Genomic DNA, 72,089 nt, shown 5'->3' with positions numbered 1-72,089 from the left:
TAGGCTTGGACAGGGTGATAATACAGAGCAGCATTATATAATGGCCCTGTACGGCTCTGCAGTTGGTTGTGATAGGCTACTGGTTACTGCAGGAATAGCGAATGTGGTGCCCTCCAGATGTTGCTAAACTACATCTCCCATCATTCCTAGCCCTTGCCATGCTGGGTGGGGCTGATGGGAGATCAGCGACATCTAGAGAGCACCATGGTTTTTTTTAATGATTTTTTTATCTGTAAGTTGCCTTGAGTCCTGCTAGGGGGGAAAGTGGTGTATAAATAAAAACATTAAGAAAGTTAAGAAAGAACAAAAGAAGGACAGAATTGTAAATTTATGTACAGGGTGGAGAAAATGGATAGATAGAAGTGTTACTCCTTTCCTGTAGCACTAAAATTAGAGCTCACCCCCCCCATTTTTATTTTTATTTTTGCAGTAGATTTAGGGCAGACATTGCCCCCTGACCTGCAGATGGATCCCATACAGGACATTATTATCTTATGGAATTCACTGCTTTAAGATGTGATGATAGCCAGTAGATGTGGATCAGGCAAATTCATGGGATGCAGGTGGCGCTGTGGTCTAAACCACTGAGCCTAGGGCTTGCCGATCAGAAGGTCAGTGGTTCGAATCCCCGGGATGGGGTGAGCTCCCATTGTTCGGTCCCTGCTCCTGCCCACCTAGCAGTTCGAAGGCACATCAAAGTGCAAGTAGATAAATAGGTACCGCTCTGGCAGGAAGGTAAACGGCGTTTCTGTGCGCTGCTCTGCTTCACCAGAAGCGGCTTAGTCATGCTGTACGCCGGCTCCCTCGGCCAGTAAAGCAAGATGAGCACACAACACCAGAGTCATTCATGACTGGACCTAACGGTCAGGGGTACCTTTACCTTTACTCTCTAGCTTAGGAAAATCTCCATGTTCAGGATGATGATGACGATGATGTTCAAAGTGGTGTTCAAGGACTATAGCCTTCATGACCTACTTGTCTTCATGACCTACTTGTGGGCTTTTCAGAATAATTCGGCTGGTCGCTGTAGCAAACAGGATTTTGCACCAGTTGGCTTGATCTAGTGGAGCTCTTCCTCTGCTCTTGCATAATGCTTTACGAAAGAATGGTTTTGAGCGATGTAATATCCAGCTGTTTGGCATGTCATTTGGACACGCACATTAACAAAAATAACAATTCACAAGTGCAATGGAACTATTGCACACTAAAAACAAACAAACCTCAATGCATGCTTTGAAATTATTATTTTTTCTTAAAGAAATATGCTCCGCCGATTTTGAGCAGATGTCTGCGCTCTGCCTACAGTTCTTTTCCTCAAGGCATGCGATCCATGGCTTTGGTTTTCTGTGAGCAAACCAATTTGTCTGGGGAGGCATGAGAGAGAAATGTTGGGATTTGTTCTCTTTCCAGCTTCTAGATCCAATTGTTTCAGGCTCAAATTTCATGCCTGGTTTAATCGGCTTTGATCCTTTGCCCAGGATCTCTCAGCAAAGATTATACTTGCATATGCAACACATCAATAAAAATAAGGAAAATCTCTGAATGATAGAATTGAGCTATGTGCTTAGTGATAAATCGGGGGGGGGACACCAGGTTTCCTTAAAAGCAGTTGAGGGGGTTGCTGGGAGGTGTTGCTTAATGGGAGAAAACTCTTTTGTGCAAAGGACAGGGCCCTTGGATCATAGCCATGGTCTTGGGTGCAACTTTTGCCTGGATTTTTACAAAGTAGGATCTCCTTGCTTGTTTATTGAGCATTCATCCTTATTTGCTCATGTGATGGCTATACATACTCTCATTCTTCTTTCATCCCATACTTTGCAGTGCAATTCCGCCCTCACTTTCCTTATCACAAGAAGTCTGTTTTCTTTTAAAACCATGGATTTGTTGCACCAGGGCCACAGAGCATTTAATCCACTTTAATTATATCTCGGGCAGGAGATAATAGAAGCATGAGAAGCCATACCAACAGGTTAAAGAACAGTTTCTACCCGTGGGCCGTGAAGCTGCTGAATGGAAGACAGCAAAATTGCAGCTGACATTCAGGGTTGGAGGTTGTACGACAGCACACAGAGTGTAACAAGGACTGAGAGATTGTGGGGGAGAGGGAGGCTCATTTAATCTCACTGTAAACATGTGGTACGCTGACAATAAAGTATTTCTATTCTATTTCTATTCTAATTGCACTTTAATCCAATTTAATTGCGGAGCTAGGGTTGACTGGCCAGGGCCAGCAGAAGGTAAAAGCTCTCATTTGAAGTGGAGAAGCTATTTGAACATAAGTAGATCCCAGTAGTAATGTATGGAAGTGAGAGCTGGACCATAAAGAAGATTGATCGCCGAAGTGTCGGAATACGTTTCACGGATCCGCCATGGATTCATATTTATTTAGTTATTTATTAGGTCTTTCGAGATCTACTTTTGGTATAACTACGCACAAAAGTGAAAGTGAAAGCATGAATGAATAGTGTGGTCTACTTATGAGATTAATCCGCCTTTATTTTGTAGTTCCGGTCATGTTCAAAGTTGTTAATGAGCGTTAAACTTGCTTCCCGCCTTTTTGGAGGGCAGCAACAGTGATTTTATTGGTTGAGGCATTGATGATGATGTCACGTTTGTTCCCTAATAAAAGGCAGAGGCACCCCGCTTAGGTACGTTCGTTCGTTCGTACGTTCGTTCGTTCGTTCGTTCGTGCATTCTTTCATTTTGTTTTAGTTGGGTTTTAGTTGAAGTCAAGTTTAGTTTAAGGGATTAGGAGCGGGCTGGATGGGTTGGATGGGTTTTTCTTTAGTTAGAGTTAGATCGCGGAAGATCATTCGGTTTAGCCTTAGTTAGGTTTTCCTTTAGATTTAGCCTAGGGCTAGAATTGCGGAAGATACTTCGGTTTTAGTTTTATTTAGCTAGCCTCGCGGAAGATTGGGCGCGCAGGGACTTTAAGCTTAGGAGAACTTAGCTTAGGGGACGAGCCTATGCGGGTTCTGCCGAAGCCACTAAAGATACAACCGGTGTCTGTCTTCCTTTGGGGTTAAAAGGGGGGAGTAAAAGGTTTGAAGTAAAAATTTTATTTCCTTAAGTTGGTCCGTCTATTCAGAGTCAGGGTATATATTTTATTTCACGAGGCAACTTTTCATTAAGAAGGCAACTAGGAACTCACACACCTTCGGAGTCATCAATTGGCTTACTCAACTTCCTTCAGATTGTGAGACTTGGCCGGCGACCGTGCTCAAAAGCACGCGGAACGCTGGCCGCTTTCCCCGCAACTGGTACCTCGTGCATAACCAGTCCAAGGCCGTGCACGAGGAGCTCCAGCACCCAAACCCCGACAAGTGGTGCCCTCTCTGAGGCAAAGCGTAGTCGAAAATCGCTTCCACGAAGACTCCGGTTAAAGGCAACATATCGGAAGTGGCTCGGAAACAGACGTTGAGAGGTGAGGTATAACGGCCCGGTTTATCCAGGATTTCGCTGCAGTAGCGCGAATCCACCGCTTGCCCAAAATAGAGTAAAATTTGCCCCAAGGGGTCCCCGGGTAGAGCGGCAAGGAGTTTAGTGTAAGCCTACGGGCAGGGTAAGGTCTTCCCTAAAGCCTACGGGTGGGAAGGGTTTCTGGCAAAAGCCTACGGGTGCCAGGGTTTTCGGTCAAAGCCTACGGGTAGGGCCGGTGTCTCCCGAAAAAGCCTACGGGTGGGAGGGAAAGGTTTTCTGGCAAAAGCCTACGGGTGCCAGGTTTTTCGGTCAAAGCCTACGGGTAGGGCCGGTAGCCCCTAGTAGAAGCCCACGGGTGGGGGTGGAGGTTTTCTGGCTAAAGCCTACGGGTGCCAGGTTTTTCGGTTAAAGCCTACGGGTAGGACCAGTGTCCCCTAGTAGAAGCCTACGGGTGGGGGAGGAAAAGTTTTGGAAAAGTGTTAAAAATGGGCTCCTCACTCTCAACTGCTCAAGTTAAATTTTGTGAAGATTTATTGTACCTCTTGAAAAGAAATGGTCACCCTGTCTCTGAATCAGAAGTAGAGCTTTTAGTTAAAACTATTGGGGAAGTTTGCCCTTGGGTCCCTAAGGAAGGAACGAAAGATCTAGCTTCATGGGAAAGGATCGGGTTAGAATTTATGGCCAACCCGAAAATCGGAATTCCTGTACAATTGGTATGGAGCAAAGTAAGAAACTGCTTTCAACAAATCGCTCCGAGAAATGTTTTGCTTAATGGAACAGTGAATTTAGGAAATACTACTCTTAATAGTGCCCCTGTGCTGCCGCTTGCGGTTGTGCCATTTTCGGCCCCCTCGCAGCAGCCAGTTCAGGCCCCATTGTCGTACACGCACTCGCCCTTGTCCAATTTGTCATTGCCAGATTCATTGCCGCCTGTGCCTTTCAAGCCCCGCCGCGGACTGCCCCACCGCCAGTCGCTCAGCAGTCATCGCAGGCCTTTTACCAGCCAGCGATCTCAAGTCAGCAGCAGCCGCGGACCTCGCTCCAAGCGACGGTCCCGCTTCCTTCATCGCAAGCCGCGCTTTTGCCAGCGATCCAGCAGCAGCAGCAGCAAGCAGCTTTTTTGCCAGCAAACCCTGCTGCCCTGCAGGCCGCGCTCAAGCCAGCAGCTCCAGTTTTGCAGCAAGCTGATTTCCAATCAACAGCAATCCAAGCTTCAATGCAAGCAGCACAACAGCAATTTACCAACCCTTCAGCACCTCCAATGCCAATGCAGATTCCAAGACAAGAGCAAAGCCAAACGATGATGATCCAGATGCCAGGACTTGCAGTACAGAGCCAACAACCTTATGCTCCAACTTCAAGTCAGCCATCTTGTCTTCATCCAACTTCAAGTCAGCCATCTTGTCTTCATCCAACTTCAAGTCAGCCATCTTGTCTTCATAGTCAGTCATCTTCAAGGCATCCAGATGTCAAAGACTCTTTAGCACCATCTAGTGGCTCACCATTTGGAAAGCATCAAGAAGATTTAAACTCACTGATGCCACCTACAGATCCAACAGCAATGCAACCCATCTGCAGAACTCAAGCTTTGGAAGCAGCTTTGGGACAAATAGACTTTAGTGCTGATCCAATGCACATCTTTCCAGTGATTCGTGCCAATGGAGGACAACTTGCAAGATATCAAGCCATCCCTTTTGAAACACTACGTGAACTGCGAAAAGCCATACGCGAAAATGGACTTCAAGCTCCTTATACTAGAAGTTTACTTGAAGGACTGTCCACTAGTAGACTTCTGCCATCTGATTGGAAGTTGATACTTCGCACCTGTGCTGGCCCCAAGGGTTTGTCCATGAAGCGAGGTCCAAATCCAGTCCTGGGTCTAGGGGTCCAAAGGAGGTCAATCCGGCAGGGAGCGAGGCAGGGAGCAGATCAAGGTCCAAGGCAGGTTCAGGCACAAGGTTGCAGGTTGAGCACACGCTTGCAACTAAGTTGCTCACGCAACTTGGGCTGGGTCTGGCTGGCTTTTATCTGGCCCTATGCTTAGGGCGGTCCCGATCCTCCGGAGACTCGCCTCTCCTCCGGGCCTGGAGGCGAGCACTCCTCCTGCAGACACTTAACTCCCTTCGCCTCTCTGCCCTGAGCCTCTGTAGCTCAGGAGAGGATGGTGGGTTACTGGACCCAGGGGATGCCTCAGCTTCCTCTGAAGAGGCTGGGAGTGGAGCACCTGCAGGCAATGGGTCCTCCCTCCCATCAGGAGCCAGAGCAGACTCTGCTGATGCCTGCACCTGGGGATCCAGCACAGGTGGGGATCCTTCAGGCTCAAGCCCTGGCCCCGGCTCAGCTGGTTCTGGAGGCGGGGAATCCCGTGCAGGCTGGGATCCCTCAGGTTCAGCATCAGAGTCTGACTCCCAGGCCATCACAGCACCTTCCTGTCGCCTACAGATGCTCTTCTGTGCCTGCAAGAGTGGAAAGAAGTAGCAGCCAGACGTGCAACGCCACTCGCCACAGAAGATATGCTCACAGGATCAGGACATTACTCCAATCTCAATCAACAGCTAGCCATACCTGATGCTGCACTCGTCACCATAGCAGACATCGTAGTCAAAGCTTGGCGTAGGTTACCCAATCGCACAGATGCCAGCTCAGTATCAGGATTCGCTGCAGTTAGGCAAGGTCCAAAAGAGCCTTATGGGGACTTCGTGGATCGCCTGATTGTTGCAGTGGAACGCCAGATAGAAGATCGTCATGCCAGAAACATGCTGACAAAACAACTTGCCTTTGAAAATGCCAACGATGACTGCAAGAATGCCCTAACAGCAGTTGCAGCTCGTCCAGATGCCACATTGACTGAGATGCTACGCGTCTGCCAGAATGTTGGTACCCACTCCTACAAAGCACAACTCTTGGCAGCTGCGGTACAGATGCCACGTCAAGACAGCTCTACGCCAGTCAAGAAGTGCTACGGGTGTGGAGGCGATGAGCATTTCAGGTCGCAGTGCACGGCAACACCAAGGCCTTCTGCCAAGCCGCCAGAGAGATGTCCCATCTGTCAAAAAGGATTTCATTGGGCGAATGACTGTCGTTTGAATCCACAAAATACATCACCTACCTCATCTCCAGTTCAGGGAAACGGTTCTGCGGGCCGCGCCCCGGCCCCGGTAAAACAATAGGGTGCAAGCTCAAGAACATCATGAAGGTCAACCATCCCAGGAAGATGAACAACGCTACTCCTTATCCAGGTCATCAGGAAAAAAGAGTGATCCAGAGAGATGTCTACTCTTCAGATGTCCAGAGAAAAGATGTGACCTCATCAGACATTCAGGTTCCAGAGGTTTCATCGTCTGCCTTACCTATCCAAAGGGTTCCAGCAGGTAGCACAGTATTCAGCTCGCCTCCTGCTAACCGCCTTTCAGTTCCTACTGATGTTACCCCTGCTTCACAACAAGCAATCACAGTCAAGTCTCTGATCGCAGAATTGCCTTCAACGTTGAGAAGACATCCTACTGAGGTCAACCTCGCAGCTCCTGAGCTTTACTCATCTTCGAGTCAAGGTCAATCTGTCATTGAAGGACATTTGCCCTTGATGAAACAGCAATATCCAGGTAGCAACCCAGCTGATGATCACTTTCCATGTGGCCAAAGAATACAAGTGAGTGAGCCAGCTCCCTCTTGTGGAAGCTTAAACATCACTCCAGTTAACAATGTCCACACCCTTGTGTCACCTCCAGCTTTTAAGCTCAGCCCGCCACAACCAAGCAATTATCAGGAACAACAACTTCGACTGCCTTGTGTCAAAGAAGAAGTTCCATCCTGCCAGTTTGATACACAACTGACTGAATGCCAGCAGGTTCAACAGCATCAGCAACTCTTACTAACGGAAGAACCTCAAGTTTGCCAACTTAACGCAAAGCAGCTTCAAAGTTGCCAACTTCAGCAGTGCAAAAAACCCGAAGCCAAAAAGATGTCTTCAGACACTGCCAATGAGGAACAGGAAGCTTCTTCTGTCCCAGGTATACCACTCTTCTTAACAGAGGACTGTTACTTTTCAAACCCATGGTTTGCTCAGCAATTGCCAACATCTATTCGTGGTCCATTCCCAGACACTTCAATTTGCCTTATTCTGCCTAGGATGGATCGCCTCCCTGCCACAGTCACACTGACTGCAGGCCTAGTTCGAATCACAGATTCATCGCAGTTGCTGATTCCAGGATTTTCAACTGTTCCTTGTGTCCTAACCAAAGGTTTGGAAATTGCCAGGCTCTATTTGCTTACTTCTACGCCTACAGCTCCTGTAGACTCTTTGCCTCCTCAGGCAGCAATGGCGCTAATCAAGATTACAGAAGAACGCCCTCATCTCGTCTTAGAAATGGGTGGACGAAAGATCAAGGGTCTTCTTGATACGGGCGCAGATGTCACAGTTATCGCCAGAAAGGATTGGCCTGACCAGTGGGCAACGACTGTCACCCAGGAAGTCTTCGGAGTCGGAGGTTTCGAACCCGCCCACCAGAGCGTGCATCCGATTACCTTCCAGTCAGACTCAGGCTCCATGGTGCAGCTCCGTCCACTCGTTATGGATGTGCCTATCACCCTTTGGGGTAGAGACTTATTGTCTAAAGCAAGAACTGTTGTCCATACACATTTTTGATGTGGGCCTTTGCATCAGCGCCAGTACATGCTCTTCCACTCACATGGAAGGAAGGACCCCCTGTATGGGTCGACCAATGGGCGCTGACGTCAGAAAAGCTCGCTGCAGCAGAGGCCCTAATCAAAGAGCTACTACACCAGGATCGTGTGCAACCCTCTACTCTCCATCAGTACCTCATGAATAAAGCTCCACGGTCATTGACCTTAGAACTTTCCCTTGATAGTCTTAAAACTGTCCTTTGCAGAAAACCTATCGCAAGGTTCTCCTGGAGAGTTTCACTGCTTGGTAAAGTGAATTCTCCTGTCTACAAGTTCTGTTCAGCAGCGTCTTCAAGCACTCTCACATCGTTAAAGCTTTCTTTTGCTTCAGTGATCCAATCGCCAACCATGGGACGTTCCTTGCTGTGTTCCGTGCTGTCTTTCGCATGGGCATTCTGTTGGCTGGTTTTGAATGATACTCACCGTGTCTACAGATTGCTGCCATCACTTCCTGCAGCATACCTGTTTCCAACCAAAACCGCAAACCCTTTTCACCTGCTTTCTGTTGCTCTCTACCTGATTGCAAATATGCTCCGCATTTCCCCAGGTATTCTTTTGGAGTATCTTTTCCTGCATCAGCCAAGAACTCTACTACAGGCTCTTCAGGCGGTTCCTCCTAGTGCTCAGGAGCACTGTCTTCCGCAAGGAACTCTTCATCTGAAGGTCAAGTCAAGTTGAGAGACCCCTGCGTGGTACTTGCCAACCTGTGTCTTCAACGGTGGCCCCTTGTTGCTTAATCCTTCTCAGCGGAGGACTGTCCTTACTTCTGCGGACAGAACCCCTATTTCCCACACCTGTTTGTGTGTTCAACTCCCATTCTTCACTCGAAAAACACGCTGGACTAACCTTGCGTGAAATTCGTTACTCCCTGTTCATCGCAAGCCGTGATGTCTAACTCTGGTTGTTAGCTACTCGCTAACTTCTCAACTTCATGTCAAGTGCAGCAACTCTTCAAAAGTGCTCAACAAACAGCACCAGTTGAGTTCTGGGCAGTTTGCCTTACTGCCTAGGCCTTTTGTTTGCTTCTGGGCGGCCTCTGGTTCCTGGCTGCCTGGATTTGTTCCAGTTTCACTCTTTCTCACACTCACTAGCAGATCACTATGATTTGCTTGCTTAACCTTCTTTCCTCTACAGGTGTTCCTGTATCCCTCGTATGCAGAACTTTGTTCAGGAACTTTTCCTATGTTCCATGAACTTTTCCTGACTTCCAGGATCGTATATACCTGAGTAGAAGACGACCGGCAACTCATTCATCGTCTTCATCTTCCTCTCCAGTGTATTTTGCAGTTCTAAAACTGTCCTGTACTTTTACTGTATTTACAAAACTTGCATTCTCAATTTTGTATGCTTCTTGAAATATCCGCCTCGCATGTTACATGTGTTTTCAATATAGCTTGGTAATTAATGATATGGATGTTTATGTATACAAAGCTTTTCTGAAATGGTTTCCATTTAGAGCGTCACAATTTTGATGATATGGAAATGTTTACGTAAGGTCAAAGCATCGTCTTTGTGCAGTTCTAGTCATAGACATATTCATATATATATGTTTCATTCCAAGAATCTTAAATCTCCACGTTGTGCTTACAAAAGTTGTAATCTAAAATGTGTGTTTTGATACTTGTATACCTTATTTGAAATGCTTTCCTTTGGTCAAAGAATTGGTCATTCTTGGATTTGTTCAAGATATATATGTCAAGTCTGGTGGCATCCTACCCTTTTGGTACCCCTTTTTTTTCTTTTAAAGAATCCCCCTTTATATGCTACCTTTGGCAGTAAACCAGGTTCCCAGCTTTTCCTTTCACTCTATTTCCTGCTGTTGATGGGAGACCCTTATGTAGGTGGTTTAAATCCCATCTCGTTTTTGCTGGAAACCCTTGCGTAGATGGCTTAAATCTCAACTCATGGCTGGGAGACCTTTACTTAGGTGGCTTAAATCCCCTCTCTGGAATCGGACCCTAGTTCCCCGTTACCTGTGGTCGCTGTGGTAAGTCCAGAATCTACCTTCCTGAAAGTTCCCTCGATTCTGTAGCCTCAGAGCCACAACCCTTTTCTTTTACCTTATCCATTTTTCTCAGTTTTCCAAATAAAAAATTAAAAAAAATGGGGGAGGGGTCTGGGTAGGCAATGAAGCCCCAGCTCTAGTTATATTTTATTTTGGGTCCCGGATCGGGACCTCTCTTATGTTTGGGCAGTCGTTATCCGTTATTTTTAATTTTGGACCTGTATCAGGTCCTCTCTTGTGTTTGGGGAGTAATTTGTTGTTTTATGCTACACGCGAAAGTATACATGTTTATGAGGTGATTTGTTGTTTTATGCTGTATGATATATATGCCTAAAAGGTTTATAGTGTATCGGATCGATCACTTTTTATGTTTGCCTAGTGGTTTGTTATTTTCATGACTTTATTGCTACATTATTGTACAAGTATTTCCTCCTATGAAAAGGTGAATATGGATAATGTTGGTAGTGCTTATATTAAGGTCTATATCAAAACAAATGGTAATGTTTATGTCAGGACAAATGCTTATGATGTCTTTAACTTTTTCTTTCTTTATATAACTAAAACAAAAATAATTTAATTTAAAACAAAAAAAGAAAGATGATATGTCGGAATACGTTTCACGGATCCGCCATGGATTCATATTTATTTAGTTATTTATTAGGTCTTTCGAGATCTACTTTTGGTATAACTACGCACAAAAGTGAAAGTGAAAGCATGAATGAATAGTGTGGTCTACTTATGAGATTAATCCGCCTTTATTTTGTAGTTCCGGTCATGTTCAAAGTTGTTAATGAGCGTTAAACTTGCTTCCCGCCTTTTTGGAGGGCAGCAACAGTGATTTTATTGGTTGAGGCATTGATGATGATGTCACGTTTGTTCCCTAATAAAAGGCAGAGGCACCCCGCTTAGGTACGTTCGTTCGTTCGTACGTTCGTTCGTTCGTTCGTTCGTGCATTCTTTCATTTTGTTTTAGTTGGGTTTTAGTTGAAGTCAAGTTTAGTTTAAGGGATTAGGAGCGGGCTGGATGGGTTGGATGGGTTTTTCTTTAGTTAGAGTTAGATCGCGGAAGATCATTCGGTTTAGCCTTAGTTAGGTTTTCCTTTAGATTTAGCCTAGGGCTAGAATTGCGGAAGATACTTCGGTTTTAGTTTTATTTAGCTAGCCTCGCGGAAGATTGGGCACGCAGGGACTTTAAGCTTAGGAGAACTTAGCTTAGGGGACGAGCCTATGCGGGTTCTGCCGAAGCCACTAAAGATACAACCGGTGTCTGTCTTCCTTTGGGGTTAAAAGGGGGGAGTAAAAGGTTTGAAGTAAAAATTTTATTTCCTTAAGTTGGTCCGTCTATTCAGAGTCAGGGTATATATTTTATTTCACGAGGCAACTTTTCATTAAGAAGGCAACTAGGAACTCACACACCTTCGGAGTCATCAATTGGCTTACTCAACTTCCTTCAGATTGTGAGACTTGGCCGGCGACCGTGCTCAAAAGCACGCGGAACGCTGGCCGCTTTCCCCGCAACTGGTACCTCGTGCATAACCAGTCCAAGGCCGTGCACGAGGAGCTCCAGCACCCAAACCCCGACACCGAAGATTTGATGTTTTTGAATTATGGCGCTGGAGGAGACTCTTGAGAGTCCCATGGACTGCAAAAAGATCAAACTTATCCATCCTTAAAGAAATCAGCCCTGAGTGCTCACTGGAGGGGCAGATCCTGAAGTTGAGGCTCCAGTACTTTGGCCACCTCATGAGAAGAGAAGACTCCCTAGAAAAGACCCTGATGTTGGGAAAGATGGAGGGCACAAGGAGAAGGGGATGACAGAGGATGAGATGGTTGGACAGTGTTCTCGAAGCGACTAGCATGAGTTTGGCCAAACTGTGGGAGGCAGTGAAAGATAGGCATGCCTGGCGTGCTCTGGTCCATGGGATCACGAAGAGTCGGACATGACTGAATGACTGACTGAACAACAACAACAGATCCTGCTGGATCAGGCCAATGGTCCATCTAGCCCAGCATCCTGTTCTCACTGTGTCCACCCAGATGCCTGGGGGAATACCTCAAGCACGACCTGAGCACAGGACCATTCTCACCTCCTGCAAGTTCCCAGCAACTGGTAGAACACTGGTCTTCAACTGATGGGCTGGGACCCACAGCTGGGTTGCGGTGTGAGCTAAGGTGGGTTGCAGCAGCAGCGACACTCCCACTGTACAAACATATGGCGTGACTTGCAAACAAACATATGTGAAACTGACGTGAAACATAAATAGACGGTTCCATACATTCTAAGGTGTCTTGCACTCTTAGCAGCCAGGATGGATGCCAGTCTTATTTAGTCAAAACCAACTGAAGTACTATCAGACTCTTTTTATTGTAGAAAAGCCCTCGTGGAAGGTCCCATCTGGTCGAAACACACTGGGCATTAATAAAAAGTGCAACACTCTTCAGCAGAAGGAAAGATTCCAGAAGCTGGCTGCTAGGACTGCAAGACACCTAAGAATGGGTGGACCAGTCTACGTAAGATTCATGTCAGTTTCAGATATGTTCATTCGTAAGTCCATTTCCTCGCATTTCCACATCACCCTGTGGAATGTTGTGCCCCCTCCATCACCTGCTGCCAGTCAGTGGAGACAATACTGGTCTAGATGGGCTAATGGTCTGATTTAGTATAAGGCAGTTTCCTCCGTTCCTCCTATGCTCCTATGTTTATATGCATTTTAAACGAAATTTTCAAGCCGAAAACAATATCACAAAATGTAAAAGTGTAAAAAGTAAAGGATAGCTGCATTCTGAATTAGTTTGGGAAGTCTCAACCAGGCAAGTTCATTTAAAACTGCAGAGCATCCTTAGGGACTAGTCACTTGCAGGAGTTCCTTTTGCCTCTTTCCCAGGCCCAGTTGTATCACCAGTGATCCGAAGTATATACCAACACTTTATCTTCTTTTCGTTCTTCCGTTCAGCTAGAGTTTCCTCAATGTGCAGCTCCCTCATGGTGACCCTTGAGTCATTTTGTATGACAATTCAAAGTACCTTCGTCCCTTTTCTGGGAAAGGAAATTGTTGCTCAGATCATCATCATCCCAGCATACTTTTAAAAATGGATCCTGGGGCAATCCAAAGTTTATTTTTCCTTGATTATTTTACAGCAAGTAAGCATAAATGCCAAGTTACATCCGAATAGCAATCTTAGAAAAATTACAAGCAAGTGGAAACATTTGTAACTGGCAACTAAATATTAACACCCAACGAAATTTCCTGCTATGTTTCAGTAATTGTTAAAGAAAAGAAAAAACATTGCTCTTGGTGTAAGAATTTCCTGGTAGTGAAATATTTGGAACTGTTAACTTCCTCCAGGAAGCAGCAGATACTCATTGAGAAGTCTAGTTTTTCTACACAATTCTGTTGGGAGGCATGAAGAACTGTAATCCATTATTCAAATGATATATTTGGTCTTTCAGAAGGACACAATGGATTTTAGGCAAATATATTTGTATTTTATACATGAAATGCTTCTTCAGAACATGAGAAGAGTCTTCTGAATCAGGCCAATGGCCCATCTAGTCCAGCAATGGTTCATAGAATCATAGAATTGTAGAATTGGAAGGGACTGCAAGTGTCATCTAGTCCAACCCCCTGCAATGCAGGAATCTTTTTGCCCAATGTTTAGGGAAGTTTTTAATGATGGGTGTTTTAATGTATTTTTAATGTTGGAAGTCGCCCAGAGTGGCTGAGTACAAATTATTATTGTTGTTGTTGTTGTTGTTGTTATCTCGAACCCACGACCCTGAGAGTAAGAGTCTCATGCTCTACTGACTGAGCTGGCCAACCAGATTTCTATGAGACATCTGTAAGAAAGGTCCGAGTGCAACAGCGCTCTCTTCTTACTTGTGATTCCCATTGACTGCTAATGCAAGGGAGGGAGATTATAATCATCCTGGCCAGCAACCATTTTTGGCAAACATGTTTGCATCTTGCATTTGAAAGAAAATGAACTTCTTGTTTCTGAGACAAAGAAGGAAGGACACCTGCAATGCCACGTAAGAGGTAAATATATTTATACAGTAAAAGTAAAGGGACCCCTGACCATTAGGTCCAGTTGTGTCCGACTCTGGGGTTGCGGCACTCATCTCACGTTACTGGCAGAGGGAGCTGGCGTATAGCTTCCGGGTCATGTGGCCAGCATGACTAAGATGCTTCTGGCGAAACCAGAGCAGTGCACGGAAATGCCGTTTACCTTCCCGCCGGAGCGGTACCTGTTTATCTACTTGCACTTCGTGCTTTCAAACTGCTAGGTGGGCAGGAGCTGGGACCAAGCAACAGGAGCTCACCCTGTGGCAGGGATTCAAACCGCCGACCTATTGATTGGCAAGCTCTAGGCTCTGTGGTTTAACCCACAGTGCCACCTGTGTCCCATATTTATACAGTATGTGGATCTAATTAATGGATGGTTTACCTTGGCAATCTGAAAACCAATTTTATCAACACTGAAGCACAAAACTTACCGTTTCATTTTGCCTCTGAAATATAGTGTGGTAATTATGATAATAATATTTAAAGCAGATGGAAGGGCTTGGAGAGAAGGGTTTGTCAAGTTGAAGGCTTAAGAGAGAACTTGATTTATGCTGGGTTGAAGTGCCCGTTGGATTTCATTAGTTCCTTGGTTGAAATCCAGAAAAAGGGTGCCTTGGGCACCAAAAGTTATGCCAAGCAAGTCATCACTGCTTGCACATCCATCCACAGATGCGCATTTGCGGAATGTTCAAGGCTGCAGCTGTTTCCACACTCCACACTCTCGATATAATCAGAAGAACCAGTGAATGGCGTAGCTGGAGGCATCAATGCCTGGACGGGCAGCCACCAGAGCCCCGTGTAAATCACTTGCTTTTCAACAGAGGAGGGAGGTACAATCGCTCAAGAACAGCAGAAGAGCTCTGCTGGATCAGATGCACGTTGGCAAAGAATGAGCCCTGTGGCACGGCTGAGGAACCTGTAGCCATCCAAATGTTGCCGAACTACAACTCCCATCATCCCTGAGCATATTGGAGTGGAGGTTGAGATGCCTTGGGGGAGGACTGTGAAATAATCAACATTATGAAACACCAATATTATGGAAATCCACACTGCAGCATTTTTTTGTTGCAGGACCTCCCTGTGTACCAATTAACTAGTACCCGGCATTCTGTGTGTTTTGGCATGCTCAGAATGTGTGGATGAAACAGAAAACAGGCAATTGGTTTGAAGGAACGAGGACGTATCGTCTCCCTCCCGTCCACATTTGGACCTAGATTTGACAACACAAGGCAAGGATGATATGTTTCCAGGGTTTTACTCCTGAGTTCAGGAGTTCACCTGACGGGGGGTAGAGAGAAAGGGAGAGGTGAGTAAACATGTCAATTTTAGTTGATCCCCACACACCCCACCACAAATCTTAAACTTAGTTCTCCACATTGCCACATCAGTTTGCAAATTATTCATTTTCAAAGTCTTCATGAAATTCAGCAGCATTCTCCCAATACACACATTTTGGCAAAGCACCCCGCCCCCAATGTTATGCATTTTGTGCATTATTTTCACTTGTATGTGCATTGATAGGCTAATACATGCACTTTTGTATATATTACTTCACACTGCAGAATTTAGAGAAGTACAAAATGGCTGGTACGTGAATTAATCTTGAAGGTTCAACAAGATTCTTTGTTGCTTCTGTAGTTACTGTGTTACAGTTCTATTTTTAACTATTCATTGTGCTTTCTTATCGTAGATGTTAGCGTGGCCAACATCCCAGCTGGAAAAGAGAACTTCCTACCTTTTTTAAAAAAAGCCTTTTAGAGACAATGAGTAGACAGTTTGCTTTTAAATATTAAAAGTCCTTTCACAGGTCAATAATGATGCCATTTATTTTAACATAAAGCTTTCCACTTGAAGACCAAAATGCCATTTCCTTACATCTTGCTTTTGGAAGAGAAAAATATAAGATTCACATAACAATTTGTTTTGTATTATTTATCCAATGTCAAGTCTAATTTGCCCATAAAGAATAAACAGAATAAGGTGGCAGTTTCTTATAGCCCGTTTCTGCCAAGTAGGACCTCTTCATATCATGAAATCCTAGGCACATTGACTTGGAAGTAATTCCCTTTGTTTCCTTTGGCGCTTACTTCCAGGAGTGTGTACATAGCATTGCATCCAGGCAAAGCAACCCTATATATATGAATCTTCCCCGACCTGGTGCCCTCCAGATATTTTAAACTACCACTCCCATCAACCATGGTGGGGGTTGCCACCCTTAGATGGTAGCCTAGCAACAGCAGCCGTGAAGGATGCCATGCAGGCCCATACTTCTCAACTGTCTTGATTAAACCGGGACATCCCATTTTTGAGGGCCATGTTCTCAGGCATGTGTTTTGGGGCTCTGTGCTCTAATGCAGGTCACCTGACACGGGAGCTTGCCCAGAAGATAGGCGTCTCGGTTTTTGACAAGTTGGACTGTATTCAGGCCATGGAGCCATAACCTGCGTGCTGGTTCCAGGCCTCATTGCGCTAGCATGTTTGGTCTACTAGACACGCGTTTATATGCAAGTCAACTGGATTAAAGATACATCAAGCGAGGAATTCCAGAGAGCCAGGAAAGTGGGCTACAAGCCGAAGAACTCTGCTGAACACAACAGCAAAGTTGGAACTTGGCTCAAAATAGGACTTTTAAAAAGGTGATGTGGAGAATCCATTAGTGAAAGCGTCCCTTCCAAACCCTGCAGTCACGTTCCTCCACAGTGTTTATGATTGAAGTGCCAAATTGGAAAGGGTTTCAGAACTGAGAAACAAACATGAAGAATTTGGAAGGCGAAGCATATAAGGAACATTGGCTACGATTCATTTCTTAAGTGCTGCAAAATGAGTGGAGGGTAAGGTGATTTATTGATGATCCCAGGTAGTGAAGCCAAAAGGACCGCCTCAAACTAACTGATGAAGGATTGGTGAAATAAATACCTTTATTTTCTAAGCCATGGAAGGGGCCGTAGCTCAGTGCTGTAGCAATGCAAAAGGTCCCCTCACAGAGTTACCGTTCCCAGAGTTCCCTGGGAAGAGGGGTTGATTGTTATATCATGGTTGATTGTAGCTCTGCAAACTGCAGCTCCCATGATACTTTGGGGGAAGCCATGATTGTTTAAAGTGATATAATACTTTTTAAAGTGGTATAATACATGGCCTTAGTTAGGCCCAATATCCGCCTGGCTTCTTGTCTCAGTTTACATGCCTTTAAGATGTATCAGCTTTGTGACCACCAAGCTCTGAAATTCCGAGTTTACCTCCTTTTCTTGGAAACACTGACACCCCCTTTGCAGCAACAGCAGTAACTTAGCAGAGATTCACTTTCTTAAAGGACAAAGAAGAAGAAAAAATACTAAGGTGCGAAATGTTCATCTTGATGTGATGCTCCTGTGCTGGCAACAAATGCTCAGCATTTTAAAAAGCTTTCGACCCTGGCTTCTTTCTGGAACCGTGCATTGGTACACTCCTCATTTGTCTCTCTCCATCCCCAGGGAGTGCTGTGGTTTGGCTGGTGTTTTCCAGCACAGAGTGTTGAAGAACCACAGTAAATAATTTTCAGGAAAATGGGGCACCTGTGGGCATGTTTAGTGGGGCCTCTGCCTTCCTGCAAGTGTCTCTGATGTCTGGATTGTTGAGATCACCAGTAGTGAATATGGAAAGCCGCCTTATGCAAGGTTAGACTATAAGGATGTAAGAAGGTCCCTGCTGGTTCAGGGCAAAGGCCCATCTAGTCTAGCATCCTGTTCTCACTGTGGACAATCAGATACCCAGGGGAAGTTCACAAACAGAACCTGAGTGCAACAACACCCTCCTCACCTGCAGTTCCCAGCAACTGTTCTTCAGGGGCGTGCTAGTTGCCCATCTTGCCCCGTACTGTTGAACTAGCAGCAGCTCTCCAGAACATGAAGCAAGGGGTCTTCCTCACCAGCCCCTACCTATTTAAATCATAGAATCATAAAACTGTAGAGTTGGAAGGGACCCTGAGGCTCATCTCGTCCAACCCCCTGCAATGCAGGCATCTCAACTAAACCATCCATGGTGGATGGCCATTCAACCTCTGCTTCAAAACCTCCAAGGAAGGAGAGTCCACAGCCACCCAAGGGAGACCATTCCATTTTTTTTTCATTTTAGCTTGGGATGTCAGGGATTGAATCTAGGACCTTAGCTATGTGCCTAACTTCTCAAATATGGCACCAGATGTAGGTGGGGCTCAGGGGCATCCTTGGTGTGGGCCCCTCTGGAATCCCATAGTCCAGTAAAAGACAGAGCTTGGGCAGATCCACACCATACATTTAAAGTTCTTTCAACTCACATTCAACTCACAGTCCAAGTGTCCAAATAGGTGCCTAAATAAAACTGTATGCATTGGTAACCTCATGGCTGGACTACTGCAATGCATTCTACATGGGGCTGCCCATGAGGTCAGTCCAGTCCAGTCCAGTTCTGCTGCTGGAGCAGAACACAGCAGCTAGGTAGCATGTGGGGACAAACTACCACTGTCAACATTACACCTTGCTTGTGGGATATTCACTTACTGCCACTCTGCTACTGGGCTGAGTTCAAGGTGTTGGTGCTAACATATAAGACCCTACACAGCTCAGGAGCAGGTTATGTGAGAGATTGCCTTGTCGCTTATATACCCAGTAGTTCCCAGCAGGTCAGCAGGAAAGCTTCTTCTGCAAGTCCCAAAGATCTCAGAAGCTCGCTCTGCAGTAACTTGGAACTGGGACTTTAGTATGGCTTCCCCTATAAAAGAGCATTCCTGCACCAAGTGCCCACTATCTGCACTTTCCTGAAACAACTGCAGACATTTTTGTCTTGCTGAATAAATGAGTCTTTGCAATGAGTCTCTGTTTTGTATTCTTTTAGTTTTGTTTTAAATGCATCTGCTGCTTCTTGTGGTTTTAACTGTTTGTTTGCTGTTTTTATTGTACATCACCTTAACACGCTTGCGTAGGAGACAGGGGAAGAAGAAGAAGAAGAAGAAGAAGCCATATGTTCGAACATAGAAAGGACAGTGAGATCTTCAGATCACTAGGTGAGAGATGGTGGGTGTTTCAGCATTCCAGAATAAATCTCTTAGGCATCATAAGAGCAAAGCTAAGGGTTAATTATTAGGGTTTTTAATTCAGTTCGTGGGTGTAATATCGGGGGTCACTCAAGGTGCAAGGATAATTAACAGTTCTGCTTTCAACCAGAGAACCCTGACTGCAAAGGGCAGACGTTGCTTAGCAACTGGGCAGAACCAGTGCGGCCTTCAGGTTTCTTGTATATAAATAGGATGTCCAGTATGTGTACTAATTCCAGTTGTGCTCTTTGTTTCTGGAACAGTCAACAAATGAGTTCCAACTTTATTAAGTTGCCTTTCCCTCCCTTATCAGAGTCAAATTGAATGCACGAGTTTTAACAATATGGATTGTACTACCCAAATCTTACTCACCGATTTTTTCTCTCAGTGGCCTGAGAAAAGCTGCTACTATTCTAGCTGTAATAAACAAGTTGGTCGCCAATTCTTGCTTTCTTTTACATACTAGCAGCACAATTCTGTGCGCTCTTACATACCCTCCAGCATTTCTCTGATGAAAATATGGGCATCCTATTTCATCATCATCATCATCATCATCATCATATATCCTCACCCATCTGACTGCGTTGCCCCAACCACACTGGGCAGCTTCCAACATATATAAAAACATAATAAAACATTAAATATTCCAAAACTCCCTCTATATATCTCCTTGGCTCAGGGGTCGCATAACTCCATACACCCCAATATTACTCCAATGAAAATAGGGACATCATAAGGAAAAGCGGGACACTCCGGGATCAAATCAGAAACTGGGATGGCTTCTGTAAATCTGGGACTGTCCCTGGAAAATAGGGACACTTGGAGGGTCTGCACTTACAGGGAAGTAAGTCTGTTGTCATGGATTGGCTAGATACAGAGGAGTGGTGGGAGGCACCGGTTGGGGAGACCCCAGGGGAACCCTCAGGGGATGAAGGCTCAGAGCCAGGGGATTGGTGGTGAGACATCAATGAGTGGTCAGAAGTAGAAGAGGGAGCAGACTGGGAGGAGGAGGTGTCGGAAGCTGATATTCACCTAATACTATACCTCCCATTCAACTCCCACACGTCATACACTTCCTTTCTCCCATCCAGGCTCTAACTAGAGCCAGCTTCAAGCCGGATTGCTGGATGATATGTGATGTGCGGCTTGTCCGGAGCTGAATTTAATGCGTATTTGAAAATGCTTGCAATCCCATTTTAGTAGGATCATCCACATGACATTCCCCTCAAACAATTCCTGTTGTGCTGCTCTCTCTCTCTCTCCCCCCCCCCCATTCAGATTTCCCTGATCCAGTGAAAATCCTGATAACTTTTGGAAAATGTGACTCCAAATTGTCAGGGACTGGGCAGAGGAGGAGGATGCTGGAGAGAGGGGTGATGTCAGGGGTTGGGGTGAGGAGAAGGAGTGGTGGAGATCGGCTCCCCAGCCTGACCCAGGGAGGAGGAAGAGGAAGACAGTATAGATTTACAACAGGGGTTTGTGGAAGGTCACAGCTCAGAGGCAGATAAAAATAATAATATGAGTTTCCCCAGCCAGGAGGAGGAAGGAGGAGAAAAGTTGGGAAATAATGGGAGAGGAGGAGCAGTCAGAGCTGGAGCAGCAGCTGGCTGACACATTGTCACTAGAAAGCATTCTAGACCCGCTATCTCCCAGAACCCAGCAAGCCTTAAAAGTAGTAGAGCAAAGAGCTCAAAGGCAGAGGATAGTTAGTGGCACTCGTAGAGGTGGTGATGATGATGACAAATGAGGAAGTGGGGGTGGAGATTCACTCGGGACAATGCCATTATCTAAGAGGTTGGGCTCTATAGTTTCTCTGTGTAAAGTTTGAAATAAAAAAGGACTGTAAGAAAGTTTTCCTTGTCTTTATACTTTCCTGGGCAACCAGCCAGGAGCCGCTGACAGTACCCTGACACAAACCAAACCTCTCTACAGCAGATACATTGCCTTGATTTTTCCTGGGGATGGATCAGGCATCAATTTTTGCTTTTCCTCTTACAGAACCCTAAGGGTAGAAGTGTTCCCACATCAGTATATTTCCATGGAGCCTGGTTGCTTCCCCCCCCCAAAAAAAACAGATTTGTGCAATACAGGAAAACTAGAAAACAAAAACAAAAAACTAATGCTTTCTCCAGATCTCCCTGCTTCATGTTTTTCTTTTGATTTCATTGTATTGTTATGCATTTGCTGCTTCTTAAAAACAAAAACAAAAAAACCAGCCAGAGAGGTGGGGCAGCTAGATGCGCTGTACTCCGAGGGGCTGAGGCTCCAGGCAGACACCCCATCTTCATTTCCCAAGGGAAAGGAAAGTTCTTCTCTGCCAGTTCTTCTCTGCACAGTCTGCCCAGCCACCTGATCCTTTGAACTGTTATAAAATTTAAAGGGATCCCTTCCCAGCTCCCACTGCTGTCTAGTAAACTGGACACAGTGGTTGCACTGGATGGGGATAGAAACCAATGGAGCAGGAAAGCAGCGCTAGCAACAAGACAGAGCATGGGTGGAGTGGCCAGCATGGCATAGGGGTCCCTGGAGGGCACCATGTCCAGCCTCTTCCCCCCCCCAAAAAAACTAGCAGTACTCTACTCCTACAAGAGTCCGCCTGTGGCAACCTGCTCCCCACCTCCCAGTCTCTCAGCACCCAAAGAAGTATGAAGAGAGCAGAGCAAAGGCAGACAAGGTGAAGGGAGTCTCAGATTGCTTGGAAATGGACCAGGGGAGGGGGAGATTTAGGGAGCTTTGACAAGGCAGGGACCTTCAGTCCTCATAACTGCCTCATAGGTGCTAGATCTACCAGGAAGAGTTGCTGTGCTCACTAGGCCTGGGCTCCCTAGCTTTGAATACTCCTGCTGTTGGGTTTGCACCAATAGCATTTTTATCTCACCGACTCTGTGTGAGTTGTTGCTGACTTGCTCCTGGCTCCTGCCCTGACAGGCAGATTGCAAGTCTACTTTTTAAAATTATTATAATATATATATACAACTTGTTATTCCTAGCTGGTGAACAGAAAGTTTCCTGAATAAATATATTGTCTGCCAAGTAAACACACATATGGAGTTTTGAGCCAACCAGTGGGTGGATTTCATAATACAGTACTAAATATTTGGAAATCACTTGCTTCCAGTTTTCCTTCTCCGTCAGCATTAGTCATTGGTTTAGGTCTGTGATGCAGCCACTTAGACAACAGAGAGAGAGAGAGAGACGGAATTTCCAATTTGTAGAAATGTTCCATTTTAGCCAAACATAGAGAAAGGAATAAAAAAAAGACAAGCGATATCTGGAGTACAAACTGCAGGTTGAAATTCAAGAATGTGTTTAGAGGAGGTCCTAGCTACACTCATGGATCTGCTGCAGAGTAATTTACTTTATTGCTGCTGCTGCTGCTGCTGCTGTTTTACTAAGAGAGTGGCTTTTTCATAAAGTAAGATTTATTTATTTATTTATATAGAACATTTAGAACCTGCCCTTTGCCCAAAGGTCCCAGGAAGAGAAAAACATACATATTAAAACAGCGTCAATATAGTTAACCATAGAACCAAAACAGAAGCAAATCAATTGCAGAACGAGATTTTCTCAGTACAGTGGTGCCCCGCTAGACGAATGCCTCGCTAGACGAAAAACTCGCTAGACGAACGGCATTCGTCTAGCGGAAGCTGCCCCGCAAAACGAAAAAGTCTATGGGGCTGCTTCGCAAGACGAAAAAATTTCGTCTGTTTTTTTTGTTTTTTTTGTTTAGCGGAGTGCAGCTGTCATTGCCGCTTCGCTAGACGAAAAAACCGCTAGACGAAAAAATTCGTAGAACGAATTATTTTCGTCTAGCGGGGCACCACTGTACTTAACATTTCATGCAAGATGGAGAAGAATTAAACAACAATATTTTTTATGCCAATACGAGGAAGGGTTGCAGCACTCAGTGCTTTTTAGTTTAGAGAAAAGGCAAGTAAGAGATACCATGATAGAAGTTTATAAAATTGCACAAGGCATAGAGAAAGTGGATTAGAGAAAGGTTTTGCTCCCTCATAACCAAAGAAGGTGAAGGCTGGAAGATTCAGAACAGTACATAAAATATGCAACTCCCTCCCACAGGAAGCAGTGAGGGCCACCAACTTTGGGTAACTTTTAAAGAGGATTTGACACATTCATGAAGGAGAAGACCATCAATGGCTACTAGCCATGATGGCTATGCTCTGCTTCCATGGTTGGAGGCAGCAATGCTTCTGAATACCAGTTGCTGGAAACCACAGGAAGGGAGAGTGCTCTTGTGCTCAGATCCTGCTGGCTGGTTTCCCACTGAGGCATCTGCTTGGCCACTGTGAGAACAGGATGCTGGACTAAATGGACCATTGGCCTGATTCAACAGGCTCTTATGATATGAGTTTGGGCCAATTAACAGTTCCATCATCTGTGTGGAAAGGTTCACATTCAAAACATTCTCTGATTGCACGCTCAACTCTTCTCCTCCTCCTTCTTTTTCTCCTCCTTCTCCTCCTTCCCTCACCTTTCACCCAAATCTCATTTGCCCTGGGGCAGCAGTCAGAATTGGTTTGCCCGGTGGGTTCCTGATGTTTTCCAGATGGGAGAGGGGCAAGGGGAAGTTGGCACGGTGCAAATGTATCAGTGGAGTCCGCCCAGTCCTCCTGCTATTGGGTTCGCACCAAGCCAATTTCCCCACTGCACCACCCTTCTAACTCCTGATAAGCAACAGTGACCCACCAACCGGGAAACAGGCAACCGGGAAACTCTGCCCCACCCTCAAGCCACTTCTTGGCTGCAGAGCACACTGTGGTCTCTGTAGTCAGGAGATCATGGACCACTGGGAGTTTACACCTCCTGCCCCACAGCAACAAGAAGACAGAACCTGGGCCCACACATCAACCGAAGGTGCTTGTTTCCCCACTTCATGATGGAGAGAATAGAATGCTCTGCTTCAACTGAACTTCCTGTTGTCCTGCGACTGAAGAAGTATGGAGAAGCCCATCGCAGCTTCCAGCCAGAGGAACAAGGGTCTGTTGGTTCAGCTGCAGCAGCTCTGTTCAAGCCAGACCACCATCAAGGGAAGATAAGTCTGGCCCTAAATGGACATACACAAAGGCCTGCTGACAACTCACTACATTGTTCTGGTGCTCTCAAACTGGTCTCCCTCCTCTAACTTTTCCCACCCACTGCCCTTCTCTTCTTTTTATTGTGTGAGCCTGGGGGCAGGGCTTCTCTCTCCTGCCCTCAGAACTGATGTGAGCCACTTTGGGAGAAGACAGCGTTCAGCTGAAAAATGAGATGAAAATGTAACTACATGAATGTGACAAATACTGCACCCCATCCAGGTGTTACATGAGGAGTCAGACACATGGATTTCGTAAGTGGAATTCGCTCAGGGCCAGACTACACATTAGGCAGAAGATCTGTGGCTTGACTGCCTTACTTAAAAAAAACACACAAAAAAACTGAAATGCAGCCAACGGAGGGATGCCGGGTGGTGGTTGCTGTTGTTAATCTTGGAGGAAGGAGACATTTTATCCATTTCCCTTACACCATTTCCCTGTTAAAAATCCCTCCATCTCCAGCTGGTGGGGAAATACAGACCCTCCAAGTGTCCCTATTTTCCAGGGACGTGCCTGATTTAGAGAAGGTGCCCTGGTTTCTGATTTGATCCTGGAATGTCCCACTTTTCCTTAGGATGTCCCTATTTTCATTGGAGAAATGTTGAAGGGTATGGAGTTATCTGACCCCCGAGCTGCCTGAAGGCAATCCTGTATAGTAGGGTTGCCATGCGTCCTTTTTACCCAGGGAACGTCCTCTTTTTCATGGGTAGAGTCATCATAGCGATCCATAGTTAAAAGTAGAAGTCGGCAAATGTGTCCTATTTTTTGCTCTTCAAAATATGGCAACCCTCTAGGGAAGTTTTTTTTAAAATGTTTAATGTTTTGTTATGTTTTTATATATGTTGGAAGCTGCCCAGAGCGGCTGGGCAACCCAGTAAGATGTGTGGCGTATAAATAGTAAAAATATCATTATGGAATGGGACATCCCTATTTTCAATGGAGAAATGTTGGGTGGTATGGAAATACATGGAAGCAATTTAATCGGTGGGGGGGGGGATGCCACAGTGTTATGGCGAAATATTAGATATTAAAACTAATATTAGATATTGTTGATTGTGGAAAATTAACTGACATGATGAACAGGATGATGTGAAGGGAAGGCCACCTCGAGGCATTCTCGGGGGCTCCTTTTATTGAAAACTCACAGCTAGGTTAAACATTAACATACAGAGAGAACTCCAAAGACCAAATAAGGAATGGTGTGCCTTCTAATACCAAATATGGAAGTTACTCCTTTGGCTACACCCACATGACGTCGTCATTGTGTACGTGCTCTCCTCTCACTTACTCACCCCTCCCGCTGAACACCTCATGATCGCCCAGTACTTTTCCAGCTATTCCTTTGTTCACCTGCTCTGCCTAAACATGTGTTTACCAACTTGGTGCCCACAGAGCCAAATGGCGTGCCAATTGAGGGCTCTGTAGCTTGGTTAATTAAGTGTGGTATCTTGGTTAATTAGTGTGGCATGCCAACACTGTATATTAATTATTCTATCTTGATATAAAGGCGTGGCATGCCAGCACCTGGCTAAACTATAATTCCCACACCACAGAAGACACCTCTCTCTCTCTCTCTCTCTCTCTCTCTCACACACACACACACACACACACACACACACACACAGAGAGAGAGAGAGAGAGAGAGAGAGAGAGAGAGAGAGAGAATTTTGATCCATTTCCTTAACGCAGATTATGTACAGCCTTGTATCCACTTATTGATTCATGAACTTTGCTGTTGACTAATCCAACATGGAGCTTTGGGATCAATTCTGGTTGGGCCTTGACTCATCAGCCTTCCCCTCAGTGTGTCTGGCACACACACACCCCTTCCATATAGGTTCATTCAAACCACTCTTATGCCTCTGGCTCATTGGCCTTCCTGGTTCCTGCATCCATACAACAACAGGGTCATAACTGATTATAGCTTCAGTATTGTTATATTATACAATTCTATCTGGGCAGTATAATAGATCACTAAAGGCTGCATGAGTATACCTTGCCCTTATTTTTAGTTTTTAGATTATGTTCGGGTTAATCAGGAGGAAGTAGAGACAGGAAGCATCATAAAAAGAATTGAATGAAAGTGGTTGGTGATTCTGTGCATAGTCATAAGGCCCATTATTTTGTGCTGTAATAACCATTAATATTGTATTCATGAAGCTGTGACAGCATGTTTACATGTCTCTTCTGGGCAGCTTAAGTTGTGACTGGCTTTTTGACCTTCATTCACTTTCCATCTATTAGTAATTTATGACTGATTCTGTTACCGTTTTCTATTAGTTATCAGATGATTACTAAGGTCGGGGGGGGGGTTTCCTCCAACTCCTAACGCAATTGGTTCCCCCCCCTCCAAACATCACAGCAGCCAGAGAACTAGGATTGACCCTAGGATTTCCAAATAGGAGGGGGGAAACCTGCCCCCCCTTTTTAGCTTCTGCACTTGTTGCAGAATGTAGGGTTCTCTGCAAAAGACAACCCTTTGCCAGAATTTTCAAAGAAAGCAGGAGTATGTTTATTTATTGTATCTTTTGTCTATATAAGAGATCCATGCATGCAGTTCTAAGGTTGGCTGCCACAACCTTCTGAGCTGTTGCTCATCAGGGTGCAAGATTCTGGCCTTTATCTCTAGTTATTACCAAAATGTTGCCGTGTGGAAGGCTCTTCTTCAGAGTACTCCATCTTAATCCCTACCTTTTCTTTTTTTTTTCATGCCTCCCCAACAGTCAGTCAGCATCCTGAGGATTCTCAGTTCCCATTGGACAGTTTGTGGATTCCCCCTCTTAGCATTTCCCCCGCTAAAGAATGTTTGCACTTTTGCAAAAATGTAGATTTTCTCCAGTCCTGTTGACACTTCTCTTTTGTATGTGAGTAGTGCCTCTTAGCTGCATAAATGTGCAACACCTGGAGAACTGAGTTCACTGTTAGATTATATAGTAGCCTTCATGTTATGTACTGAGCTGAATCCTAGAACAATAGGATCTAGAATGCAGCAGTCTGATTGGTCCTAGAACAATAGATCCAGAATGCAGCAGTCTGATTGGCCTGCAAGAGCAGCCAGTCAGGCTCCTGGAGGAAGTGAATCCGCAACCTGATTGGCCTACAGGGGTAGCCCGGAATTAGCCAATCATGTGGGGCCCATTGTGTAAATAATGTATATATAGCAGACGTTTTGGGGAAAGATCCATTCATTGCTACTATGAGCTGAATAAAGAGCATGAAATTCACACTCGACTCTGTGTATATTTCACTTTGCCAACCTGGTGCCCACCAAAGGTCTTGAACTACAACTCCCATCAGCCCCAGACAGCATCATGTAGGCTGCTATATATGATGGCAGAAAGCGTGGAAATTCCATTTCTAGTTCTGCTTCCTCTCTAAGTGGCGCTGTGCATTATGGACTCACCTCAGCAGTGGCCTTTCCAGCACTTGCCTCCGGAGAGAGCTGTCTGTTCGCATTCCTTCAAGAACTTCTACCCCCCACTACAAAATAATACATGTGAGGACCAGCTTGTTCTTCATCCAGAGAGGTATGTATCTTGGGAACCAATGAGTAAGAAGCAAAAAAAGTCCACTTCCCTGGAGTAAAAATTGGTGACGTGCCATCTTTAAAAGGTCAGGCCTTTTTTTTTTTTTTTTTGTTCAACCATAACATATTGTGTGCAAGAAGTGCTTCAGATTGGTGGATTCTTCTTTGCCTGCAGTTTGGAAGTGCTGTAGATTCCTACCTTGACAAGATGACTTATGAAGCCTGGCTGACCTTGGGGTGCTGAGTTCCACATTCAGACCCACATTCAGCAGCACAAAATGATGTCAGCAAGGGGCTTGAGGGCAGTAGGTATTGAGATTATTAATATTGCACTTGTGGAAGCTACTGGGTGAATAAATACTGGTGCTGAAATAAAAATTATCCAGTCCCAAAATATGGTTCAAAAGCTTTACTCACAAAACTTAATTTCAAAACAACTTAAAACAATGAAAACTGCAGCCAGTTAGTTTCCTATTTCTTATACTGATCCCAGCATAAGGCATACTGCATTAAATATGTACAGTAGTACCACTGGATACGCACACCTCTGGTTGTGTATCCTTCAGGATGCGAACGTGGCAAACCTGGAAGTATTTTTCAAGGTTTCGCCCCACGCACATATGCAGAAGCGCTCTACCATACTGCACGCATGTGCAGAAGCGGCACCTCCAGTTGCGAATTCCTCAGGATCCGACCGGAGCTTCGGAACGGATCCCATGCACAACCAGAGGTACCATTGTATTGCATTCTGTGCTAAAAATCAAAGCTCTCCCTCTCTTCTCCATTGCAGCCTCGATTAGCCTCAGGCTGTTTGCTAGAGACAGGGAGTCACACATCCATTCTCTTTGGTAGCTTAGAACAAAAGGAGCACCACACCCAACATGGATGCCTACCAGATTAGCATATGCATAGACCTGAAATACAATTTTTTCATGTGACTGTGAGCTGATGACCTTGTGGCAGAGCCACAAAGATACAGTTCCGTTACACAGCTCCATTAATGATCAAGCTGGTAGGCTCTTCTTCAACTTCATGGGAACTTCCAGCCATGCTTCCCAGTATGTAATGCAAGCATATTATGTAATTCCCATTTCAATGTACATTAAACAATTATATTGGTTAGGGGCAAACCTATGGCCATTCTTATGTTGTCTGAGTCCATCTCCCATCAGCTCCCAGCCAGCATGATCAATAACCAGGGATTATAGTTGTTGGAGTCCCACAACATATGGACAGCCACAAATTCCTGACCACTGTTCCAGGGGCTTGAATCAGGATCCTTGTGGCGTGAAGCAGGGATCTAAACTTCTGTATACTGTTTATGCTTGGTTCTGAAACCCCTTGCCAAGCACAGAAGGAAACCGATGTTTCCGTTTCTCTCCGTTGCTCATTTTTCTCAAGGAGTCTGAGTAGGAGAACACCAGTTCCACTTACCTGAACTTGTATCAAGTTGCTGGTGATTGAAAGAGAATGAAGTGAAGCGTTTTCTCAACATTTTGAATGCATTTAAGATTCAAGTGCACTTGAAACTCCTGTGCTCCTGTGGTGAGTTTTATCCCTCTGGTTTCAGGTCCTGCCAGTAGACATTGGAGAGAAAAGTTGCATAAGGATGTTGCTTTGAAGGCAGTGACCTTTACGGCCTGCAGACCGACTCTGTAAACAGCTTGTGATCTCCCTGAATATGCTCTCAGGCACAATAATTTCTGCTGTAAGGTAAAAAAGGTAAAGGACCCCTGGACAGTTAAGTCCACTCAAAGGCGTCTATGGGGTTGCAGTGCTCATCTCGCTTTCAGGCCGAAGGCAGCCTGAAATTTCTGCCGTACCTTTTGCACAAGCCTAAGACATTTTGCAAAACACAGGGTGCCGTTCACACACACCTTATAAACGCCATCTCCAACTCCTCGAAAGATTCCATCAACAGTGTCTCCGACAAATTTTACACATCACTTGGGAAGACAGTGTACTAGAAGAAGCAAAGATCACCAGTGTTGAAGCAATGATTCTTCATCGTCAACTTTGTTGGACTGGTCATGTTGTGTGGATGCCTGATTATTGTCTTCCAAAGCAACTACTCTATTCTACTTAAAAATGGAAAGCGTAATGCTAGCGGTCAACAAAAGAGGTTCAAAGATTCTCAAGGCAAATCTTTAAAAATGTAGTATAAACACCAACAATTGGGAAACACTTGCCTGCTCCAGTTGGAGAATGGCCTTTACCAAAGGTGTCATGGGCTTTGAAGACACCTGAATTCAGGACGCAAGGGAGAAACATGCTAAGAGGAAGGCACGCTTGGAAAATCCACACCATGATCAACTCCCACCTGGAAACCAATGTCCCCACTGTGGAAGGACGTGTGGATCCAGAACTGGCCTCCACAGTCACTTTCAGACTCATTGTTAAAACTGTGTCTATGGAAGACAATCTTACTCGGTCACAAGTAATCGCCAAAGAAGAAGAAGAAGGCACACATACCCATTCCTTGTACAGGATGTACCCAGCCTGGCAGAATCCAACCTTACCTCAACAGTGGCAATGAGATAACATTGCTCAAGGTAACCGAGGGCAGCAGGCTAACTGATGGGATCCAAGGGAACGGTGGGGGCTGTTTGGTAGGGCCGGCCGGCTCTGCTTTTGCAAACCACAAGCTGTTGTTCATCTAAGGGATCATCCACACTTACCTTTCTGCGGGAATTCTTTGGCTGGAGCCTCCCGCGCACAGGACAAGGTCAACTGCACGCGGGATACCAGTTGCTGGGGGATCTGTGGCCAGCGCCTCACGTGCGCCCTTGCACGGAGCACCGGCCAAGCCTGTGGACGGGACGGACGGTAATTCCGGAGCCCAGCTCACACCGTGCCGTGAAGAAGGTTGTCCGCCAGGCTGAATCTGAAGGATGAGTGAGTTGATCGGATGAATGAATGCCTCATAGATGGATCTGCAGGTGCTTGCGACCTCTTAAGTTGTTCCAGAAAGTAAAGCACCAAAATAAAGGTGGCCAAAACGGCGGCCAAATAAAACACTGGTAAATGGTAAAATTTAAACTAAAATGAAATAAAGACTCTGACCATGGTCTCTTTGAAAACGGCTTTGGCTGACCCTGCATGGGTTGTTTCGATCTCTCTGTACCTTGCCACGCAACCTTCTCTCTGGGCTTGTCCGTTCCACCGCCTTCCACGCTAGCTTCTACACCAAATTCTACACACTTATCTGCCCAGCACGGGGAGCCGCAGCCTTTTATTGACAAGAACACACAACATCATGATCAATACTTTTACCAATCAGAACACTGTTGCTGCCCTTGAAAAGGGCGGGAAACAGATTAACTGACCACCAAACAATTTAAACTTGGAGCCAAAAAGTCCCGGCGGAGGGATCTCAGCGGCAAGCCACCTGCTGGATCCTCCTTTCACTTTCACTTTCTCGCGGAGGAATACATTAAATAACACATAATTAATAACAAATGAACATAAACGACCGTAGGTGCAAATGCACCCACGAAGTGTATTCCCACACCTTTCCTCTGCATTTCTCAGCGCAGGGTTGGGCTTTCCAGGTTCATGAAAACCTGCTCATTATAGTTGAACCAGAGCAAACAGCAATCTGCTGAACACCTGAATTGCTGTTTGCTCCAATTCAATGGTAAAGATTAGGTTTTCCTAGGGAAAGTGGCAGGGCAAAAAATAGAAAACTCAGACACAGACCAGAAAAACCCAGACCTGTGCCTAGAAAGTGTGGGGCAAAATGTAAGTGTGGATGAGCCCTAACACTCAGGAAACTTTACCTACTCAGCCCAGTACTCTGCAGGTCACCACCATGACAACAACAACAGCATCAATCAAAATGATATCCCACTCTTCTACTAAGTGTACCCAGAGTGGCATATAACAACATGCTAAAACCATATAATGCAATAGATAAAAATGGCAGTACAAGAAGCAAATTCTAAGCAATAACAAAACTCAACTAACACTTAAACCAAAAACATGAGATCAGTCAACCATTTGACTTCTTAGAAAAACCAAGGCAACTGAGTGACTTGAAAAGTTGGGGACTTCCTCGCCCAGTTTGAGATGCCTTGTTAATGGAGTGGCCCAGCTGAGGAACATGAGAGTTTGACCAGAATTTCCCCAATTTGCCTAGCTATTAGGGTTACACACAGAGCTGGTGCACACCCCTAACAAATACTAGGCCCAACGTAGCTCTCAGCCAGAAGAAAAGACAATACCTTTGACTGCACACCTTTAAATAAATGATGTCACCCTCAAGTGATATCACAGTAATGAAATCATTCTGCCAAAACTAGGCGCACTATGGGAACTGTAGTGCAAAAAGAAAGGAAAAGGAGGACTAGCCATCCTAATTATTGTTGGGCATCTCAAACACAAATATTGAACCTCACAAAAACTGGGGACACCACTAGCTTAATCTTTGAGATCTCATTAGCCTCCTTTACAATATGCATTTCTGCAGACAATTACATTGTCCAATAGCACTCCACCTTCCTCCTTTTGCGCTCCCAGCCACATGAATTTTAATGTGATGCTCAGCACTTATAAGAAGCTAGAATCTTCAAGTTTTCCTTGTTAATGGATGTTTTATGTTCTCCTCTCTTATTTTTGAAATGTGCTAATGCTTTACTTATGCAAGCTACAGGATGCGCCCTACCACAGGGATGTTTTGGTGAATACAGCACTCATCACTGCAAAGTATTTTGGAGAGTTTGCTGCAAAGCTGCCATTCCAATTCATTAGAGCCAAGGAACATAATTACCATTGGAACACCTAAAACTTTCATTTCTTGACATTGAGAAGACAGCTTTTAATGAATGACCGGCGCATCTCCACTTGACAAGTGGTTCTGGGATTTTCATTTCTTGCTTATAATTCAGTGGAAGCCAGAGCGGGCAGAGGGAATAAAAGGGAAAGAACAACTAATTAGGATGGGGTAAAACAGGAAGCTCAGGGTGGCAGGATTTGTCGTTTTCAGTACTCTCTCTTCCTCATTTTCCCAGTCTTAAATTCAACTGTCTGCAATTTGCTGCATTATTCTATTTTAAAAATTGTAAACCTGTTTTCCTCACCTTCCTAGCCTTCCGTGATACCGCTAGATTATGTCACTTAAGAATTCTAATGCGTGTCAGTTTTGTTTCATTGTGCAACTTGGAGTAATTGGTCTGGGTGGAGTTTTGCTTGTCCATCATAGTGGACATGAAGAAGGCCATGAACCTGTTGCAGGACTTCAAAGCACATTGCATGTGACATCATTCTGATGCCATGGAAACAGAAAGGTAGGTGGCACTAGCCAGTGTCAAATGTGACCTGCAAGGCTGATCCTGATAAGGATCTGGCCCACTGAGCCAAAAAGGTTGCCTGCCCCTTATCTATGTTAACTGTGTGTTTACATTCTGATGCTCACCTGGGCCCCAATGAAATAGGTGTGTGCAGGGGTGCCAACTCATGGGGGTGAGCCCTTTTTGGGGGGCCGTGACCCCCCAATGTCCCAAAAAATCAGGGCTGGAGGAAGCTTAGCAGAGAGCCAAATGTGGCATGGCTTCAGTGGTCAGCTCCTCCTCCTCCTCCTCCTGTCAGGGAGGGGAAAGAGGGTCAAAGCAGCCCTCTGCCAGTGGTGGTGGCAGGAGGAGGAGCAGCCACTGGCCATTGAAGCTGTGTGGCTACTGCATTTGGTTCTGCCCCCGACTCCTCCCGACATCCTGATGTTGCATGTGTGTGATGTCACAGGTGACTTCACGAATGCGCGACATCAGATAACCCAATCACCCTCGCAAGCTGGGTGTGTGTCTCTCTTTTTTTGTTGGTGGGGATTGGGTGGATAGTGTCATTATAGAGTTTTGCCACTAGATGGCACTGGACTCGGTTGCATCTGGGTGGAACCAGGAGTTTCCTGTGTCTGTTCCAGGGGCGTCGCAGGTGGGGGCGGAGGGGGCGGGGGGCCCCCGGGCAGCGCCCCTGCTGGGGGTGACCCATGGGGGGCTGCCCCGCCCACTGGGCTTTTTTTCTACATTTTTTTTTAAATTCTTTTTAGGCTATTTTCGGCACTGCCGGGGTGGAGCCGCAGGGGCCGCCAGCGAGTCGGGGTGTCACCCCCCTCGCTGGCCGCTCCTGCGGCTCTGCCCCGGCAGCACCCAAAATAGCCCCCGTGCCCTCCAGCGGCTTTTCGCGGGCTGCAGAGGCTCCAAAAGCCTGCGCCCGGCACCCCCCGGGGGCGGGGCGTCGCCGTGTGTGCGTGCGTCATGATGCACACGCCGCGATGCCCCGCCCCCGGGGATGCCGGGCGGGAACTTGGGGAGCCTTTTTGGGCTGCAAAGAGTCCCGAAGCCGCTGCTGTAGCACAAAGGGGGTGCTACAGCAGCGGCTTCAGGACACTTTGCAGCCCAAAAATGCTCCAAAAGCCCCCGCCCGGCACTCCGTGGGGGCGGGGCGTCGCCGCGCGCGCGCGCAGGGCGACGCCCCGCCCCCAGGGGTGCCTCTTGGCTTCCCGCCCCGGGCAGCCAAGGGGCTAGGAACGCCCCTGGTCTGTTCTATTCTTGTTTCAGCAAGACTGTAAAAGTTCTTAGACAGGAAGCTGTCATCTACCGAGTCAGACCACTGATTTGTTTAGCTCAGACTAGCCGCAGTTCTCCAGGGTTTCAGACAGACGTCTCTCCCAACCCTAACTGAAGATGCCATGGACTGAACCTGGGATTCCTGCATGCAAGGCAAATACTGTGCCACTGATGTGCTCACAGAACCCTTATTTTCTCTTCACACCTTTATGAACAGCGGAGTTTACATGAAGTGCCGTGTTCTTCAGACTTAGAATGTGTGCCCAACAGAACTCCCTCAAAGAGCACCTGAGCACAGAGGGACTCCTCAGACCTTTTAGCTGTGTCATAAAATCCCCATGTCGTTGAAACTTGCAAAGCTCAGAGAAGATGTTAGCAGCTGAATTTAACAGCTGTCTAAACAGCCCCGTTTGCAGGCAACATTCCCTTGACTTTCCCGCTTCACTTTATTCTCCTCAGAATAATACCTATTAGTATGTCAACCCTGCTGGCTGCCACACAATTAAAATGCCACTTGTCATTTTCCGAGAGTCTTTTTTTATTATTTAAAAAAAAAATTCCTCTCAGGGCTGAAAGGATTGCAACTTAATTGTTTGGCCTAAATTCCCTTGAAATCATCAACCTTTCACTTTCTAGCTCTTCAGAGCCACTGAAGGTGGCCATTTTGCAAAAAAAAATATTCATTTCATATTTCAAGTGCGTGCTCAAGAGCTTGCTTGTTTACCCTCTCCAGTGTATGGTGATTTCTTTTGTTTCTCGTTTATTTATGAAATTTACATCCTGCCCTTCGTCACAAAGCAGCCCAGGACCGGCCCTACCATTTGGCAGAGTTGGATGTCCTCCCCGGACAGCTGCTTTTGAGTTTCATGCAAGGCCAACGAATGGTTAGTCTACATGTAATGTTTTTCACTGCCAGGAAGAGGGAGAGGCATTTGTGGGTTTCTCCCAGATAAAACCCATTTATCTGGGAGTAATGGGCGGCTGTCATTGAGTAAGCTGGGTCATTTTCAAGGGAGCCTTGTATACCCCCTTCCAGCAACTCCTGCAGCCAAGCTGGTGCCAAACATATTGGGACAGCATCAGTGAGGCCGAGAGGGGGGTCTTGTCATTTGGGCAGCCCAGGTACCCCATACACAATGCCCAGGCTTGTGCCCCGGGGAGCTCACTTTGGTGTTGCTAACCCAGCAGTTTTACTTCTCCCCCTAGAGGTGCACTCCATTGTCTCTTGAGACAGATGGATGCCATCAACATGCCATTGGACCTAATTGCATCTGAGTGGAGTTGGGAGTTTCCTGCACCAATACGAGTAAGAGCTCTTGGAACATAGGAACATATACCAATTCAGACCATTGGTTCATCTCACTCACTATTGTCAGCATGGCCAACAGTGGTTCTCTAGGGTATCAGTCAGGGCATCTTTCTCAGCCTTACCTGGGGGAGCATTCTGCCGCTGAGCTACAGCCCTTCTCCTTCTTACTTAGCTTCCTGACTGGCATGTCCTCCAAGCTTTCCATGAAAATTCCCACCCAGAGATATTGATTTTTGCATGTTACCTGTACATTACTATCTTGATACAGCAGATCTGGGGAACTTGTGGCCTTCCAGATGATGATGAACACCAATTCCTGTGAGACCCAGTCATCATGTCCCATGACCAGGGGTGAAAGGAGATGGAATCCATCAACATCAGGAGAACCACAGGTTCTCCGGTTTCAAACACATGTGTACTATTTATAAGCAATGCTGTGTGCAAAACTGTATACTGATAAATCAGTTGTGTGGCAAGTTCCTGCCCACCCCCCCCCCCGTAGAAATAATGACATATAACACAATTATTTAAGGTTAAGGGGCTTTAAAAGGCCACAACTTTATTGGTTACAGGTGATGAGCAGTATTGGCTTAGGCATTGGATCTAACCGAGTATATCTGACTCCAGCTCGTCTGCTGGAAGTCCAGGAAGGGTTAACCACCAGTAGAGGGACTCCTGTCGATGCACATCAACTAGGAGCTCCCCTGGGGTCACAGATAGGGGGCGTGCCATAGGCCCTGACCAGGGGGCAGGAGCAAAAGAGAAAGATCCCCAGCTGTGCCTTGCCTTTATGGGGCAGACCACACCCCCTGACCGACCCAATTGGTTGGCCGGTGGTGTGACACAGCGGGGAATCCCCCAGTTGCGCAGGGCGGGCCTCCCTCCCACTGCACACGTGGGGAGGTCATGAAGCCTGCAACTCCACCTCCTCCTTAGGCGGAAGTGGCTTTCCCAAGTACAACTGGTACACGTGAAGGATCTCTCTGACTCCCTGTCTTTCTTTCTCTTATGCTGGTTTTGAGCCATGAAAGCAGATGCTACAAGGCAGCACAGCATTCCTTCCGCCTGATAACAGAGCACAAGAGCTCTCTTCCTTATAAAGTGTTGTCGTCTTAGGCAGCCTCCTGCATCACTCTGTCGCAAACCCAGATGAGCGCCTGACCATTAATAACTTGATAACCAAGCCAGCCTTTCCTTTCCACTGTAGCTCAGAAATATTGGCAGGACATAAGTAAGGCAACATTTATTTATTGGGTGCAACCATGAACCAAGCGACGAACATCTCACAGTGTTCTTTGCTTGAGGAATTTCCCCCGACACAGATTTAAATCTTACTAATTTTATTAGATGCAAGCGAAAGAAATGGCACCGAGCTTGTTTAAAGGGCTTTGGGCCAGACACTCCACACTCCATTACACTGCACAGCTCGGTGGAATTCATCTGAGCTATGCCAGTGTAAAATTGATCCAATGGAGAGGAAAATCAGGCCTGTTAACAACCATTCCTCATTAAGAATTTCTCTTTCCTGGGTTGAACAGTAGGGGAGAATCTCGGCTTGTGCAAACGGGTCTCTTTCTGCTGCGGTGAGGTTTCACAGGAAAATGAACTAGGAAGGGACTGGGGTATTTTTTTGCCAAGGCACAAGAATGGGGCCTCCACTCCCCTTTCCCCTCAACCATTAAACAGAACTAACTTGCCTCAAGCCAAGAATGTCCCCAAGTCCATGACCTTCCAACTTGTAAGTCTAAATCCCCTTGTATTTCTGAATTAATGTGTCCTGATCTGCCTGAATAGTTTCCTAGTCTTTCTTGTATGGTTGGCAGGTTGCAAACTAAATGAAAAAATAATGTGCATTTATCTTTAAAAGGAATCGATGGCACAAGTGATGAGATAGCTACGGCTGCTGGGTTTGTACCTTCTAACTGAAGTCCTCATTCTGCAGTCAAATTGGCCCTGGTGAGTCACACTGATGCCATGCATGGTCCCCCACCCACCCTTGACCGGTCTCTGGATGTGTGATTCAAGGAGAAGCATTGAAAGAAGTTTTCAAAAAGGCCACAGAATTTCCTGCACAGAAAAGGAAGTGAAGGAGATTGTGGGGCTTTCGGTTTTAACTGGAAAAGCCTTAAAACCAGTTGAGCACTTGGAGTGGTGTCCAGCTATGCTTCCTTCTGCGTTCTCCTGCTTCTCCAGTGCTTTAGCAGAGTTATTTCAAACTTCTTACTTCTTACTTCTTCTTGCGCAACGGTGTGTGTACCTTTCGTGCCAGCAATTAAACTCCCACAACGTCTGGGTTGTTTCAAAGCAAGTACGCTTTATTACAAGCATATAAATTACAGAGCTTTGCCCGGAGATTGAGAAGACATCTCCAGTTCCTCCAAAAGTGAAAGGAAGACTGACTCAGAAATAAACGGTGTGTCACATAAATCACAAAGACATCGCATACAGCAGATAACCTGGATGTTGTGACACATCCTCCCTGTGGGAGGAGTGAACTGTTGAGCTTCTTTAACTCTGAAAGCTCCAAACATCACAGAGATGGATGGATGGATGGATGATAGAAAGATAGAAGATGATAGATAGATAGATAGATAGATAGATCATGGGTAGGCAAACTAAGGCCCAGGGGCCGTATCCGGCCCAATCCCTTTCTAAATCTGGCCCACGGATGGTCCAGGAATCAGCATGTTTTTACAAGAGTAGAATGTGTCCTTTTATTTAAAATGCATCTCTGGGTTATTTGTGGGGCACAGGAATTCGTTCACCCCCCCCAAAAAAAAAATACAGTCCGGGCCCACACAAGGTCTGAGGGACAGTGGACCAGCCCCCTGCTGAAAAAGTTTGCTGACCCCTGATATAGATGATAGATAGATGATAGATAGATAGATAGATAGATAGATAGATAGATAGATAGATAGATACCAAATCTATGGTGCTGAGGACACCTCAGCCCCCCCCCCGCAATATTGAGGGGCCAGGCCTTGTTAGACTTCCCCACAGTGGAGGCATTTCACAAGTGGGCCTTAAACCTGATTGAAATGGATCCTGATTGTACCAATCTATACCATGAAGAGAAGCTATCTGCTTATTTTTTTCTTACTCCATTTTTAAATTTTCCAGCTGGTGCTAAAGGCAGACAGTGCTTCTTCCACTCCCTTCCTGCACCATATTTAGCATAAAACCTACCCTGCTCTTAAAGTGAAAGCGTGTGCGCACTCACACACACACACACACACACACAAACAAACAGTACCCAGTTCTGTGTCATTAATTAAAAGTAGTGTGATGTTGATGGAAACAGTTCTGATCTGTCTAGAATCATAGAACCACAGAACAGTAGAATTGGAAGGGATCCCAAGGGTCATCTAGCCCAGCCCCCTCCAATACTTATGATTTTTCTTGATGAAGAAGTACCACAGGAGCCAGCTTTTAATACACTGCTTAGAAACTTCCACAATCAAGCAGTATATAAGCAGCTGCGGTAAATAATAAATAAGTAAATAAGTAAATTATTCTCAATGTGCACAAACCGTGCACATTTAAAGCAACAGATGTGGCCAGTTGCCACTGCTCACACTTGCCCAGTCTCAGGGGATGTGAAGAAAGCCCTGGAGAAAGACTGGCCTTCCATCAGACGTGTCTGAATAGACCTGAAAGGAGTTGATGTACCCTTTCCACTTGGGTCAACTATATTCAGATGCAGGAAAATGAACATAAAACAGACCCAGTTAGGCTATATCAGGGATGTCCTGGTCGATCGTGTGATCCTGATTGATCGCCCCCCCCAAAAAAAAATCAACAACCTTGGGTCTCCCTCCCCAAAAAAGCTCAACAATGGGTAGATCACTGCCAGTTTTTTTTAGTGGCAGTAGATCGCAGTCTCTTTGAAGTTGGACATCCCTGGGCTATATAATGCCACCATCAACCATCATTTTATTATTCAGGCTGAGCAACAGGAAAGAAATGTCACTGAAACCTTCACTTTCTACCTTGTGTCAGTTCCCCTTCAATGTAGGCTGCCTCCCTTGCTAGTTAGCACTCTCTCTGTGCTGTATAGTCTGTCAGTTTCCCCACAGGGAAAAGCAGGAAGAACATCAAACTGAGACTGAGGCCTGCTAGTGAGTGGGAGAGACACTCATTCCACTGCTACCCGATTCTTCCTCGATTCTGCCAGCGCTGAATTTTCATGGTGCCCACTGTTTCTGTACTCTGCAAGTGGGTGGTACATTTTTGCAAGGCCAGTATTAATCATAACTGTGGATTTCCACAACAACAACAACACTCAAATGCCCCTTAAAGATGAGCTTTTAGTAAACTCATTAAATCATCAGTGGTGGCTGCAATTTCCATATTTGGTGGTGCATTGGGAAGGATAAATAATGCAGCAACAATTTCTCGACAGGCAAGGGCCCATCAGCTACTTGTGTGCAAGCTTGCTGCCAAATATATACAGAACATTTCAAAGGAGACTGTTTGGGTCATGTCATGTAACAGTTCCCACCAGTGCTATTTCACTAGGAAAAGAGGTGCCGGAACTCATCATGAATGCCTCCCTCGCTCTCTTAGAATGGCCATGGTGGCCACCTGAAAGGTGCCGGAGCTGAGTTCTGGTGAGTTCCAGCTGAAAGAAAACCCTGCTTCCCACATACTGAGCAGTGTTGGGGTTACAGAGTGCTTACTTAACGTATTCAGAATCTATGGCTTCCACAATGTCATAGAATCGTAGAACTAAAGTGGGAAGGGACCCAAGGAGTTATCTAATCCAGCTCCTTGCAGTTCAGGAATCTCAACTAAAGCAAGACAGGTGGCCATCCAACCTCTGCTTAATAACTTACAGTGGAGGAGAATCCACCACCTTCTGAAGCAGTCCGTTCCACTGTCAAACAGCTCTCACCATCAGAAAGTTTTTCCTAATGTTTTCTTGTCATTTGAATCCATTGGTTCAGGTCCTACCCTCTGGAGCAGGGGGGGGGGATCCTGCTCCATCTTCGACGTGACATCCCTTCAGATATTTGAAGATGGATGTCATATCGCTTCTGTCTCCTCTTCTCCAGGCTATAAACATATCCAATTCCTTCAACCATTCCTCATAAGGCTTAGTTTCCTTCGCCTCTTCCCTTGCAGTGGAGCGATTTTGGGACATTCTTTATCTTCCCATTGACAGGGTATGGTGATTGTTTTAAAACCAAGACATTCTCCTATGGGGGGGGGGGGCTTCATCCCAAAGACTCATTTGGTTCATGGTTGATGGAACGACATGCAAAATAACATCTTCATTTCTATATTGAGATTCCTGCATTGCAGGGGGGTGGACTAGATGTTCCCCTGGGATCCCTCCCAACTCTACAATTCTCGGATTCTCCATTTACCTACCGAAACCTTTTCTGTGTTCAGGCTAAAAAGATCACTGCAATTTGATTCACTCAGGAAACCTTTAACCGGAAAACAAGGGCCCTGCATGTGTAAAAACAGATGTTGAACAAGTACAGCAATAATTGAATTTATTTTCTTTTTCTTTTCCTTTATTTAGGGCTTCTGGTAAAAAAAAAAATTAAAGTGGAAGCAAATTTGCTTCCTAGCCCTTCATTATCTAGAGCCTGTTGCTGTTGTGCATTGCCATTTATCTAAATGGGATATGGAAGATGGTATCTTGACCTGTATGAGCAGAATAAACATGAGGCTGGCCTGGGGGAGTACTCTATTTTCCAATCCCCTGTGCTCTCTCCATTATTTTTGGAGATAATAAAGGAAGCCCGTCATTTTTCTTGACCTTATTTTTGACTGTTTCCTACACAGAAGTCTCCTCAGCAGCCTTGCCTCTGCAATACAGGAACCTTGCCTTCAGCACATCCCATGTCTTGATAATAATTAAGAGTTGGAGTGGTTCAGTTAGGGTTTTAATGCAATTAAAATATGTGAATTGAAACACAGCCATCTCTCGAAATTCCCATTTCTCTGAAACCTGCAATTCAGTATAGTAAAATGCACGTATTTGGGGGAAGCATGCAGAAATTCATCTCTTAGTGAAAATAACATGCAAAAGTACATGGGAAAATTGATTGTAGAAATGTGTGCATTGGGGAAAATATGCACCAAAATGCGTATTTTGCGAGGGGACTTCTAAAAGAAAATCACAAACTGATGTGGAAATGTGATGAACTGAAGATTGGAAAAGTGAGGAACGGAGAGAAATACAAGTGGACAGATCCACCCAACTCGAATAGCAGTAGACAGTTTCACTAGCAAGTGTGTGGAGCTAAAGTGACAACGTGTTTGATGACCAAATTTTCCCATAATTCTCAGTGCTGAGACCCATGAATGAATTCACTTATAATGAATTACATGGTCGAGACCCCTTGACTTTGGCCTGGCAATAAAAAAATGTCTCCTACATCTATGTCATCCGAGTCTTGCAGCCCAGTGTTTCTGGCTCATCCTGTCCAAGAAGTTTGAGAAGCATTTTGAATGAAGAATGGAAGGCCCTGGGTGCAAACTGAAGAATCACTCCCTCAGGCCAGTTGCCACAGCTCTGTCCAAGGCATTCAACCTCTTGGAAGCAGCGGAAACAGCCGACCCGCCATAAGTGTTCCAGCAGGATTCAGAAAACAACCTCTTTCCTTTGGCAGGTTTCCAAAGAAGCACGCCATTTTCAGGCTGTTTTCAGCTGCCTTCTCTCATCTCCCCTGGCAACAGTGATGGGGGAAACAAAATCACCCAGAGACTGCTTGGAATACTCTTTGCCTGGAGGGACCATGAAAGGGAAGGGGTTGTTTCCTGACTTTGAAATTCTTGTTGAAGACCAAGAAGGAAGGAAATGAAGGATGCTTCCTCTGCTTGATGGACAATCCAAGAGTTTCAAAGTCGTCCCAAAGCTGGCATGGACATAGACTCAGGTGTATAATTAAAGTCTTGTTGACTTTTAAAACACACAGTAAGTATCAGGAAGCAAGAGGCGGGGGTAAGGGTTCTTTCGACTGAATTTCCTCAAGGAAACAATGAAAGACACTGCAGACATGAGACATGCCCTGGGCTGATCAGGTAGGAAGAACAAGCAAACATCTGACTCTCTTGTTGTACGTACCTTCCAGTGTCATCAGCTAAGCATTTCTGGGCAAGGGCACACACTCGTTTTTGCCTCCTTTCCCCAACTCCCCCCATTCCTATAGCAACACACACATTTAAATTTGCTCATCTGGGCGATTATAAATAATAAGATTCAAAAGTGACAAGAAACAAGAGTTTCTTCTGGGTGGATCTCTCTATGGAAATCAATTGGCTCAAAAATGAGGAAAGTGAGGAACAGTTAGCACAGCTGCTCTGAATCCAAGTTTTCACCGCTTGAAGGATGGACTGCTTCTAGCCATATCCATCCCCGTCAACTTCCCTGGAAAAACTGAGACATCCCATTTTCCCCTTGCGAGTGTATGGCAGCCATTTTGGGTACCTTACTCTCATGTGATTTTGGACCGAGATCTCTCATTGAAAAAACTTTTTCGGGGGTCTGCAATCTTATGCAGTGCCCCCAAGCACAATGTGTGTGTGTGTGTGTGTGTGTGTGTGTGTGTGTGTGTGTGTCATGCCTGAAAAAGTACTTTTTCTGAGACCACGATCTCATGTGGGTCATGTGACTCATGCAGGATTTTGGTCCTGGAAGATGGTGTCCCAGATTTGGGCCGCATCGTGTTGGAGGGTATGTCATATCTAGTTGTGACTTTTATACCAGAGGTATCCAAAGTGGTGCCCTCAAGATACTCCCCAAATCCCTGACCATTGACCATGCTGACAGGAGCAGATGAGAGCTGTATTACAGGAACACCAGGCAGGTGCCATGTTCACTACCTCTGTGAACATGTGCTTGCCACCAGGCTATGGCGTCTGCCTGCCATTCTGCATGGTCAAGGACCTTAAGGGTGTAACCTAAGACGAGCTCAACTAGATCAGGCCTATGGCCTATGTAGACCAGATGCCTGTGGGAAGCTCACAAGCTTTGGCCTGTTCCTCACGAATGTTTCACAGCAACCAATATTCAGAGTCATACTGCCTCTGCTGCTGGAGGTCTTGTGCATAGATGTTTGGCCCTCACCATGATTATCCAAGACAAAATAAACAAATGTTACTTCTTCGGGTCACCTTGTAGAGAAATTCTTCATGCAATTCCAGAGAGGTAGCCATGGTGATCTCTGGCAGGAAAGACGAGAAAGACCGAGTCTTGCATGGTCAGACCCTGTAAGTGTTCCTATTTTCCAAGGACAGTCCCAGATGTACAGAAGCCGTCCCGGTTTCTGATTTGATCTTAGACTGTCCCGCTTTTCCTTAGGATGTCCCTGTTTTCATTGGAGAAATGTTGGAAGGTATGTACAGTACATAGTTAAACTATGGAACTCACCCCCCACAGGATGCAGTGATAGCCACCAACTTGGATGTCTTTAGAAGAGAATTGGACTAATTCATGGAGGACAAGGCTATCAACAGCTTCTAACCACAATGGCTGTATCTGCCTCCACTGTCAGAGGAATTGTGCCTCTGAAGGCTAGTTTCTGGGAATTGCAAGCGTTGTTGTGCTCAGGTCCAGCATGCAGGCTTCCTCCAGACATCTGGCCAGCCACTGTGAGGACAAGATGCTTAACTAGATAGATCATTGGCCAGATCCAGCAAGCTCGTCCTATGTTTTATGATTCCACTAAATCCTGTGCCATGGTAAATAAATGCGTTCATCTTTAAGGTGACACAAGACTCTTGGTTGCTTTTGCTTCTTTATGCATTCTTCTTATTCCTTAATTATTATTTTTAAGGACCAAAGTGCACATCACTGGCTATGATGAGATAATCTCTCATAGAAAATATTACCGCATCCGTTGCTGTTAGACAAATAGTGGTTGATATTCTACTAATAATTCATAAAGCTTCCTAACAATTGGGAAGTGTTTGTTAGGGACCATAGTGCTGAAATGCATCTGTGACAGTCCATCGAATGTGCATCTCCGGATGTCACAGATGTCCTTCGTGCCCCCAGGAGAATCCTAATAGCCCTATCAATATGGGACAAATGGACTCTGAAGTCGTCTGCCGTGTGTTCCCACACTTAATAAGCTGTGAAACCTACTTTCGCAATGCCAAGAGGAATTAATGGATCTGCCATGACAGCCGCTCGAAGCTCTTAAAAAAAGGCAAGCTTTTTTTTATATAAACTTGTGGAATGTAGAGAAAGGTAGAACCAGTCAGAGGAGAGATGTGTCTGAATAACTGAGATTGCAGTGATTGAGGGCCGGGGGTTGCACCTTTTACCTTCCTGGCACGGAATGGAACAGTTATCAAATTCCAAAAGGATTAGACCCTTTGGCTAAACAAGCAAGTGGGATATTCAAAAGGGGTGAGTGTGCAATTTCCCCATTTTTTTATACTTGGTTTAGAAAGAAAGAAGAAAAAGAACAATACATCAGTACAGAGGTGCGTCTGGTGCCTTCATTATACAGTTTTTAGCGAATGCTGAAGACACACCTTTTTCTTCTGACTTTTAACAATTGAGGTGTATGTTTCTAAGACCCACCCGCCTCCTTTTGTGGTTGTGAGCTGCTTTGAATTGTTTTTAATATTCTTTTTAATGCTGTATCCCACCCTGGGACCATACAGTGAAGGGCTGGTAATTAATTAATTACTAATAGATCTACAGACCTAGACAGCATCTTAAAAAGCAAAGACATCACCTTGCTGACAAAGGTCCGTATAGTTAAAGCTATGGTTTTCCCAGTAGTAATGTACGGAAGTGAGAGCTGGACCATAAAGAAGGCTGATCGCCGAAGAATTGATGCTTTTGAATTATGGTGCTGGAGGAGACTCTTGAGAGTCCCATGGACTGCAAGAAGATCAAACTCATCCATTCTTAAAGAAATCAGCCCTGGGTGCTCACTGGAGGGACAGATCCTGAAGTTGAGGCTCCAGTACTTTGGCCACCTCATGAGAAGAGAAGACTCCCTAGAAAAGACCCTGATGTTGGGAAAGATGGTGGGCACAAGGAAAAGGGGACGACAGAGGATGAGATGGTTGGACAGTGTTCTCGAAGCTACTAACATGAGTTTGGCCAAACAGCGAGAGGCAGTGAAGGAGAGGCAGTGAAGGTGTGCCTGGCGTGCTCTAGTCCATGGGGTCACAAAGAGTCGGACACGACTAAACGACTGAACAACAACAAAAAGATCTACAGATATATGACCTGTACAAATGAAGATATTCAACAAACTAAAGCAATTTGCACCAATCATTGATAAAAGATATTCACCATACATAAAAAAGTTTCTCCTGTCTCTTACATGGATACAATTGTTTAATTATATATATTTTGATATCCCACCTTTTTCTCCAAGGAGCTCCAAGGTGGCCTACATGGTTCTCCCTCTTCTTGTTCAATCCCCACAACAAATAATATGAGCCAAATATCTAGAAATGACAGCTGCATTCAGTTTCCCCCCCTAGAACTGGACGCCAGTTGGCCTACAGAAAGACTACATTTGATTTTGGTAATTTAGCACAGACATTCCTATCTCTCATACAGGGAAACATTAATTCAGAGTTGCAGATGCACATAGCTGAATTGGGGCCTTTTGCTTGTTGCAATCAGTAATCCAAACCACTAATCCGTGATGCTTCCACTCCACAAATCCTGTTGCATAATGCAACAATGAAAGGTTGGTATTTGGAAACTATTGCCTTTCTCAATTATCAACATGTTTGAAACGTTTCTATTATGCTTGCCAGAGGAGTGGGAAGTTGAAGGCAACTTTGGCAGGAGTTTGTTTCCTATGGAGGAAAGCATTGTTGCCTTTATAATAACCTGTCTATCTCTGCAAACAGACAGATCGAAAATAGAAAACTCAAGAGTCTATAGCAAACATAGCTGTCTCTGAAACAATTCAGGTTCCTTCAAATCCAATAGGCTTTTTGGAGTCTAGCAGGAAGTCTAGGTGTGCTGAAACAAGCACACAGGTGTTTTCCTATTTATAGGTAGATAGATAGATATTTATTATTACGGCCATTGGCCCATCACACACGATTTTTCAAACAACATATATATACTTAGCCTTTCTACTTAGAACTTCGAAAGGACTTTAAAGTAATAGACTAAGCAGTAAATTGACAACATAAAATATCACCCCCTATTTATAAAATTATAAAAACATCAATTAAGGTAACACATAATTACATCCTGAGTCATGATTTAAAAGGAATGTCCAATCCACCCAGAAGTCCATTTTTCTTCTTTTGGGATAGGACAGTGATCAGAAATCTGGCAACCGTAAGTGATCTTGGAGGGTCTTCATCATTCAGTAGGTATCTCAGTTTGGCTTCGTTCGAGTCATCGGCAATTCCCTTTAAATATGGAGCAAGAAACTTACTCCTGGACGATGAGTGAAGAGCACAATCAAAGATTATGTGATACAATGATTCTGGTGCTCCGCAATTACAGTCACATAAGAGCGATATTTGTCCATTGGAGAATCTATTTCTCAACACGTTGGATGGGAAGGTGTTAAATCTTGCCTTCATAATCTATTTATAGGTAAAAAGTGGAAAGATGGGTCAACATTAAATAAGGGGAAATGGATCTTGTTGCACCACTGCCCACCAGCTCTTAAGAATTTTTAAGTGTGGTGCATTTAGGTAATTTTAGGTCTTAATGGTCTCATTGTGTGTAGTACTTCACTCACTTCCTTCAAGATGTAACAAGCCAGCCATGCAGCACTGGGGCGGACTCCTGCTCAGTCTGTTTAGTGTGGCCCTGGCCATTCACCCAAAAGTTCTACCCCAATGGTACTGCCGTTGTAGTCCTCACCTCCAGATGATGGACTACAGCTCCCACCATTCCCAGCATTGCCAATAGTCAGGAGTCGAAGTTCAGAAACAGCTGCAGGACAGCATGTTGGCAACACCTGGTCTATAGCAAAGCCTAAAAGAAAACCCATTTCTCCCATTTACGTAACACAGCAGCATGGCTCCCAAGACCACCGCATGCCATAAAGGATTTTTATGTCAACATCACATAATAATGCTTAGTTTTTCAAACTGAAGCTCAATTGTGTGAGGGTTTTTTAAAAAACAAACAAACAAAACTATAAGTCCCATCCTCCTATCTACTAAGAAGAAAGCCCCACTAGTTCAGCGGGGCTTAGCTAGTCAAAATTAGTTGACCTTACTTAAATATTGTTGAAATTAATGGAGCAAGTCAATCACGGCTGAAGCAAAAGGGAACAGGAACACTTCCCTCTTGAGGAAGAACGCCTCCCTTTCAGAATCACCCCCCCCCCGCAAGGCTGACTTATTTATTTATTAGATTTGTATACCATCAGCAAAAGATCTCAGGGTGGTTCACAAGATAAAAACCACCAGATAAAAGCACAAATAAATGGTAACAGAAACAACGAAACAATAACCCAGGGCAGAAAGCGTTCATACCGTCAGCATGTTTTGCCCTCACTCTCAATGAGCTTTGCCTCGTCATAAAGCCAAATGTGATGCCATAGCAACCTTATTCTGTCCACGTGATTCCCGACAGGCTGGTAATACTATCTGTAGAAGGAAGATGCAGGTTTTTTTTATAAAAAAAAACAATAACAACGGTGTCAAAGCAAGTACTGAGGGTTAGTGAACAGCATCTTAAAGTTAAGCAGTCAAGGGAGGGAGTTGAACACCTGACCAGGGCCAGCCCTGTCATTAGATAATGTAAGGCAGCTGCTTCAAGGCAGCAAATGCTGGGGGTCAAAGAGCAACAACGAGGTACTGAAGGATGGAGCCGTGTCTGCTGTGCAGTCTGCCCACAGTTCCCTAAAGCAGCTGCTGTTCACAGCTCAATGCCCTGTTGCCAAAACTGAAGTGAGAATTAGCTGACTGTCCAGTTGGCTTCTGTACATTCACCGGGAGTGGCAGGGGGTATCTTGACCAAAATGCCTTAGGCTGGCCCTACTCCTGGAAAGGTAAAAGGTAAAGTACCCCTGGACAGGTAAGTCCAGTCAAAGGCGACTATGGGGTACGGCGCTCATCAGTCATGCTGGCCACATGACCTGGAAAGCTGTCTGTGGACAAACTCTTAAAAATAAGCCCTCTCTTTAACTAACACACACACACACACACACACACCCCAACTGCAAACTTTATATTGTTCCACTGACCTGGGTATCACTGGTTTTCTATGGGCATGGTCTAAAAAGCGAAACCGGCCACCTTTATGTTTCTCCTGAGAAATGAAAGAGAGTTACGTTTAAGTCTGTCTGGAAAACCACAGTGAAAAAGATGCTTGCATAAATAAATAAATATATTTTTATTATCTTCTGCTTTTTAAAAAAAAAAATACAAAAATCACATCAGAGCATACTCAGTCCAGCACAGTGAAGTGACCACACTGGACTGCCAAATTAGTTTTATTTCTCAGATTATCAACATCCTGGGAGTGATTTGGGTGTTATTTATTCCTGCTATGAAGTCAAAAGCCGGTGACTTCATCATGCCCAAAGCAGCTGCGTTAAAAGAGGTGGGTGTGGAAGTGTGTAACAGTCTCAACGACAGAGGGAGGAGCTGCTTCAGTACTCTTCGGAAACCACAAGAAAACTCATCAGAAACATTCACAAAGGCACTCCGCAGCCAGCCCCGGTGCTCCCAGAGCTACCCAAGTCTTTGCTAGAAAGGTATGTACTTCTGCTTCTCTCTGACTTTATAACTCTGTTAACACTGGAATTTTCCCAAAAGTTTTCTTAGCTCCCAGTTGCAGTTACTAACGAAGGCGTTCTCCACTTCTTTTTCTGTGTTACAAAAATTCTGCTTTATTTAGAAACATTGGAAGCTGTGTCATCCCAAGTTAGACCATGGGTCCATGAAGGTTTCAGACAGGGAGCACTCTACATCTCTACCTGGAGATGGCAGGGATCAAACTGGGCACCTTGCGCATGCAAAGCAGATGCTGTACCACTGAGCTACAGCCTTTCCTCAGCGTGTCCCTTTGTTCCCAAAGGGCTTGTTATTTCTACTTACTGCATTGCAGTGACAGGTTTTATCGATGAATGCAATTACTTGTTGGGAGTCAACATGCACACAAACACACACACACACATACATACAGTCCCTTTGCCTCCGACGCAATGGATGTGCACACACTGCTGATTTGATGATAGTATTGAAGTTAGGGTGCCAAGGCAGGACTTGCCAGTGGGTTACATAAATGTCAGAGGCATGGGTCACTAAAGTTACAGTCCTAAACGCGATTGTAAAAGGCAATGAGTCCCTCTGAACACAGGGGGACTTACCTCTGAGTAAGCATGCACGGGATTGCTCTGCAAGTTACTACTGGGTGATTGGCTGGTGATGGCAGCCAGTTTCAAGGAGTTGTGGACCCTTGAGAGCCAGTGTGGTGTAGTGGTTAAGAGCAGTAGACTCGTAATCTGGGGAACCGGGTTCGTGTCTCTACTCCTCCACATGCAGCTGCTGGGTGACCTTGGGCTAGTCACACTTCTCTGAAGTCTCTCAGCCCCACTCACCTCACAGAGTGTTTGTTGTGGGGGAGGAAGGGAAAGGAGAATGTTAGCCGCTTTGAGACTCCTTCGGGTAGTGAAAAGCGGGATATCAAATCCAAACTCTTCTTCTTCTTCTTCCTTCATGTTTGGGATGGTGCATGTAGAATAGTGATCTTCAACTGCTGGATCGGGACCCATATGGGTTGTGCCTGCAGCATTGCCAGGACCGTTTCCTTTTGTTGTGCTTTAGGTTTTTCTTTTTTCAAATGAGAGAGACAGGAGAAGGAAAACAGAGAGATAAAAGTGTAAAAATAATTGGCTCCCAAGTTGCAAGCTGGGAAGATGGATCCTAGTTTTGAAAAGGCTGCAGAAGACAGTTATGGTTATGAAAAGAAACAACAGTTATCTGGTCCCTAGTGCAATTGCCTTGTTGTGGGAAATGTGACATAGGGAATAGACTGGAGCAGAAATACCATAGCGTGCGTACTTGGGAGTAAGTCTTGTTGACCTCACTTAGCTCTGAATAAAAATGCAAAAGATCATGTTATGAAACAAAGTGACAACTAGGTAGATATTTCTGCGTATATGCATACAGAAATGTCTCTGGGCTGGTGGACTAATATGCTTTATTAATATATTTGCAAGTTTTTAAAATATTTGTATTCATTTTCCACAAAAAAAAAAAAGATTACAACATACTTACGTTAACAAAATTGCTAAACATCATCACAACTTATAACACAAATAAAAATTTAAAACTCCTAACTTTCCTCACGTGTTTTACATGACTTCCTCAAATCCCTCTTTATTGAATTTCATTATAATACATCTTTAGCAGTTTTCCAAATAATATATTTGCAAGTTGGCAATAGCACTAGTACATGTGTCTGGGCAGGTGAGCAACTAAATTTCATGAATATATTTGCAAGTTTGTAGTAGTAGTAGCAGCAGCAGCAGTACTACTAGTAGTAGATGTGTCTGGGCAGGTGGGCTAATAAATTTTATGGAGTTTGCAGTTGTAGTAGTATTAACGGCAGGGACAGTAGCAATAGCACTGGAACTCTAGACCACCACTTCATTGTTACCATTTTCCAAGTGAGTATTTGCCTGCAGTATAACTCCCCTTTCCTGAATTGCACCTGTGTTGGGACTCCTGCTTCTGAATGCAGAAAACTATTGCAATGTTAAGCTGTCTCCAAGCAGAGTTCCCCGCGGTGATGATAGTACCAGTCTAGAAGAAGATAGTTCTAGGGAAGGAATTCCTACCCATGCTGATCATACTAGTCACTTTGAATTGGTAACCATCAACATGAGGTCATAAAAAAAAAATCCTTCCAGTAACACCTTAGAGACCAACTAAGTTTGTTATTGGTATGAGCTTTCGCTGAAGAAGTGTGCATCCACACGAAAGCTCATACCAATAACAAACTTAGTTGGTCTCTAAGGTGCTACTGGAAGGGAATTTTTATTTTGTTTTGATAAAATTCTCAGTGTGACTTGCAGGTAGCTGCTCACCTGCAGAAGTGCTAATCTGGAAAGGCCATGAAATGTGTGTGCAAAATGTTGTTCAGTCGTTCAGTCGTGTCCGACTCTTCGTGACCCCATTTACTAAAAAGATGGAGAACCTGTGGCCCTCCAGATTTTGTTGAATTCCAGCTCCCATCAGCGTAGTCAGTTGTCAGGATGGTAGGCACTGCAGTCCAACAGAGGGCCACAGGTTCTCTACTCCAATTTTTAATTGCTAGAAGGAAAAACAAAATCAAACGAACAAAAATCCCACACTGATATAAAGAAATGGAAAGAGGGGAACACAGGGCCCATGAGATAAGATGAAGCAACCACCTCAGGTAGCAGGGTCCACTGTGGGCAGCAGATCCTGATGTCAATCTCTTCTCTGTTCCTGATGTAGATCTTCCCTGCCCCCCATGTTCTTTGGTGGGGAGGCACCACTTTGGAGGTCCACCTCAGGTATTGAAATGTCTTTGGCTGGCCCGGTGGGGGGTGGGCATAAATACCCCATTAAATCTCTAATGCATGTGCAGCTGCAACTAACCTATTAAGCTGCAAATAACATTTTATGTAGGGAAAAAACTCCTACGTAAAAGCTTCTCTTTCCTGAGGGAATCTGCAGGTTTCCTGGCAGCTTTGTCCGCTATAGAGAGTACGGGAAATGTGCTCCATAGGATCATAGAACTATAGAGTTAGTCCAATCCCCTGAAAAGCAAAAATCACAGCTAAAGAATTTCCTGTTTAAAATCCAACCTCTGCTTTAAAACCTCCAGTGGTGGAGGGTTCACCACCTATCGAGGTGGTCCGTTCTACTGGTCCCAACTGCGAGATTCTGGAATCAGACAGTTGATAAGAAGAAGGACCGTTTCAATTGACCTCACATCCACTGGAATACAAGAGGCAGCCTTATACCAGGCTAGAACATTGGTGCACCTAACTCAACATTGTCTGCATTGATTGGTTTCCCCAGTAGTGATGTATGGAAGTGAGAGCTGGACCATAAAGAAGGCTGATTGCCGAAGAATGGGTGCTTTTGAATTATGGTGCTGGAGGAGACTCTTGAGAGTCCCATGGACTGCAAGAAGACCAAACCTATCCATTCTGAAGGAAATCAGCCCTGAGTGCTCACTGGAAGGACAGATCCTGAAGCTGAGGCTCCAATACTTTGGCCACCTCATGAGAAGAGAAGACTCCCTGGAAACGACCCTGATGGTGGGAAAGATTGAGGGCACAAGGAGATGGGAATGACAGAGGATGAGATGGTTGGACAATGTTCTCGAAGCTACCAACATGAGTTTGACCAAACTGTGGGAGGTAGTGGAAAACAGGAGTGCCTGGTGTGCTCTGGTCTATGGGGTCACGAAGAGTCGGACATGACTAAACAACAACAAATGGTGGGTGTGTTCTGATTTTGTTAGTTCCCAAAGACTGCTGAGGTACCTACCATTAGGCCTTGCTTCCACTTCCTGTAGGTGGGCTCACTTGGGCTGTGTTCATCTTATTTCAGTCCCATTTGTATACTACCCATACAAATGTATCCCAGAGCAGTTCACAATGAGAATTTACAAGTACTATAATGCAATTAAACTACTACATAAAGCAGGGGTCAGCAAATGTTTTTAGCAGAGGGCCGGTCCACTGTCCCTCAGACCTTGTGGGGGGCCGGACTATATTTTGAAGGGGGGGGGGAATGAACGAATTCCTATGCCCCACAAATAACCCAATGATGCATTTTAAATAAAAGCACCCATTTTATTCATGTAAAAACACCAGGCAGGCCCCACCCAGAGATGCATTTTAAATAAAAGGACACATTCTACTCATGTAAAAACATGCTGATTCCTGGACCGTTTGCGGGCCAGATTGAGAAGGCAATTGGGCTGGATCTGGCCCCTGGGCCTTAGTTTGCCTACATATGGCATATAGCATAGTTAAAATTAAAGCACTTTCCTTTAAATATAATTCCCTTCCCCCTCCAATCTTAAATGCCTGCAGCAGGAACGCTTGACCCAATCAGCAAAACCATGTTCTATAAATATAGGAGGCAAAAGGTGCTGTTTTTGTTTCTTTTGCCCTGGAAGCCTCTTCTCCTAATCCCAGATTTGAAGATGTAAAGATAAGGAAGAGCACTTCCTATGTTCTCGAGCGTGGAAACGCCAGCAGGCCTAAGAGCATTCAGTGAAATTTAGTGCCAACAAGTCTACTTTAACATCCCAGCAATGCAAGATATTGGTAGGGATTACGCAAACTCAAAGACATTGTCTCCAGCAAAAGTACTGTAGCTTATTCACTTCAGTTGGCTGATCAATGAGTAGGCTGGGTGCTGCTGAGCTGACTTGCATTAATGATACTGGGGTGAATGATCTTACAATAATGAGAGCTTATACCAGGTGTTCCACTCTGTAAAATAATAATAATAAAAAGTTGGATTTTCTGAGCCTGGGGGTCAGGGGGAACCCAGAAGTTGAGCAGGGAAAACATGGGAGAAGAATGTTTCATTCATGGTGTCATGCAATTGCCTCATGAAAAGTACGTGAATCTAGGATGGTTCCCCCCCCCAGCTGCCCCAGTCCCGCCACCCTAAATGGCCAGTTGGGAAGTAGTCAAGTCTCTGTAGCATCCAATAAGTCTCTCCAAAGAAATTTGTTGGTGAGACATCTCCATTCCTTTCTCCTCCATGCCAGACAAATGATGTCATGGTGACTTATAGCACCTTCAATCAAATGTTTGCATTCTGGAAGTGTCAGGATACCCCAGGGGGTTGCTCACAAGTAACAACAGAGTCCTCTTACTCTAAAGACTACTTTATTGTGCATACTTATTTACAGTGCAGAGCTAGCTAAAAACATGACTGCTCAGTCACTTGAAGAATCCGGAAGTGCTCCTCTCCAGTTTCCCACCCAGCACCAAAGCCTCAGCACTCTGAAACAATGTCTTCTGGGTCTCCTAGCCCCCCTACGCTGTGCCTGTGCCGTAAACTGCAACTTTCCCTCCGATCGCGTCTGGCTGGCGGTGCTGGGTCTCTCCCTTGCATCCCTGACCGTCTGCTCCTCCTCCTCTTCCGTGGGAGAGAGCTCTGGCGATGGGCTTTGAGAGGAGTCAGGTGACAGCAGTGGCTGGGTATCCCTGTACCTAAGCAAGACCTTCTCTCGAGGAAGTTCCCTGTCCTGATCCTCCCCCCTCGGAGGATCTCTTTCCCCTCTCTCCTCACGAGGGGTACTCCCGCCCTGGCTCTTCTCACGAGTTGGACCTCCGCCCGGGCTCTCCTTGCGAGGAGAAGGCAAATCCCTGACATCCACTCCCTCCCCAAAGCCCCCCTCCCTCCCGGCTTCCTGTGCCTGAGGGGAACTCGGTGGCTCATACCCCCGGGGATCGTCACTGGAAGTGAATGCAAATATAATCAATTATGCTTACAAGTGAGCCAGTCTTTCACCTGTCCTAGGTAGCATTCACCAGTGAAAAAAGAAAATCTGGTTTACTTCGCTCTTGTGCCCTTAATAGCAGCTTGACATGCAGAAATCAGCACAGGAAGCTTTTAAGTGCAAGCTGTGACGGGACACTTAGCTACACCCCTCACACTGTAAAACGTTTCCCCAGACCGTGTCTCTCCCTAGGTTTCACCGACGACTAAAATGAATCCTAAAGTGATATTATGAGAGATGTCCTCGGGGTACCTCAGTGCTCCACGTTCGAAAAAAACTCTTGCCACCTTGGGACCTCCCGCCCTGGGTTCCCAAACTACTGCAGCTTGCCTTCCCTTTTTGTCTTGGCAACTGCGTGGCACCTTTGGCTTCACTGCCCAGCCCTCTGTATGATAGGAAAACAAGCCACCCGTTCCCTCTTCCACAGGAAACCTTATGGGCTTTTCCCCTCAGCCACACCTTTTGAGGCACTGACGCACTGCCAGAGTCCACAAACGTTGAAACACAAAATAAGTTTATTGAGGTAACTTAAATAACATGGATGTTCAGGTATAATGCGGTTACAAATCTTCTTTTCAGGTACGTAAGCTTGGTTACAACATTAAGCAGGATAAAAGTCTTTCCTTCCCTAGCCTAAGCCTAACCTCCAACCCGCTCACCCTCTCACCCTCAATCCCTGACCAACCAACGCCCAACTGCCATTCTCCCGCTTTTAAAAGGTCGAAAAGCCCCGCCTCTGCGATTGAGCTGCCAGTCATCTAGAGTGGGTGTTAACTCTTTATGCTCTGGGCCACTGACCATACCCAGGCTCAGGCATGATCCGTCACACAAGGACATAAACATTCTCACTTGGCAATGTGTGCACATCAAGCAGGTATTAAACTCATGGGAACAATACAAAAAATTGCCAACACCACCCCTTGGCAGTTGTGTCCAAATACTTTCCCTTGATTCCAACTTTAGGCTCTTTGGGGAGTGTGGACCGCTGATGGGAGGCAATGTAATATTATTTGAGTGTAGAACCCGAACCGTTGTCTTGGCTCTTTAGCAGAAAACATTGGGAGTCTTGCTCAGAAAGTTTGTTTTGGAGTTGAGGTGGCTTCCAGGGCTGAAGCCCCTGAGCTGCAACCAGGCTTCACACCTGTGTAAACCAATGAATGTAACTTTCTCCTTGAGATTACTAATGGGAACTGAATACAATAGAGACCCTCTGGTTAATGCTGGCCTGTGGAAGATGCCAAAGGACAGACAACATTCTTTCTCTTGGAGACTTTAACAGGCTGGCGTGTGTGACTTTAGGCAGGAAACAAGAGGCAGATGTTTGTTCTGCTTTTTGCCACAAGCTGCATTTCTCTGGCAGAAGAATGCAAGTTGTAACCAGAAAAAGTCTGCTTTGTCTACCTGGCAACTCCATTCTCCACCTCCTGAAGGAGGGTTTCCTATCTCTGGCTTTTAATTTCATGTGATGACTTACCAAGGAGCACTTATTTGGGGAGGGGCAGCCTGCCACACTGGGGAAAATGCACACAAAACTGCACTGAGAAGGGGCACGCACCCTGCCAATTACAGGCAATAAAGTGGCGTAGGTCATTTCCTGCAAAAGAGAAAATGATGAGCTCCCCTTAAACCTCGGCATAGCTCATTCCCCCTATGAAGCTGGTGATTAACAGCTTAGCTTGTGATGTGAAGCATCATCCATAAATTGCTTCACTCAGTTCCGGCACCTCTCAGGTGCGCATCATTGCCATTCTAAGAGAATGAGGGAGGTTTTCATGATGAGTTCTTGTGGGAATATGTTTTATAGGTGCCTTTGCACCTGGTTATTTATGTTTATTTATGTTTACTTTGTGAAATCCTTCAGCCCTTGGAAGGAAGGGTAAAAGGATCCGACAGGCAACTCGCTGCATGGATCCTTCCGCGGCTAAAAAAGGCGCTCTAGTTTTAAAAAAGGTAATGGTCGTTAGTCTGTTTCCCGCTTAAACTTAGCACAGTAACAGGATTGTAATTGGTTGATATGCATGTTGTGACGTTGTTTGACCCTTCAATAAATAGCCGCCATTCCCTGTTGTGGTGTGGAGAAAGCGCGAGGCAAGCCGAGTAAGATCATCGTTGCGTGGCAAGCATAGAGAGAAAGAGAAACTGAAACCAACCACGCAGGGTAGCGGAAGGCTTCTTCACCAGACTGCAGTCTCCTTCGTATTTATTTCATTTCGTTTTAGTTTTAAAACCTTTTATTTGGCCATCTAGTTTTGGCCATCGCTTAGTTTAGTTTTTCTTCTTCTCTGGAACCTTTGGAACTCAGACGCTTGCAGAAAACTTCAGAGGCAACCAACTATCTGAACTCACAAGCTAAAACTTCAGATCGTAGCCGGTGGACCTTTTTCACGGCGCAGTGGGAGTGGGAACTCCAGCATTACTGGCCGTCCCATCTGCTGGCTACCCCCACAAGTTCTGGCACTTCTTTTTCTAGAAAAATAGCACTGGTTCTAAGTATTAAAAAACAAAGCCCCAAGTTGCCTTTTTCCATTCTTTTTTAATCAGCTCACTCTTGAAAAGCTTTTTAAACCTTCAGAATGTGTCTTTTTATCATGGACTGTTTCTAAAGCATGTTTTACGGTACAAAGTGCTTTACATGCCTTGCTTCTGTCCAGCATCCTTTACAGGGTTGGTGGTTTGCATTTACTCCCAATGCAATCAGAGAAGGGGTTTTCCTCAGGAGGAAAGAGGTAAATCTCACTCCTCATCTGCTATAGTCTTGATAATTGTCTGCACCTCCTGTTGATTAAAAAAAACTGCAGGGTAACTATAGTAGGTATCTGAAGAAGTGTGCATGCACACGAAAGCTCATACCAAGAACAAACTTAGTTGGTCTCTAAGGTGCTACTGGAAGGAATTTTTGTTGTTGTTCCAACTACAGCAGACTAACACGGCTACCTACCTATAGTAGGCCCTGACATTTGAGAAAAATTGAGACTTAGGGAGAATGGCAGTGGCTTGGCGTAGTGTTACATGCAGTCAGGACACACACATACACATGTGTGTGTGTGTGTGTGTGTGTGTGTGTGTCTGTCTATCTATGAAATTTGGAGCTCATTCCATTCACCAACTCTCCTGCCACTCCCCCCCCCCATTAAATCCCTAGAACTTTCCCTTCCTACCCCAATGCAACTACTAAGTTCGCTTTTCAGCTTCCCAGCCTGATTTCTTCATGCAAATCTAGGATTGTGATGTGGCACTACAAAGCCTCCAATGGGGCATGTGTGATGACAGCCTTACATTTTTATGTATATAGGAAGATATAAACATACACACATTCAGTCATTCATTCATTCATTCATTCTCATTTGTATTAGGGCAGGGGTCAAATCTAGCCCTATCAAGTGAAGCCACCAAGTTATATGGCTTCACTAGGCGATGAAACAAATGTATGGAGGGCAAGGTTACAAGGATGACTATGTACTTCCTGAAGTATCAGAGGCAGCCTGCTGGGAAACAACAGCAAGAGAGGGCTGTTGTCTTCCCATCATCTTTGTGGGCTTCCCAGAGGCATCTGGTTGGCCACTGCAGGAAAGAGGATGCTGGGCAGGCCTTTGGTCTAATCCAGCAGGGCTCTCCTTATTTCCTTATCTTGGTAAGTGAACTGCCTCTGCCTTTGGACACTCCCCTCTCCTCCAGACATTAGAAATATATTAAACTGGATGACGTGAAGGGAAGCAAAATGGCAGGCAGACAAGTCCTACAAGTCACAGGGGAAATTGCCCTCTTTGATAAAGATCTCCGGCACAGACAGACATTTTTCTGGCACACTGTCAGAAAGGTACGTTATGTGGTCATTTGGATGGCCACATAATTGTATTGTACAAGAAATCCACTGCCTACAGTATTCAATTTATCTTTTGAGCTAGTTGCATGGCAGCTTCATCAGACGATGCCAGTGGCATCTCGGCAGTTTACTGCTTCTTTCCTGACGCAGGCAAAAACTATTCTGCTTGTTAAAAAGAGATCAGGAATTATTTTCATCAGATGAAGCTGATGTTGCTTTCCATTAGGATCAAGACTGTTTTATTCTTTTAAAAAAAACAACCCCAGAAAAGACCCAGAAACATAAACAACCTAGTGTGAGGCATAGGCTCCTTTATTTTTCTTAGAGGTTTCTGAAATCCTTGCTGCAAAATAGTGAATGGTGTTGCGTTCTGACCTACAGGCCTTCAATAACCTGATTGTAGGATTGCCTTTATGCTAAATAAATCCAGTGGTACATGTAGTCCAATATTGTCTACATCAGGACTGCAGAGCCTCAGCAAGCACGGCCAGGGGCCAGGGGTGATGGCAGGTGTTGTCGAACACCACCTGGAAGGCATTGTGCTAAGAAAGGGCAGCTTAGGAGGACTATGAATCTCGTCAACCCTTTAGATTATCTAAACCAAGCATAGGCAAACTTGGACCTCCAGATGTTTTGGGACTACAATTCCCATCATCTGTGACCACTGGTCCTGTTAGCTGGGGATCATGGGAGTTGTAGTCCCAAACCATCTAGAGGGCCCAGTTTGCCTATGCCTGATCTAAACCATGATTCAACATCATGAGAAAGCCACTTCCGCCTATCGGCAGGAGGTGGCGTTGCGGGCATCACGACCCAAGCATGCGTGCAGGGGCTGATACACAGCCCCTGCACGATTGGTGGATTCCCGGGGGCTTCTCCCCAGTGGCCGACCAATCCGGTCAGCCAAGGGGAGGGGCCAGCAGACCCTTTAATTTGAGACGGCGGGAATCCTTCCCCCTCTCTTTTCGCTGCCCCCAGCTGCATCGGTTCTCCCGCCCACCCACCCTTTAGGTTAGGTATTGACTTTGCTATGGTCGCCTCGCTTGGCTGGGGGGCCGGGTAGGACTTTTTCCCATTGGACTAGCCAAATCGGGTTTTTTCACCTACCTCGTAGCAATTCGTCACAACTTTGGTTTTGGCGGTTAGGCATTGGATAACATCAATAGAGGTAAAAAGGGGAGGTAGCGCCATCACCTGCCCCTCATTGGAAGGGTATTCCGTTAAAGGTTTCCGGGGGGCATGGTCCCGTCTGAAGCCTAGGGAGGTCTGGGCCTAAGCCACGCCCCAACGGTGATCATGGGGGCAGTTCCCCTTGATCAACATCAGGGGTGCTGCCCTTGGTGGTTAACCCTTCACGGACCTCCAGCACTCGGGTTGGGGGTCAGATATAGTGGTTAGGATCCAATGCCTAAGCCAATACCACTCAACATCCGTAACCAATAAAGTTGTGGCCTTTTCACCCATTTAATTCGATTCAATGTGTCCTGCGTCATTATTCACTTGGGAGGGAGGGATATAGCCACGCAACGAGCCTAGTCTTGCCCCAAGCTCATATTCTTCCCCCTACCCTCTCCACTGACATGGACATGAGGCCAAGTTTGGATGTTTTGCTTCTGTTTTAGATCAACCACAGCTTGTTGTGTCGTCCAAACACGGACAATGTGGTTAAACCTTAACTACAACTCACCTCACAAACCACTGTTGAACTCACCAAATATGAAAAAGCACAGGTATTTATACATTTACAAGCATAGGAAAGCCTTGTCCATGTATAGTTACACTTCTTTCTGCTAGCTTCTATCTTCTTTCTTTTTAAAACATTTTTATTTGGTTTTACAAACACAATCTTCAAATTCCAACCTTCACTTGCTCATTCTTTCTCGCGCCCATTTCAACTTTCTTTAATTCTTTAATTCCTTCATAATTTTAGTCTTCTACAGTCAGGGCTTGCCACACCTTTAATGTTTCAATTGCAACACCAGTTCTTATCCACCTAGGACATATGATCCAATTCTGTTTTCCCCCGTTCAGTGAGTCCCAGATGTTTTCCCCACAGCAGCTCTGCGCTGCCTTCCTTATTTTGTCTAAATAATGCTCTTAAGGTTCAATCAGGGCCGGATTTAGGTTTGATGAGGCCCTAAGCTACTGAAGGTAATGAGGCCCTTTATATTTCCAGCTGTCCGGTATCTAAAGCCATTTGCACATAACAAAATATGTATTTTACCAAAGTAATTGTTGAACTGATATACAATTAAGAAGTATATTAATAGTGAATACAATTAAGAAGAAGTATATTAATAGTGAAATAATTACCAGTGATATTTTAGGGAGCAGGCTAGCAAGCAGGGCCCATTACCCCATAGGAGCCTACACAACACAAAACACTGTTGCTGTATGTCGGTTTTATTTGTTTTTTATCTTAAATTTTGGAAATGTACATCCAGCATTTTTTCCTTTACATTTTTTTGCCCCCCCCCCCCAAGAGAGTGGGGCCCTAAGCTATAGCTTGTTTAGCTTATACGTAAATCTAGCACTCTCGGTTCAATCCAGTAGCATTGTAACATTTATGGTATCTCAAGGTCTCTGTGTGTCAGACATGTTTGTTGTGGGTCAATAAAGAGCCATCCTAATCAAGTCATAATAGATAAGGCCAGGTTTTTGCTGCCAAACTTTGTCTGAGTTACTTACTTGATGCTTTCTGTGGGGTCGTCTTACCTTAGGGATACCTGCTGTGGATTAATTCCCTGGACCAGCCTGAACTATGGGGAAATACACAGCTTCCAGGAATACGTTGCTAAATTTAATGGAATTGGCATGAGAAGGTTTGACCTGTTCTCAGACAGATATTGGGTAATCTGATCGTCACGATACTTCCGATTCCTTGTTAACCTTTTGTAAGTGAGGCGGGAGGAAGAAGAGTGATACATCTCACACTGTGATATTTATAGTTATATCCGCATTACTTACCCCCCCAAAGAATGACCATCAACGAGTGAAAACATGCTGATATCTATCGTTCGAAATGGTGGAGGGCAGCCCTGTGGCTTCAAGTCTTGAGAGAAAAACACAGGCAATGGAGCTGAAAATTGGAAGCACCAAGTCATGAGATTGCTCCCAGAAAAATGCACTGAAAGAAAGTCAACAAAATCCATTCCATTCCTATACTGGCCTGATTAAAATGAACAAAATTGCATTACAGTTTGGTGTAGTGGTTAAGAGCGGCAGACTCGTAATCTGGGGAACCGGGTTCGTGTCTGCACTCCTCCACATGCAGCTGCTGGGTGACCTTGGGCTAGTCACACTTCTCTGAAGTCTCTCAGCCCCACTCACCTCACAGAGTGTTTGTTGTGGGGGAGGAAGGGAAAGGAGAATGTTAGCCGCTTTGAGACTCCTTCGGGTAGTAAAAAGCGGGATATCAAATCCAAACTCTTCTTCTTCTTCTCTTCTTACAGTGGTACCTCTGGTTACGTACTTAATGTGTTCCGGAGGTCCGTTCTTAAGCTGAAACTGTTCTTAACCTGAAGCACCACTTTAGCTAATGGGGCCTCCCGCTGCCGCTGCGCCGCCAGAGCACGATTTCTGTTCTTATCCTGAAGCAAAGTTCTTAAGCTGAAGCGTTATTTCTGGTTTAGCGGAGTATGTAACCTGAAGCGTATGTAACCTGAAGCGTATGTAACCCGAGGTACCACTGTATTATTATTTTTTGAGAAGGTGAGGGTGGATCTGATTCCACACCATAATAACATTCGTCAGAAAATAAACAGCAGGTAGCATTTAACAGGAAGCCACAGTGCAGTGGCAAAGCTATGCAAGGAATACAGAGCATGCCTGGTTCAGCCTCTGGCATCTCCAGCTGAAAAGTAGCCTGGGTAGCTGAGCTGGGAAAGGACTCTGCTCAGTTCCCTGGAGAGCTGCTGCCAGTCAGAGCAGACAGAACTGAGAGAGATGGGTCAGCACAAACCTCCTTTTAAGTTGTAATATTCCAAGCTTGTGATACCATCCTCCCCCCTCCTTGCTGTGGCAAAGCATCATAGCAAATGTGCCAGCGTCACCTCATTACTCCCGCTTCATCCAAAACTCTTGCACTCCTATGATACATTTTACCTCCTCCTCCCTCTAGCCTGCTATTTGCCCTGGAAAGGAGGCTGCTGTGGGTGCAAGTAGCAGCTTAGGGGGAATCTTCTTAGGGGGAATGACAAGACGGGAAAGGGGTTAGATCCATTTTCTCCTGTAAAAAGGTAAAGGGACCCCTGACCATTAGGTCCAGTCGTGGACGACACTGGATTTGCGGTGCTCATCTCGCTTTACTGGCTGAGGGAGCCGGCGTACAGCTTCTGGGTCATGTGGCCGGCATGACTAAGCCGCTTCTGGTGAACCAGAGCAGCGCACGGAAATGCTGTTTACCTTCCCGCCGGAGCGGTACCTATTTATCTACTTGCACTTTGACGCTAGGTTGGAAGGAGCAGGGACCGAACAACGGGAGCTCACCCCATTGCGGGGATTCGAACCGCCAACCTTCTGATCAGCAAGCCCTAGGCTCTGTGGTTTAACCCACAGCACCACCCACGTCCCATTTTCTCCTGTATTATGGTCTTATTTCAGAATCGGGGTGACCTCTTGCTGTTACTCCTTAAAAAAAAAAAAATCAATGTACCGTAACTACTATCAGATATATCCCATAATGTCCAGTTTGGCCTGAACGCTTTGATCAGTTTTTAAATCTTGCTTCCTTTCTGGGGATCCGGGCCAAAGAAATTGTAGGTAGACAGAAAGAAATCCCATCCACAGTTAGCTGATGCCAGGAAGTGCAGCGTATTGATGGGCTGAGCTGCCGTCGGCACGCAATTGTGCTCTGACCTTTGCCTCCCCCACAACAGCTTTCAGAACTGTTGTGATGATAAATGGGACTCCCATATGGCTAGGCAAGGCTCCAGGAAACAAAAAACAAACAGAACAGTGAGGCGAAGCCTGTTAATTACATACAGGACTGGATCTATGCTAGCAAGGTCTGTGAAGGCACGATGAAAGACATGCGTGCAGCCTTTAAGGAACTACTAGGATTAAACCTTACAACAAGGTAGGGAACCTTTGGTGGAGGTGGAAACTGGCCTGGTTTAAATACCCAAGAGGTGGGCCAGAGTGAGGCCTACAGGCTCAGTCTGGTCCACCCCCAGGGGCAGAGCCAGTCAAGTAGTCCTCCCACAATTGGCCAGTTTGGGGGCAGGGTGCAATCCACTTCCCTGGCCAGCGTGAGGACCATTTTAAGTGTCACGCCGTCCCACAATGCCACCTGACCGGGTTGATTAAGCAGACATCTGAACAAGACTTTATGTGTCAGTTTGATTCCATGAGTTTAAGACTCAGTCCCATTCCTAGCCTAAAATTGGCATAGCAAAGCTGGATTTGTACACTGGGGCAGATGGGAGTTGGGAATTCAGCAAGATCTGAAGGGTCGTGTGTTAGCTACCTCTGGTCTAAGTGATGCATGTATAATCATACAAATCATGGGCTGTACTTTGGCATCAACTCTCACCCTTGTTTGGGGGCTTTTTGTGCATATATTCATCATGACGAAGTAGCCGGTGCATCCTTGAGAAAGAAAGAGAAAAAAACTGCTTTGACATCCTCCCACACTTGCCAGGTGTCTTCTTTCTAAGTGGGTGAAGTTTCTGCTTCTCATTAAACCTGCAATAGTATTTATTTTCACAAGGAATCGCCATGATGAGATGAGATGAGATGAGAAAGATCAATGAGGGCTACTCACCAATAGAAGGAGTGGATAAGTGCAGCACACAGGGTCTCATACATTCTTCTCATGCAACCCTCTAGTTTTATTGGGATTCTTTGCTAAATATTTATAAGAACGCCATAAGAGCCTCTCGGGATGAGGCCAAAAGCCCATCTAGTCTGACATCCTGTTTTCAGAGTGGCCAGCCAAATGCCTCCAAGAAGCCCATAAGCAGAATTTGTCATTCCCAGATACTGCAGGTACTGCATAGCTATCTTGACAAGCAGCCATCACCTTATCCTCCATGAATCTGTCTAACCTGTCTAATCTGTCTATAGGCATCCATAGGTGCCAACTCCCAGGAGCCCAGCTCATTCCCCACCTCCTAATGTACAGAATGATCAGGAGGCAAAGGAGGCTGAGCATGGAGGGGCTTCAGTGGCCGGCTCCTCTTCCTTTTGCAGTGGAGGGGAAAGAGAAAGGAAACGGCCTCCAGCCAGTTGCAGCAGCAGTAGGAAAAAGAGGAGGCCGATTGTGGAGCTGGGCGTGGCTTCAACATTCAGCGGTTCCTCCTGCTGCTGCCACATAAGGGAAAGATGGGAGAAGCATCCACTGGCTAGTGGCAGGAGGAGAAGGAGGCCGAGCCCAAAGCGGAGGAGCCATTGGCCATTTAAGCTGCACTCCTGCCACATTCAACTCCACCACCTTGCTATGGTTCTGCCTGTTGCTGTATTCTGGACCAAGGAGCAATTTATCCTTCAGACTAATTGCGCCTGTCTGTGGGTTTTGCCCTCCTCATAGTAATTGTCGCAACTTGGGCAGATTAGGCACTCGGTGGAGCCTTAGTCATGATCAGAGGGGAGGTTGCAGGCCTCTGCCTGCCCCTCCAAGGGAACGGAATATCCTGTTTAAGGGACCCAGGAGAAGTTGCTTCTGTCCAGTCACCCAGGCAGGTGCTAGGGCCACAGGGTCCCGGCGATCCTGGTGAGGTTGCTCCTATTTGTTGTATGTATGTCGTAGGACCTCCTTCCCTCAGGATCAACCCCATTAGAAACATCCAGCAAGCTGGTTGGTTGATTCGGGATATACCCAATGCCTGGGCATAAACCCCTTGCATCTGTAATCAATAAAATGGTGGACTAATTTGAACCAAAGAACGTTGTCTTGTGTGGTCTTGTCAGGGCGGCGGGCCCTCGGCACCTGGACACACAAAACTTGTTACTATAAGCAGCCAGTAACTGACCCTGCCAAAAGGTTGAAAGGGCAGGCTTTTTATAGACTCACTACACTTAAATGATGTAATGGCAGGAACACTCCACTTAATATTGTCGGCACCTTTTTTTGGTTGCCCAGAACAAAACTAACCTCACATCTCAGCTGGAGTTGAGTAAACATACAGGGGTTAGACTGGGAGTCCTTCCCTGTCAGCTTGTTTTGTTTTGCTTTTTTATATTCTAACTGCTTCTTGTGGGGTTGTTTTTGTCAATTTTAATATAAACACATACAGGGAAACGGCATAATGACACGAGAGAAGACAAGTATCGAATGAGAAAAGCAATATCTGTTTGCTGGTGTGGAAAGTGGTTACTCCTTAATTCACTTCAGCCATCCTCATGTTGAAACAACAGATAATAGAAACTGAGAGGTGATTTGTCATCTAACAAAATGGAACACATGTGGTTAATCCTATACTTACGAATTAAAAATTCACTCTTGGGGCACCAATCCTTACATTCCCAGAACCTTGGGTTGTATTCCATGTACATGAATGTTCCATCGGCGCAAGGATTTCTGCTTGTGCAACAAGATGTTGTCGCCTCCTCTTCTCCCCCCACATGTCCCCTAAATCTGTTGCCCCAACTCTCTGGAGCAGATTTAGGGAGGGAGAGAGCATGGGGGAAGGAGAGACCCAGGGAAAGAGGAAGGGGACGGGGGGCGGTTTGCCCCGGGTGTCATCACTGAGGGAGGTGACATTCGGTGCGCCGCCCGCCCGCGACTCCCAAGCCCACCCCAAGCCATCGGGTGAAGGGCCAGAGCTGTGCCGCTTTGCCAGCGGCCTTCCCCCTTCTTTTTGACAGCTCAGGGGAGGCTTGGGAGTCACAGGCGGGCAGAGCGCCTTTGCCCCCTGCTCCTGGGCTGCTTCGGGGGGGGGAAGCCTCCCCCGAGCTGTCGAAAGGAACAGAGAAGGAAGGAAGGCTGCTGGCAAAGCGGTGTGGCTCCCTCCCACTTCCCCACCCAGGAAGCAGCCCGCCATGGGCAGCTCACTCCACCACCCATGGGTGGCTCTCTCTGCCCCCATGGGTGTCTTGCCCCCTGGGACGCTTGCCACAGTGTTTCCCCTGGGACACTCGTCCCGCCCCCATGGCCCCGCCCCTGGGTGCACAGCAGCACGCTCCACCTCGGGAGAGAGCACCGTTATGCAAGTGGAAATCTTTGCACTGACGGGACACATTTGTTGAACCCAACACACTTTGCACACAAATAAGCTGTCAAGTAGCTTTGGGGAACCCCGAGGTGTGCAGAAGAACTAAATGTATTTATGGGAGAAAATCCCTCAGGTACCAAAAACATTCCAGTGAAGAATTTTCAGTTTTCTGTGTAGGAACGTCCAGGCAAACCTGCCCTTTTCCAGAATGCTGGGCTGCTTCCCACGCCCAATTCTTGGTATATTTAGTGTGTGAAAGTATCCTGCCATTACGTGGTTGATGCAGTTGCACTGCGTGGAACTGTCAAAGGAGTCTCCTTCCATTTCCTTTGTCATTGTTATGTTGCCATAAATAGGTGAGAGAGGAGAGCATCTCATGCACACGGCAGTTGTCTTTCTTTTGCTACTAATAAATTTGTCCAGTGTTAGTTGCCCCCCAAATCAATAGAGATCGCATGCAATGTGTTTCTTTGCCTTTAGTTTTAGTAAGCAGCATTTTAAAAAAAGAAAGAAAGTATGTGCCGCTTAGTTTTATGTACTGTTTAAAAATCCACAAAGTTTTTCCAGTTACCAGAAGGAATTAAATTGAAATATTTGACTAGAAGGGGGGGAAAGGGGGGGGGGTTTGCAAGCTGCTGGGACTGTTTACATGCTTGGGTAAATCTGTTTGTTTTAGAAGGAGACAAGATGCAAAGGGATCCTGGGATCCTGTGCATTTAATATTTGTGCAGAAGACAGAATTTCAGCAGGTGAAACTTGTCAAATAAGGGCAAGGAATGCTGCAGTTATTGTAATTCTCTCTTCCATGCAATAATGAACAGCAGCAGAGTAACCCTGCCTGCTTTGCATCCGTCCTCTCTGGGGTGTTTTTTTATAGCCTGTGTGATTCCCTAAAACCTCTCTCTGCCTGCCAGTTTTTAACTGTGTGCTCATACTTTCTTTTCTGTCTGGTTAATGGCAGAGACAGACTTATATCAATAATCGGTTCAAGGTGCTGTGAATGCACTTTGACACCACTTTTTAAGGCACATGTGACTGCAGCATGGTAGCAAATGGAAACTTGCTATGCTATTTTGACCAGGAGCACTTTTTCGGAGTGAGAGTGCAGCCCGAAATCGTGGCACCCAAAATGGATGCAGTGATCCTTTGTGGGAAAACAGGATGTCCCTGGTATGAAATTATTTACATTGTCAGCTCTGGGCAGTTGTGAAGAGGAGAGACTTCCAAATGCTATAATCAAAGGCGCAAACCAGAAGTCCATTGGGAAGGAATTATGTGGCTTTGGGGCCACCATCAATAAGGCCCTGCCCTTTTTGTGTTCCAACTTAACTGATGGTGGACACTCAAGAAGAGAATATGGGCAGGATTAAATGGGTGAAGTTGACCCACTGCTAATCTGGACCCCAGTTGTTTGGGGCTTTAAAGCTTAAGGCCAGAACTCTGAATTGCACCCAAAATTGGGCACAAAACTTGGCTGCCTGCTATTTACTTTTCCTGGCAATGCCTCTCTCTTTCCGGCTTCTGGGAAAGGAAGTGCCTTCAAGGTCACTTAACATTCTCCCACCTAAAGCAAGCATCCGGGGGATGTTTCATGCCCCAAGTGAAGGAGGAAGTAGTGACAGCATAGTTAGCTAAATGGCTGTAGCGCAGCAGCTTTTGATTCACAGCTATGTGCAGGCGTGCCTTCCTGAAAATGGTGCCTTCCGTATGTTTTGTTCTACAACTCCCATCTAGAGACATACCTAGGGTCCCTTGTGCCCTTGGCAAGAAGCTGTATTGCTGCCCTTCCACTGGACCCCTCCACCCACCCACCCACTTTACCGCACATCTTTACCATGAGAGGTAAAGGAAACTTCTCCTGCGTTTGATCTCGTCGTGGCACCACACTTCATATACCCCATTAGTCTCATAGATTATTTTTGTGCCGCTGCCCACCCCACACACCCAGGCCTGCACTGCCAGCAGGGGCCAGTTTCTTTCACCCCTGGGTTAACTGCTGCTTCCATCAGCCCTAGCCAGCCTGCTTAGGGAAGGCCACTGCAGTACATTTAAAAAGGTTGTCTCAGGGCTTGTTCACAGTCTTCTCTTTTTGATAGATGCCTGTCCCTTTCTGACATTGACAGCCGGCTGGGAGTGTGTCACCTATGCACAACACATCGCCGTGTGGGGACCTAGCCTACAAACCCTGATCAATCTCAAATGTCTCAGTCGTGCAACAAAATGAATCTTTCATCTTAGCAGCAGTTTTTCATCTTTTAATGAGCTGCCCAGCCTGGCTGCAATGCAACGCTTTCCTTACATGGCTGAACCTTCTCCCGGCTTCTCTATGCACTCCCTCCTCAATCTGTTCTGATGGAGTCCCCTAGCCTTCCACAGCAGATGGGGGGGTGCAGGGGGTGTGGAGGACTCCTGTTGCACTGGTGGAAATCCTTGCACTGGCTTCTGCTAGTTGATTATACACCCCCCCCCCCAAAAAAATCTTGGTTTTTAATTGCATATTGAGCTTCTGTATATTGCGCCAAAGACCAGTCTAAATTTACCTTCTTGTTTTCTAGCCCCCACGTGGACCACCGTCATGGCCGAAAACAACACAGCTCTTTATGGTGTCACAGCCGCCTGGGACTCTGGGGTGAGCCAGTCTGCTTGGCACAACACAACAAACAACTCCTCCTGCCCCTGGCCTCAGGAATGGCAATGGCTGCTAGATATCCAGCCAGTGTTCCTCTGGTTTCTTGCCACCGTGGGAGTTGTGGAGAACATCTTTGTCCTCAGTGTTTTTTGCTTCCACAAGAGCCGCTGCACGGTGGCCGAAGTTTACTTGGCAAACTTAGCAGCCGCTGATCTCCTCCTCCTCTGTGGTTTGCCTTTCTGGGCGATCACGATAAGCAATAACTTCCATTGGGTGTTTGGGCTCCCCCTCTGCAAAGCCGTCAATGCCATCGTTTATATGAATTTGTATTCCAGCATTTACTTCCTGGTGATGGTGAGCATTGATCGCTACCTGGCCTTGGTGAAAACGATGTCTCTGGGACGCCTGCGCCGGCCTTCTTGTGCAAAGTGGAACTGCCTTGCCATTTGGGTCTCTGCGCTGTTCTTGAGCTCTCCCACTCTCCTCTTTAGATCGTTGGAATATGACGAAAAAAGCAATGTCACCGCCTGCATTCTGGAGTATCCGTCAGTTGTGCAATGGACAGTGATCACAAACACTTTGCTGAACACAGTGGGCTTTTTGATGCCTGTCTGCGTCATAACCTACTGCACAGCGCAAATCATCCATACTTTACAAAACAGCACATTTCAAAAGATCAGAGCTATCCAGACAGAGAAAAAAGCCACCGCCTTGGTTCTCTTCGTCCTTCTTCTCTTCATTGTCTGCTGGCTTCCTTTCCAGATCACCACGTTCTTGGAAACACTGTTTCGCACTGGGGTTATTCCTGGTTGTAGGGCTGAGCAAGCCATTGATGTGGCTAGCCAGATTGCCACCTACTGCAGCTTCAGCAACAGCTGCCTTAACCCAATTGTGTTTGTCCTGGTAGGCAAACACTTCCGAAGGAAATCCAAGGAGGTCTACTGTCGGATGTTCCGGAGAAGACCTAGCGCAGCACCATCCATCCAGATAGTGACAACCCTGGAAACTCTCCGAACATCCTTTTCAGTCGAAAACCACCGGAAAAAGTCTGCTGTTAATTTGCGATAGCGCCACTTGCTTGTTACCATAAGGAAAAAACATACATAAAGTGTTGAATGTAGCAGGCTTAAGCAGAGGGTTTGATATGGTGCCCACATTTTGAACCAGGTGGATTAATTCATTGCTGGTGAAACTTTGGAGAAAACAGATATCAGCTGTAAAGTTTGCATTGACCACCTGCTCCAGCCAACAAATGAATGCTATTTTTATTTCTAGGACTGAATTCTGTATACATATACATTTGCACTTCCAGGAGCGATCTGTCTTGGGCCTTCTTCTATCATTTGAACTTGTGCAATTGCTCAAACTAAGGGAGTGATTTCGGTGTGTCATTGATCCAAATATTGGTCCTTGGTGCTATCCTGCTTCTCTTGGTACCTACACTACTCAGATCTGCAACACGGAGACCTCATTCAGATGATATATTTATGCAGGGGGAAATATGCATGGCTATTATTGGAATGAGATTCTAGGGCTCATCCAAAGAACAGCACCCCATTGCTCCTGGCTGGGAGAGTTACGCACAGCAAAAAGCCCCGGAAGTGTGTCTTGGTGCAAAGTTAGGACATTCTGTCCTGATGCACCCCATGCTTTTGTCCTGGGACATTTGCACATTTGTGCCATGGAGACTGCAGCCATTGACTGCTTACAGGAGTTGAGGGATCTGCAGCACTTATTCTATTGCTGGATTCAAAATCCCCTTAGTCCCAGCTAGCATAGGCAATGGTCAGGGATGTTGTAGTTCAACAACCACAAAAGATTGCCTCTATACAGATGAAAAGCTGAGCTCACAGAAATGCACCAGTGCATCAAGAGCAGTTTCTCCTCTGTAAGTTCCTTGTAACATGGAGGAAAGGGATATAGAGTAGGGGAGGAGAAGAAGAAGAGGAGGAGGAGGAGAAGTTTGGATTTGATATCCCACTTCATCACTACCCGAAGGAGTCTCAAAGCGGCTAACATTCTCCTTTCCCTTCCTCCCCCACAACAAACACTCTGTGAGGTGAGTGGGGCTGAGAGACTTCAGAGAAATGTGACTAGCCCAAGGTCACCCAGCAGCTGCATGTGGAGGAGCGGAGACGTGAACCCGGTTCACCAGATTATGAGTCTACCGCTCTTAACCACTACACCACACTGGCTCTCAAAGACAGTCAACTGATTAAAATATTGCACCCACTGACAACGTGGCATTAGGCAAGCCACAATTCTCTTCATCGTAGTCCTGTCCGCCAGCCACCCCAGCTAATATATGAGGATAATAAGCTGCCCTGTCTTACAGGGTTGATCTGAGAGAATGT

General features: G+C 45.7%; 1 protein-coding gene across 1 annotated transcript; it reads left to right on the top strand.

Annotated features, from left to right (window-relative positions):
- The first annotated feature begins 49,277 nt into the window (after window positions 1–49,277).
- LOC117041475 (B2 bradykinin receptor-like) lies at window positions 49,278–70,855 on the top strand. Its single transcript, XM_033140324.1, has 2 exons — window positions 49,278–49,377; window positions 69,662–70,855. The coding sequence occupies exon 2, from the start codon at window positions 69,682–69,684 to the stop codon at window positions 70,801–70,803; it is 1,122 nt and encodes a 373-aa protein (XP_032996215.1). The 5' UTR covers window positions 49,278–49,377; window positions 69,662–69,681; the 3' UTR covers window positions 70,804–70,855.
- The last annotated feature ends 1,234 nt before the right edge of the window (window positions 70,856–72,089 follow it).

The sequence above is a fragment of the Lacerta agilis genome, chromosome 1 (genome assembly GCF_009819535.1).
Source record: "Lacerta agilis isolate rLacAgi1 chromosome 1, rLacAgi1.pri, whole genome shotgun sequence".
Lineage (NCBI taxonomy): Eukaryota > Metazoa > Chordata > Lepidosauria > Squamata > Lacertidae > Lacerta > Lacerta agilis.
Note: the sequence above shows the minus strand (reverse complement) of the source record. Positions and strands in the feature narration are given on the sequence as shown.

Excerpts from the sequence above, each read along its gene's own strand:
- LOC117041475 (XM_033140324.1), top strand. The coding sequence starts at position 69,682 with ATGGCCGAAAACAACACAGCTCTTTATGGTGTCACAGCCGCCTGGGAC.